The sequence below is a fragment of the Fopius arisanus genome, unplaced genomic scaffold (assembly GCF_000806365.1).
Source record: "Fopius arisanus strain USDA-PBARC FA_bdor unplaced genomic scaffold, ASM80636v1 scaffold00029, whole genome shotgun sequence".
Lineage (NCBI taxonomy): Eukaryota > Metazoa > Arthropoda > Insecta > Hymenoptera > Braconidae > Fopius > Fopius arisanus.
The window spans coordinates 297,324-360,040 of NW_011887768.1; the positions used below are offsets into that span (position 1 = coordinate 297,324).

At 37.1% G+C, this 62,717-nt stretch overlaps 4 protein-coding genes across 5 annotated transcripts; 2 read left to right on the forward strand and 2 right to left on the reverse strand.

Moving 5' to 3' along the window:
• The first annotated feature begins 6,771 nt into the window (after window positions 1–6,771).
• RhoGEF64C (Rho guanine nucleotide exchange factor at 64C) lies at window positions 6,772–29,987 on the forward strand. Its single transcript, XM_011302716.1, has 11 exons — window positions 6,772–7,157; window positions 16,650–16,899; window positions 20,564–22,226; window positions 24,785–26,535; window positions 26,595–26,809; window positions 27,590–28,226; window positions 28,308–28,415; window positions 28,518–28,670; window positions 28,754–28,870; window positions 28,969–29,070; window positions 29,134–29,987. The coding sequence occupies exons 2-11, from the start codon at window positions 16,774–16,776 to the stop codon at window positions 29,260–29,262; spliced, it is 5,001 nt and encodes a 1,666-aa protein (XP_011301018.1). The 5' UTR covers window positions 6,772–7,157; window positions 16,650–16,773; the 3' UTR covers window positions 29,263–29,987.
• Window positions 29,902–31,237, reverse strand: mtTFB1 (mitochondrial transcription factor B1). Its single transcript, XM_011302715.1, has 2 exons — window positions 30,353–31,237; window positions 29,902–30,292 (listed from the first exon to the last, which is right to left on the reverse strand). The coding sequence occupies exons 1-2, from the start codon at window positions 31,138–31,140 to the stop codon at window positions 30,004–30,006; spliced, it is 1,077 nt and encodes a 358-aa protein (XP_011301017.1). The 5' UTR covers window positions 31,141–31,237; the 3' UTR covers window positions 29,902–30,003.
• On the reverse strand, window positions 31,132–32,051 carry Ccdc56 (Coiled-coil domain containing 56). Its single transcript, XM_011302714.1, has 2 exons — window positions 31,957–32,051; window positions 31,132–31,506 (listed from the first exon to the last, which is right to left on the reverse strand). The coding sequence occupies exon 2, from the start codon at window positions 31,493–31,495 to the stop codon at window positions 31,229–31,231; it is 267 nt and encodes an 88-aa protein (XP_011301016.1). The 5' UTR covers window positions 31,496–31,506; window positions 31,957–32,051; the 3' UTR covers window positions 31,132–31,228.
• Window positions 32,052–34,637: 2,586 nt separating this feature from the next.
• Window positions 34,638–60,067, forward strand: Fife (regulating synaptic membrane exocytosis protein fife). Of its 2 annotated transcripts, none has more exons than XM_011302726.1 (23): window positions 34,638–34,955; window positions 39,150–39,640; window positions 40,967–41,072; window positions 43,081–43,159; window positions 43,387–43,546; window positions 43,620–43,874; window positions 44,745–44,889; window positions 45,006–45,296; window positions 45,493–45,688; window positions 46,357–46,517; window positions 47,301–47,372; window positions 48,569–48,693; window positions 49,449–49,561; window positions 49,629–49,717; window positions 49,892–49,950; window positions 54,931–55,100; window positions 55,198–55,413; window positions 55,513–55,856; window positions 56,036–56,215; window positions 59,192–59,318; window positions 59,406–59,485; window positions 59,570–59,677; window positions 59,747–60,067. In XM_011302726.1, exons 2-23 carry the CDS (start codon window positions 39,605–39,607, stop codon window positions 60,046–60,048), a joined length of 3,414 nt encoding a protein of 1,137 aa, XP_011301028.1. In that variant the 5' UTR covers window positions 34,638–34,955; window positions 39,150–39,604; the 3' UTR covers window positions 60,049–60,067. The 2 variants fall into 2 exon arrangements, with proteins under 2 accessions (XP_011301028.1, XP_011301029.1); XM_011302727.1 differs by having other exon boundaries at window positions 44,754–44,889.
• The last annotated feature ends 2,650 nt before the right edge of the window (window positions 60,068–62,717 follow it).

Consider the following 62,717-nt stretch of genomic DNA (forward strand, 5'->3'; position numbering starts at 1 on the left):
TTTCAGTGAATACCTCCTCGATGGTCATGCTCCCCTGATACATTTCGAATATTTTTGAATTTTTCAATTTCAGCGAATACCTCCTCGATGTTCATGCTCCCCTGATACATTTCGAAAATTGTTGAATCTTCTAATTTTAGCGAATACCTCCTCGATTGGCATGCTCCCCTGATACTTTTTTTGAAATTTTCAAATTTTTCAATTCCAGCGAATACCTCCTCGATGGTCATGCTCCCCTGATACATTTCGAATATTTTTGAATTTTCCAATTTCAGCGAATACCTCCCCGATGGTACCTCCTCAATATTCCTGCTCGACAAGCAAGTCTGGTCGGAATCGGTGACAGTTACAATATTTGCTAATAAAAAATTTATGGTCACATAAAAGTGCCGTTTTTCGTTTTATAAATAGCGATAACTGGTGTTTTTTCCAGTGGGTGAGGATAACTCGGTGTCGAAGGCGCCTTCGGAGCCCTTAAATAACACTCAAGCACTCCAACCGAAAGGCGAAGGTTGGCGAGTAGTTACTGGAGTGAATACATAGGGTGTAACCTATTTGCTGGAGTAACGATTGACTGACGATTGCTCCCGGAGGACTGCTTTGAGAATCCAGTGATTCAACCACAAATCTCACCAAGTCCTCAACCATTTCCTCTCTCACTCCCACTGATTTAATTTTCCATTACACGACTTAATTAAATCCCAGAGAAAGTTTGTCTGAGGACAAATTTTCAATCCTAGTCGCGAAATTCTGACTGACAACTTTTAATCACTATTTTTTCTCTCTACTTTTTGTTAATTACCGCTCTCAAAGGTTTCTAGAAAATATTTACATGGGTTCGTCGTACTCGACGCAAACGAGAGAGCTTCTGGTTAAATTAGGACACAACTATTACAACTGAAAATTAAAAAAATATATATTCAGTGGATAAAATTTGCAAACTCTCGTAGTGACACGTCGACAAGTAAAACTACAACTTTTGAAACATTGCTACTTATTCTAATGCCACTCACCGAGTAATCCAACTACCACTGAATCATCAACCAACTGACCTAGAAATTATTCCAAAATCGTCTGAACGGTGGAGTGAGCACAAACAAACAAAAGTATCATCTCCACAGTGGATCTCTAACTTTCATGAAACATGAAAAACATTTTATAAACCACACGAGGAAAAGCCTCAAAACACCATCAAACTGTGAAAGCCGTCTATTTGAAATTAAAAGAGCCAATACGGAAATAGCTCTCGAATGCCAAGGTGTTTTGGCTGCTTGCGTAAGAATCCGTAGTGTCAGAAAAAAATAACACGAAGCCTATTAAAAAAAAACAGGTATTTCAGAGTCGCCTGCGATTACGAGTTGCCTGAAGGCGAGCAAGTCGTAGTCTAGCTCCTCCACTACGATGAGTCCCAAAAATTCCAGGGCCAATCCCGCCACGAAAGGAGTGGCCCAACGGCCCACCACAAGAGACTATGAATTCTCCGCCAAATACGATTAATTACAATCATCAATTGAAATGGTATTAATGATCGACAGTATTTGAAGAGTTTTCTTCGGTTTCCGAATTTTTTCGATTTAATACAACTTCATAAAACGCGAAGAAGTTATGTTTTGAATAAATCCCCTTATGTGTCTGGGTATATATATATATATATTGATGCCCAAGCCTTCATTAAAAAATTGATACATACATTGATACATATTTCGCTCTTCCATTTTTTGAGGAAAATTCACTCCCAATAAAACGCGTAGAAATGAAAATGAACAGAAAAACTTGTGTAGTAGTCATATGTCATGAGTCATATATATATCCTCTGCCGTCTGTTTGCGTTCGATATTGAGTCATGACCTCAGTCATCGAAATTAATACGCCTGTCTTTCGTATGAAATACCACCGAGTGCATGTAATGTATCAATTTTTTTCTCCTCACCCCTCAATAAAATGATGAAATTGAATTTTTCCAGTGCAGTTGTGTCCGGAACTACACGAGATTATTCCGTTATGCCGACGTGGGCATCAGTCCCACGCGGTTTAATTCATTCGTCTAGTTAATGTGCAATGGAGGCATTAAGTTGGTTGACTATTGAACATGTGGGTTGTGTCAAATGTGGCACTCCGATAGATATTATAATTTCTTGTTTAGATGTACATGAGAGCTGAGGGGTCTTTTCAAACGGTGAGTACTTACTCGCATTAACCGTTGACTAGCCTCAGTGAATAACCAGAGAATCGTTCGCTAATTCGATTTCATGCCCATTCTACCATATTCTTCGCATCATTCGGATTTAGCTAACAACCAGGGGAGGGTTGTTCTGTCTGTGCTTTACACTTTCCCCCCATCTACAATTTACAATTATACCATTTTGGAACGGACTTTCTCTCGAGGTGATTGATAATAATAATATTATACACGACGTACTGTTGCATTAATCAAGGGAAAAATACAGAACAATACCGTTTCATATTTATTCACCATTAAGTGAAATTCCGAGTAATAAAAAAAGGAACAACAACAATCCATTCAGTGGATTTTCGCTGTTGTAGTGCCGTATTTGTCGTCTCTTTAAATACTGGCACCGAAACACGGGCGTTTAATCAAATTTCCCGAATATTTTCACGGAAAAAATAAACGGAATATCGAGTGCAAAACTGCCGATGCAAATGGGATTGTCTCTTTGCAATCGTTTACCTCATGTGCATGGAATTTTGTTGCACATGAACTTTAGATCATTTTGTATGAACTTTTTTTCATTTCTACGTGGAATTGTATTACTCCGCCTTTGATGGTGGAAAATGCTTCCAGGAATTCTTCAATTATGGAAAATCTGTGTTCATGGGAGTGGTAAAAAAGATTGCATCAGTTGTGGTTTATGTGAAACACTCCAATTCAAGGGATTGTGTTCGCTAGTTCGGGTGGAAATTGAAAAGAGCCCTCTTGCCTCAATAAATATCCGGATAAATTGTGGAAGAAAAAAATATAGTATTGTGCGGATATTTTGTGAAAAATTCTGCCAACTCAATGCTAATTCGATCATTTGCACAGGAATTGTTATCGATATCTTCCCGTCTTATTTTTTTTTAAGAATTTCTGAGATTGATGGAATGAACATGAAAATTTGTGCGGCATTGAATAATGAAATTTGAAAAATGACAAGATACCAGTAATACCTTCCTGAACCGAATAATCAAATATTCAAAGTAATCATTATTATTATTATTAATAATGTTAATGATAATTATTTTAACAGATAGTTTATCGTTTCTCAGTAAAACAATTTATGTAGTTACCAAAAGAGATGAATTTTCTTGTGCGGTATTATCGGTTGGTAAAGTGTGGAACTGACAGATCTTTCATGATAACATCGGTTGGCTGTCCTCCGGGAAAGTATTTCGAGCTGAATATAAATCCATTTGTAAAAAAATTGTGGGATACGAGTATCGGATGGTAGATGGCAGTATAAAAAATAGCTGACAAAAATATCTGCGTTAATTATATAAAGCATTTGCACAGTATAAAGAAAGACGTTGCCATTGCGCCGAACGAAAATCTCTCCTTCGTTAAAGTAACGAATTATTTTTAAGTCGAAAAAATCGACTCATATCGACTAAATCGATATATTAGCAGTAACAAGTGAAACAGCAATCATTCCCATAAAATATTCGCAAATGCATTTGAAAATGGGGATTTCATTTGTGCAAATATTTAAATCTCGAAGACGAGGCTTGAGTATAATTGTTGATTGATAAGAATGTTGAGAAAATTTAACACTTCATTGAAAATACTTGCGGACACATATCGCTTCACAGCGAATCCGGAAATACTTCCTACTCTCTGGCAATTTTATTTATATTAATTTTATTAAAAATTCGAGGGAAAGGGGAAGTTGATGCATCTCATCACGCCGAGGGGCAGGTTCGCCTTGCACTGGTTAATCGAGTGAAATTGTATCGCTCCAGATAGAAAGTTATCGGTTGAATCGCCATTGAATTTCATTTTATTATATCAACATTTAATCTCTACAGTTGAATCAATCGGAAATTATTCCACTGAATTATGTCATTTTTTCCTCTTATTTTTCCACATATCGAGGAGAATGGTTCAACGACACTTCTACATTTGGCGAGCTGCGTAGGAAACTTTTGCGACACTTGGGTTAAAAAATTATTGAATCCATCGATTTAAACGTGTAGGCTGGCCATGTATACCGCGATAATACCGTTAAACTATTTCACCCACCTTTTTTTTTTATAGCGAATAATGTGGATGAGAATGCCAACGGGAATGAAAAAATATCGAGGCTATATGTGGAAATTTGTTCTGTTATTTTTGTCTAATAATTTTCAACGCAATATTACTCTCGTGTGATATTTAAATTCCAAATGGAATGTATTGCAGGTAAAATTGAAGAATCAAGAACTTTCTTCTCTTCTTCCAAAACATATGCATTGGTACATCAATGTTTGGCCAATACCTGACCAATTGTATATATACCGAACGATTTAATTACGCTCGTAAAGCGATAATGTTCCACTGTACTGCACCGACGTCACATCTATACATAGTTATTTACTCTCAACGGCTCATTTAAACAGTGTGTTAATTATCATGCCAAAGTCCGAGCTTAAGAGTTCATAAATATATTGCTCTATTGCACGGTGAAATTTATCATTTCCTTGGAAAACAATGAATTTTTTTTACAATACGATATGAGATGAGAGGATTAACCTGATGCTGCCAGAGATCTGCTCAACCTACGATTGACTGCTGATTCATAGGATAAACATAGCGGAATTCCCTCCTCTTCCTTGTTCCTTCACCGCCGATATTCACGTGTGACGCCCATGCAATTACTCGGTGCAATTGCATGCAAAATTCCCGTAAATTTTTATTCTCGTAACAATTTTATTTGTACCCCAGCCAACGCACGGTGTGAAGCCCAACGGTACTTTATCTATGTGATTCTCCTTTGTCCTTATGATGTTTCTACAATTCCATGAGGACAGAAGGAAAATCCGTGAACTTGGGTGAGAAAAAAAAATTCAAGTCCAACATTACTGCAAATTGTCATTGCTGGGATAAATAATTAATAACCATTACACCCTCTTCTCTCATCTTTTAAAATTTTCTTACTTTTATTTGGAAAAAAAATGAGTATATCTTTGGCATTCTTCTTAACTATTTTAATGATGGGAATCACTCCCACAGTTGGTGTGCGTGTGCAACGGCCCCTCATGGGATTTTCTTTGCCATTCTAACGTTACCTATCAGACCAGATGCGCTCTTAGTTTCTTCCACGTGCGATATTTATCCACTTCCGGATGGGGATACTAAATTCTCACAATTATAAGAATATTTCCTACTACAGGAAGCCCATCATTGGCCGGTGAAAGACTTGAATGCATCGGTGTGGTGAATTTCAGTGATTATTCAAAAGTCATCAAAAGTTTGAAAATTTAGGTGTAACCAATGAAAAATATTTTTTAATATAAGGAATTTTTCAGGTGGACAATATGTCATGGTGTTTGTTATGAAATTTTATTGTTCTTTTGAAATTGTTGTGAGTCCTCTTGCCAGAAATGAGGCTCAGCATTATTCAGTATTATTCAGGGCACACACTTGACCAGACGATTTGGCCGGCATGTGGATGCCGTACTTGTCCCCAAATGTACAATCCAAGGAGACAACCAACCATTTATTCTCCTTTCTATTCTTCTTCTCCACATTTTTTCTCTTTCTCTCCACAATGACCTTTTTATTCGAAAAATTCTATACAACAGAGAAACAATGATCTCTTGGTTCATGAATAGCGAGAGGTGCAGATGGAATATTTCATTGAGTGCAATAAAATTTTAAGAGACTTTAACGGGTGAAATTTATTGTCAATCTAGTTGCTAAATGTAGCTTTTTAAGTCCTAAATCTCTCATGAGTCGTTCAATTTGCTATTTTTTTTTTAATTGTGTCGGAAAAAGCATTTGCAAGTAGAAGAAAATTTTTGTAGAGAGGAGAAGGAAAGGAGCGAGTGAAGGAGGAGGCGAATAGAAAATATGGCCATGATATTTACTGGTGCGGCCTCCGCGTGAAAGTGTTCTCCTGTGCCTCATATACGACTCGGGATATTGCGCGATGTGAACCAAGACGTGTAATCACCTTCGCGACAGTATACACCGAAATTCACTCAAAACTCATTTTTCGGTAATTATCCTACCTCCAGCGATTTTTAGAAGAAAAAAAAAGGTCAAGTACTTTTTGAGATATTTCAAAAAAATTGGATTTTTAGAAAAATTGGTATATCTCGAAAAATCCTTGTTCGCTCGATCTCAAATTTCACCTACATGTGCTTTCAAACAACACCCACTATTCCCCAAAATTTCAGATTTTTATCTTCAATTCTACTCCTTCTCTGGATTTTTATTGTTTGAAAATCGAAAAATTCGAAATCCGAAAAATCATTTACCTGAAATTTCATTTTTTTCACATTTCATAACATTCCACCCAATTTTCCAAAAATGAGAAATCTAAAAAATGATTGATTACTTTCATTCGGAATAATAAAGGAACATGGATTAATGAGCAAATAATGGATTATGAGTGATAAGTGGAATGAAAAAGAAATTGTTAAGTTAAAAATAAGAAAATGTGGTGGGGAGTAGCGGGGAAAGGGGGAGCTTTCTCGTATTGCTCATTGGAGTGGCGAAGGAGAGGATCTGAGGAGTGACTCGGTGACGTCACTGGTTCACTCACGAGTAGAATAGGCCTCTCACTTGGTCGGTGGCCCTCGACTCGGTCGGTTCACGCTCTTTCCCATACTCAAACATAATTTTATTTAATTAAAAAACGGAAACAAAAAACATTACATTATAACAAAAAGAGAAAGCTTACCTCTCAGCGCTGTGTCTGTCGTCATTTATATAAGTCCTTGATCAGTTATTAGTAAACAAAGAGTTGAGGAGTGTTTTTTCATTATTGTGAAAGGTGAAATGAGGGCTGCAATGCGTGAATATTGTATTACATTGTGTGCACTCGGAATGCAATCGTATGTTTATGGAGTATTTAAAAATTGAATGGAAATTATTTTAACATTTGAGTGATGAAAATTGAATTTTACGTGCTAGTGACATTCTGGATACCATTGATGGATTAGATATTCTTTTAAGGGTAAGTCCCACACACCCGATGGTGATTTAAAAAAATTATTTTGATGAATAAAAATGAATATTAAATGAATATGAATAATTTTGAAAAGAGTGAGAAATAGGAGGAATTCGTTGGAATATCTGGAGGGCTGGGAAGAAGGAAAAATCATTTTGGATTTAGCGTCGGTCCATCGAATTTTCCAATTATTGGTACTCACCTTGCCAATGGTACCGTGGCATTGCTTCATGCATGATCACCTCATCCCACCGGTTCATTCCCGGGAAAATGGTCTATCGTCTCAACTACTCATCTTCCAATCCAAATATCACAATATTCATTCTTACAAACTGTAATTTGCATACACAGGTATCCGTGACCGCGAATTACAAGTGTAGAATAAAGAGAGATGTATGAATACATGCGGATGCTAAGTGAAGTTTGTACTGGAGGCATTGAGGAAGCAGGTGGCCGCCTTTCCTCGGCCACGGAGCATTTATCCCGTGCGTTCCATTAAACATTTCCCCGGCTGCTTCTAACGGTCCACCTAAAATCTCATTTCCGTGGAACACCTGTTTGTCTCTTCTCCTTGTCTCTATGATATCGTTGTTTGTCATTTCTCAATGATTCCAACGATTTTGGCATTTTCATAAATTTTCCTTTCACCCCAGCCAACTGCTTCCCTGAATACAATTATTTATTTCTCCCGAATTTACAACCCACTGCATTTACCTTTTCAATTTTATTATTATAAATATATCCATCATACATTGACCTTTGAATATATTTTCCATCTCACTTGATAGTTTTTCTTAGTCGAGAGAAACTCGAGGCCGAGAATATCTTATCATCTTGAAATTAGAATTCGAGTGCAATCGTATTCTCTCAGCATAAATTATGATTATTCATATTCATATCTATCGATTGCCGAGGGCGTGTCGAATGATTCTGTAGAAGACAAAAATATAGTTATTTATGATTGTATACCTCAGGCTTGTAGAATTATTGGAACGTAACGTCACTGTGAGCATTCGAGCGACAAATGTTTCATCTGAACTCCTCCAAAAGCTCAGTAGGTCCATAAATATCTCCTGATGAACATTTTGCATCATCAGTGATGATCCTTTGAATGCTAATCAACATGAAAAGCCGATAAATCGATCATTGCAGTGATGTCAACGATCAATGCTGCACAGCCAGTTTCATTGCATAAGGATCCGTTCCTTCATTTTTCTTGGTTACAACGAGCCATAAATAAGCCAACAAGTTGATTAATTAATGATCGTGTCTGGCCTCGAGGTCTAAATTGAATACTCATCTGTCTGCATTAGTGTCCAAGGGCAGGAGACAATTATCAACAAATTATATAGATTTTAAACTATCTCTCAAAATTCAGTAGTGAAGTGTTAATAAGGGAGACAAGTTGACTGATCTTTCAATTGAATTAGCAATATTCATTAATCTAAGCCAGATAGCAGAATTTTTATAATAACATTTATTGTAGCACTCAATTTACTCCACAAAAAAGGTTCTAATGAAAATTTTCCAGTACCCTTTAGATCCTGAGATATTCATTGCAAACTTAGTAGCCAAAATTGACTCACCACTTCGCGACTGAATTTATCTCGAATTGCATTCCCATGTCGTTAAATATTTACCTCAAATGAAAGTTAACAAATGATATTATCGTTAATAACCTCGGGTATCTCTCCTCAATCACATGATTATAATAAAATGCATTCAACCAGCGAAATCGAGATAGGGATATCGTTATATTGCGTGCACAAAAGTGGGCGAAAGTGGTTCCACCATGAGTTTGAAAACCCTATAGAAAATTCAAGTGAATATTCAGTGAAAATATTATGACAGTCACGTGGAAAAAGTTCTTTCACAAAGAGCTCACCTTAAATATCAACTGGTGTTCTTACATTTTTTTTTCCTCATATCGCGGTGTGATAGTGGATGAGGAACCGCAGAATTGCCGGTGTAAATACGATAGGGAGAATATTTTTTCACTGCACATAGAAATGAGAAAAAAAAGAGAGGAAAAAAAAATGGTGAAACTCGACTTATCAACCGCAAGTTCCCATAGTCTTCCTGTACTCGTCTTTCCTGTGGGTATTTACACCTAAAAAAATGTATAGCATTCGCGTAAAACTTAGTGTGGAATTTTTTGATTTGTCTTTTTTCCACTTTTGAGATAGATAAAAAAGATTAATTATGAGGATGAACTGTGCGAAGGCCAAGGTGCGCAGGAGTACTAAAACCATTTCCTACAGAACGGAAAAGTCAGGAGCATGAGAAAATTCAGACAATCGTGAAAGCAACGCAAGACTTGAGGAATATCGCGTATTGTCTCGTAGAAAGTAAACATCGGCGCCTTGCATACAACACCCGGAATAAATCTCATTCCCCGGCAATGAAGCGAACAGAGTGAAAGAGCTGAAAAGAAATTGCGACACTAGGGATTCATTTCCCGGTTCTTCATTATTGACATTTTTTATTCATTTACTCAAGACCATCGTCCAGCTGCGATGTGTCAATTAATCATGAGAATTTGGTAATATTTTTGATTTTCATAAAAATTGCATTGCAATGATTTTTATAATATCGACAATCTGTATTAGGATCGATGGCAGTTTATTTCAGACTGTGTTGGACTTTATTTTCTAAATAGGGAATTGGCATACGTGAGGGATGAAACAAAAATTACCAGAAAAAAAGAGGATAATCTCCTTTTTTTTCGTCTGCTGACAGTTGTTGAGTTCCTTTGTATTCCCTTCTTTTCTTTTGCGTGTAACCTCTTTGTGCGTGTCAGGGTTATACCAGAGAACTCAACCATTCTCTTGTCTCGTGTCGCGAAACCAGTTTGTTATTTTTTTTTCAATTCAATTTTATTTTTTTACGAGGTCCCTCGAAATTTTCAAGCACTTCGTGACCCTGTCATTACGATCGAACGAGAATTAATGACAGTGAATGAGCCTCGAGCCTCGGGATAAAAGAAATTTAGCTGTGTTTTACTGTTGCCTCTTTCAACAGACAAACAGAGCAATTTACCAAATGAAATTCACCCATCCCCAAAGGAGATTCTTGAGAATTTTATCGTGAAAAGTATTCTCTTGTCTCCGAAACGATATAATATCAGCAGCATCAGCTAGATTTTTTCCTGGTGTATTTATCCATCTGATGTAATAGTCATTATTAAAGTCATAAAATATTTGATTAAATTCCTCAATCGGTCTTTCTCAATCTCTCAAGTTTCTGTTTATCCATCATTTTTAATGATTCGTAATCCTCTGAATAATTTTAAAACTACGGAACATGAAATGGTTTCATATCTCTCTGTGACACGTCTTGACCATTAAAATCCCTCGGGTCTATACTTTCAGTGTTGATAGTAGTACGTGCACCATTGCATTGGAGGAGAAAGACCGGCTACAGCTCTTGTTGCTTTTGTTGCTTCTGTTGCTTCTGTTGCTTGTGTTGCTGGGGCAGTATGAAGCAGGAAGCCAGGAGTGATTCCACGAAACGAGTAAAATGCTTTGCTTAAGCGTTGAAGATGAAGAAGGAGTTCAGAAGACCCTGACTGTTGAAACCCCCATTGAGATGAGAAAATAGCTATAAAAATTCTCCACAAAATACTGTCGATCATTGCAAAAAAAAAAAACTGGCGAATATTTGTCATTTTAAAGTGCTTCCTTTAACGATCGATGAGAAAGGAAAATTCTTTCCTCAGGTGGTTTCAATTGAATTTTGCGCAAGTGGAAACCCAGTAACCTTTAGTTAGTACCGATGCACCGAGTCTAATGCATTGCATACTTCTGCAGTAATAATAGGTGAACCATCAGGGAGTAGAAGTGACTGGTCTTTGCTCTTTGCTCTCGCTTGTTTATTGAATTTCAACGGAGTTATGGCACAATTCAGAGATAATTTATGAATATCGATCAATTGGGCCAGTTTTTTGAGATCACTGGGCCTTTTGCTCTCCTATTGACACACTTAACGCCATGGCGTAACATTATCAGCGGCTCTCATCCGTACTGACCGCTTTTTCGTACCTCAATCCGGACATTCCAAGTGGTCAAGTCAACTGACCGCCGGTACTTGCCAATTGAGATGCCTCCATCGGCTAACGGTTGCATGTCCCCCTCTTTACACCTTATTAACATTTAACGTATTAAAATTTCAATGAATAACTCAAAATATCTCATGAAAATTTGGTGGATTTCATTTACATGAGCTATGAGCTGTGAGAAAGAAAGAATCGGTCATCCGAGTGTGACCCCATTGGTGTTAATACCACATGCGACCGGTCCCCAAGCAAAAACCTGATGGTAAAAAAATAAATAAAGAGGGGAATTATCGCCAACCAGTTGGAATTCTCGGTGAAGCTACAATATCTTATAAAGCCACCGACCTTAACGCACTCTGTTAAATCGTCTCAACTGTCGTCAGTTATGTTACTGACCGGTGTCCGATCGAGATTGTTGTACGGTATCGACCGATGCCCGTTACTTCCACTCTGACACGTTTTATTTATTATTTTATTTATTCCCAAAAATTCGAGACTCTGAATTTTGCCGAACTAGACTATTTCATCATTTTTTCCCCATCGAATATCGTGCAATATTTTTCTATGTCTTTCTCACATAATAATCTCAACTAAATGTCGATAGTAATTTCATGGTAGGGTAATTCTGATGCGTGCAGTCTTTGGAGAAAAAAATTTTTAAAATAGGTATTTACTAGATTATCGTCTGGTTGGCGCGTGAGCAACGCTTTCCCATGGGCGCACGTCTGAAACGCATTTAATTGCTCTGGCCAACTTTTCATCGGCTGGATATCGCTTCAACTTCAACTACTCTGTGCACATTCACACTGGGGAAGAATTTTTTTTCAAGAAGTGCGTATTTACTCCTATCAATATACCTCAATTAAAAATTCACAAGAAAATCATATCGTACTACGAGAATAAAAACTTTGTTTTACTGAATTATTTTTATTGGTAATCTGAATTAAATACAGTGGATTCAAAATTATGTTTATGTTTTTTAATTAATTAATTTACGAATTAAACTTAATAATTCAACAAATTCCAATGTGAAAACAGGTTTTGAAATTTTTTTTTAGTCAAGTAAAAAGTATTTGACTGCATGCGCTGTGCTCTTTATTTCTGACACTTCCAGTTGAGCTCTCTCTCTCTCGGTGATTCTCATTGCTTTGTCAGAAAGGCTAAATAATAATAATAATTAATCCGATAGAATGGTCCTGCCTTTCTGTGAACGTATCGAGGCATACTAGCCACGACCTGCGCTAAACGGAGCGTGAAACGGTCGCTATACCTCGACCAGTCGGTTTTAAACTATTACTTTGAGGGAGACATTGTTAATAAAAAAATAAGAGGAAAAATCAATAAAGAGGGACCAATTGACAACATGCTCACAGACTTGCTACACGTGTTGCGGTCGGACATTGCGTATTTTTAATTATCGTAACATTTATTGCAAATTGTTCGCACATTTCACTCCTGCTATGAGGATTGGAGAAATTGTATCGACGAGTTGTACACGTGTTTTGATAATAATATAAAGTATGTATCCGAGGGGTGAGTCATTATTTACTATTGCTCGTGGAATTGCTCAGTGTCAAGGCAAGTCCATTGGTCATACAATGACTGCACGACCGAGGGGATAGCCATGAATAATGAGAAAATTATGAGACATGTGATGATAATTTTTCAATCTGATAATTATTCAAAAATAAACCGTTAATGGAGTCGTGATTTGATTTTTTGCAATCATCATTTGTGGTTTTTGTGGTAATGACTTTTTCAATTTTCACTTGAAACGTTGAGAGGCACTCGCGATCAAGTTTTTATTGCTCAATCACAACAGGCTTTGGATTTTTTTCTAGAATTATTTTGTAACAGTTTATTAGATTTTGTTGGTGAATTCATCTGGGAACTTGTAACAATTTCCGTTACGCCAGGTCGCGAGAGACCACTACACGGAGAGTAAAGAAATTCCATCATGGCATGGGAACCAGTCCGATATCCGTTACCCGGCCGGACGGCAAGGGAAAAAAATGTATTTGCAAAAGTGTACCACTTCTCTCCCTCTCCCTTCCGCACTCCAATCGATTCTTCAAAATATCGAGAGGAAACTCGGGAGGAATCCATAATTTCATCATTCATCTTGTCGAGATTCACTTAACACGAAAAACTGAGTGAAAAAACTGTCGCCGTAGTAAAAAAAAATCATAAAATATTGTTAAAAAATACATTTTAAAGAATAGCTTGGAAATTTGGGAAGTAGAAGCGAAAGATATCAATTTAATTAATATATCAAATCCGTGGATCTATCTACATATAAATTTACGCAATAAATCCAGCGTATTGGTTACAACGGGAAATGCATATACATTTCTCGATGGCAGATTCGTCTCGGTACGACGCTTGTGGCTTGTTATGAAATTTTTTCCAACAAGACTGCAGACGTGATCACCACATAAGGTCGTTTGCTCACAATACACTGTCTTCCACCAGTCTCATTACTTTTATTAATTTAAACAGTACATTTTTGTACAACCACGATAATGAAAATCAGAAAAAAAGAAATCGAAATAGACTGAGTACATAACTATATATACACTGCCCACAGGATTACTTTGAATCGTTTTAAAATTATGCGTAGCTGCGTTTCTGCGTCGAAAGCGCCAATTTGCATAGAATTTACATGAAATTTGCCCAACAGCAGCTAGAAACGATCCTTTCAAATTTTTCGGTTCAAGCCACATTTTGCGGATTGAGAAACAATTACGTGACTCGATTATTCACCATTCTCGCCTCAACAATTATTTTCATCGCCTGTAGGCAAATCATCTATCGTTTTAATCGATCGTCTATCAATTTAATCCACTTAATCCTTTTCAGAGTGAAGAAAGGTGTTTTCACTGGAGTCCTGGGGTACACCTAATATTATTCCACTGCCATCACCAAGAAACGAGAACTTTCGCCTCCAACTTTTCGTTTGTATACCGAGTAAAATGCACGAGCGTGTCCGTTTCGGTGGGTTATCGAGTGTCGAATCGACTTCCAATTATACTTACAAACATTCGCCTTCTCACTCCGCATTTTCATCCTAACATTAACAAACTATTGATTGAAAAAATAACGATATCAATATGAAAATGTTGATAGCTCTCTTGAGTCGAGAGTCCACTTTCATGACTCGAAAGCCGTTTGCCTAGATCGTGGGCGGGATGCATCCGATATTCGAGCTCCACCCAGTTTACATTCTCCAATGGCACAACTATAATGTTATGAAAAACCCCATTGAGAAATTCATTATTTATTTCATTCAAAAAAACAATAAATGTCCAGTGTCTCAGAAAAACTTGAGACTTTCTATGAGAATGGAGGTTATCTCCCGTGATTGTTTCAGCATCTTCCATTATCCGTGGGTATTCAACCCAGAAATTTTGCGTAATTTCGGAAATTGATGTAAAAAAATATTAATCCCCATCGCTGCTCTAATTTCAATAAATTCTTCAGAGACAAGGTAAAAGAGAGTTGCTTACGTACACACTGACCTAGGATAGAAAATGAGTGGATCGTCTCGACAGCCAATACTGGGATGAAAGTGATTGGGTATTCGATAGAACCAATAAGTGGGACGACTTTAAAAAAATGTCGGTAAGACTATGTTCTGTCCTGGTAAACGACAATCATTCAATCATCACCATGTACCTAATTATTAGCATTTAACATGACCCGATGGCCGAATGTGTGCAACAGTCATTGAAATGCAGGCCGAGGTGTCTCGGGAAAGAATACGACCGACGTCTCGCCAGTCATCACAATGACGGCTAACTGTAATCAGTGTAGTATTGCGTGACCTCTTAATTCCATAAAATATGGACTTTTAAATTTTCATCTATACGTATTCACCACTTCTCTCGCTGCAATTACATAACATTTGACATTTCAAATGTAACGTTATTTTAATTATATTTATTAGTTAAGGAAGTTGAAAATTATGGTATAGATATGGTAATAACCGCTGCTACGGACGAGATAAAGTATTTAACTCATGACTTAATACGAATAAATAAGTAATAATCGGTAAAAAATAAAAAAACGAAGATATTGAATATATTATTACAGACTTTATTTATCGAATCCGTTTTTGGAATTCCTACTCATGATTATAGTCGGTCAAAATTTTATTTAATTGAAGGAAGAATGAATTAGAAAAATGTCAAGTTGATGAAAATGTTAGTTTGACGTGTATAAATTCACCATAAGCCACACACAGCCATCTGCGCCAAGAAACGGGTTTTACTCGTGGTGTTTCTCAGCAAAAAGCCTAGACTATATAACCTCGGTTACATTCTGCGTGCATCCTTGGTTGCCTTGGTTGCCTCAGAGAAGGTGGATACTGCCTATTTTGAACTAAACCCGAGTTCGTACGTCCGTCTTAACCGAACATTGCTAACCCCATCACAAACGGAAACAAGTTTGCTATGGGTATAACCAGCAAACAGTACACAGCGTATCGTAAGAACCGATCGTGTGACTATCACGGGTCGATGTCCTATCACCTCGAAAATTTTCTTCTTACTCATCATTAATTTATACCCCCCATATTAAAATATTCACCGCCATTTAGAATTCCTCAATGATTATTCTCCAATAATGCAATTTGTTCAATTATACAGTAATTATCGGTGCCAGAGGGAAATGATGGCGGCAAATTATCCAGATGTATCGGAAAAGGTTGAGGTTGCGTTCTTGGGAATGGGTTTGCGGACATCTATCACGAGTATAATGTCACGTCATTTTTTACCCCATCGATTCAACTTGAGAATATCGAAGGAGAATGAACTCCGAGATAAATATCCGTCTCGGGGGATCATAATGGGGAAAAGTGCGAGAGATCAGTCTCATAATCAATGACTTGCACGTGAATGGCTTTGTGATCGTTGACACATCGAGTATCGAGTCGAAAATTATCGATCTTTAAAAAAGCTGGATTATTTGACTCGTGCGTTTCCCTTTCCACTAATATATGATCGATTTTTATTTCTATATATGTCTAGGGGTGAAATCAATTTTATTCCTCTCGGCTTCTTTTTTTCCGTAGCCTAGAGAGAGGCGAAAAAATGATAGAACCAACCATCCAATTCCTGTAATAAAGGCCATTATGCAATGTTTTCGATTGGACTCCTCTTGCTGTACGTCATTTGCGGGATAAAAAATTGCGTCAGGTAAGGGGGCTATTGTGGATAGCTTACGCAATTCGATCGTCTGGGCTTTTACGCAAGCTGAAGCGTCTCGGTCGCTGCCTCAATTTTCATCATTAAAAAAAAAATTATATATATATATAAATTTTGTTCTGCCTTTAAAAGGACAAAAACAAATAATAGAAACCTTGGATTTTTATTCGATTGAATTTCTTGCATCCAATTTAATCCTTATTATTTTTCATTCGTTGATTTTTTTTTTGTGTTGAGTAGAAAGGCTGTGCAAGAATGATTGACCCCGTGCTGCCTTCACACTTGGCGGAGCCAGACAGCAGTAAAAAATTAGGCGTTACAAATGAGCTGGGTATAGATATTTCAGTGATAATTGAAATTGGAAATGACAATGACAAGTGTCGCACTAGGACCGGCTAGCGTTGGTGCGCCTTCTGCGATGCTTACACCAAAAAGATACCACTATCAGCAGGCTATGACACCAAATTCAGCCTCACCCACTCCAGCCAAGGTAAATACACACTGAAATTACATATATACAAAAGTTGTAATAAATCGTATACCTTTGTCTCATTACTTGGGATCACATTATCACAGGGTAAGAGACGAAAAACTGGTTCTCAGTTGTTGAAAAAAATTCAGTCGTCGAGTTTGAAATTCAAGTCTCTCACGAAGGACATACTGTCGCTCCGAGGTCTTTTTCGGTTTACCCTATGTATTCGTACGAGTTACACCGCAATGACTGCAAGTTATCTGATGTAATCAATGGAATCGATCAATTCCATTTCGGTAGCTCATTGATTTTCAGAACTGAGTGATAGCTTCTGATTTATTTGATTCATTCATACAAATTATTGTAATTTGAAAAGTCCCTCAAGTGGTCTATATCCACTTGCATTCCTCAAAATAAGAGAAGAAAGAGGAAAATGATGCTCGACTGGTGCGATTTGGTCGGTGGGCATGCGCAGAGACGATTTTGCCAGAGCGCAGGCGCCCGTGCTATGCGCGCCTATAGTCCGTTGAAACGGACGAATGAAGCCCGAAGAGGAGAATGAAAATGAGAGAAAATAATGAAAAAAAAAGAGTAGAATCGGTGGGATAGGACGGTGTATATTGGCCTATGGTTGAGGCTTATACGTAAGTTGTAACGGGCGTTCTTACCTTGTGTAGTTACGTGGTGGCATGACTTGTTGTGCAACTAGCGTACAGCACTCTAACACGACCAACCACCGTGACCCCTCCCTCCTCACCAAGGATACTTTGAGCACATGCATGATAATGTGACACTTTGTGGCGCAAAATGAGGAAATTCCATTTCCTTCTTCGACAGCACCACGATATTAAAGGTGTCATTAAAAGAACCGGCAAATGTCATCCATAAAAATGGAAAATTATTGAAAAAAGTGTCAGCCTCTCTTGCCTTAACTGAATTTGTCAATTCATCTCTCTAACATTCTAATTTTTTGCACTCTACATATATTATATTAATAATATTATTTGAATTTTTTCGAAAGTTTTAAGCATTTTTGAGAAGTTCAGATAAATGACAATTTTAAATCCGAAAACGATATTTTTTCACGTCAGTCTGATCGGATATTCGTCAGAAAAAAACGGCTAGGACTTTCTTTATTCGTTATTTTTAGTATTTCCAGTTGCATTGTCTTGGTAGGTTTATGGGCTCATTAGTATCCAATATTTATCAACATTCGTTCACTTCCGTAGTGACTGTGTTCATTTGTGCCCAATGTCCTGCGAAATACGACATAACCGGAGACTCCTAGAGGCCAACGTGCCCATAACGATTCCTCGTTATGTTTTAATGCCTTCCACGTAATCAGTACGCTCGCTCTAACAGAAATGAGTTGAAATAATAGAACAAAAAGTTGAAATTGAAATAAAACGAATGTAACAAAGGTATTTCACGGATATTATGGTTGGTCTGCAGATGGTAATGCACATAGTCCATTGGCCGTGAAAAAAAAAACAAATTCAGCCTCAAATAAATTCAACTTTGGCTTTCCAATATTCATAACTTTATAGAAACCTGTCAAATATTCTGTTGAAATAAATTTGAAATAATGTCCATAAATGAGATTAAAAATTTGTAACAATAGAAATAAAAATAAATAAAATACATAATATCGATCCGACTGATTAGTCGACCCGCGAAAATTGATTCGAAAAATCAACTTGGTGCATTTATCTGCAAATTCAACTCACCGTGGAAAAAAAATTCCAACTTATTCATTTCTTACTCTCTTTCATGAAGAATTCAGCTTTCCCCTGAATTTGTTCCTGTTAATCAGAATAATGAATGCTTGAGAATTATGGGTGTATTAATTTTATTCATGGAGAGGAAATTAACCTGGTATCTCACCTACTATGGACTGCTGTGTCTCATTCATGGGACAATGGGCGAACCTTTTTGCTCTTCCGGTTTTCTGTGTTAATGGGGAGAAATATTTTACTTCTTCCCGAACACACTGTTCATGAATAGTATTTTTAAAAAGGTATGATCCGGCGTTGAAATATTTTTTATCATGATGTATAATAATCGGAGTAAAGCCTCTCTAAAAAATCATGATAAAATAAAAATAAAAGCTTGAACGTAGCTGGATGGAGTGGACTTTAACATTCTCGATCTTCCACCTCTACTTCAGTGTGAAAGTAAGCATTGGAGATTGGGTGTACCCGGCAGTATTCACGAGTGTCCCATTTTCCATCTTGTCTCCGAAATGTTTCTTTCCGTGCTATCGTCCCATTCACCGTGACGCCTGTCCTTTTTTCCATCAGGTTTTTTTCCGCTTCTCTCAATTTTTTTATTCTCTTTTCTCTCTTCTTTCTCTTTTCTCTCTTTAACTACCGAAATCCAGGGGTTTTGTAAATGCGTCCTCGCAATGCCCTCGAGCATACTCCCGGCCACGAGAACGTGTCAAACGGCCACGACCTTCTTCAGGGAGTGATATCCCATTTTCTTTCATTGATTTTAATATATTTTTTTTATAGTCTTTTGAATTATGGGTGAATTACACTTGGAGTTTCAAGTTTGCAAAGATGAAAATTTTTGACAACTCTTCATTGATGAATTATTCAATTTGTTGGATGTTCTGGTCATAGACGATGTGTGGAGTTTAACAGCTGCTTGTTGATACAGGTATATGGTAACACCTGATTCATCATCGCCAGGTGTTATCTGTTTTTGTAAACTGTGGAGTTTGAAGTGGAATCAATAGTCCATAGCCACACCTTTTTGACCACTTGAAAAATGAAGTGAAATTGTATGGAATTTGTGGATTACCGCAATCGAAGAAATTAAAATTCTACATTTAATTGTATTCTTAATTAGATAAAATTGTTTTTCCTGTACTTAAAATGAAATAATAATTATTATTTCTTACTCAACATCCGCTATTGCTTATTTCATTTCTACAATAAGGGGTACGAGGATCAACTGTTTGATCATGATAAATTTGATGCACTGAGGAAATCAATTTCTCAAAGCAGAAAGATTATCCTGCAGTGCAACATTTTCAGACAAATTGGCAAATTATTTCGAAACAAATTGACAATTGGAAATAATAATAGCAGTGATTTTTTGTACAATTTTAGTAAATTCTCTTGAATGGGCGTTTTCTCGTCTGTTCCTTTCATTTCTACTGTGGATCCGTAAAAATGAATTTTTATGGGTCAATAGAAAATTCCATTGCACACCACTTTTGGCAAAAATAATACGATTTAGAGAGGCTGTGGAGCACGAGATTATCGTCAGCCATGTGTCTTCGACTAATGGAACTGGCAGGAGTACAACCCGTATAAAGCCTCGAAAGTCATGAGCACAAATATATTTCAAGATTTAACTTAAATGCAGACTCGGTTTTTCCTCGTAATGACGGATTCACATGGGACTTGCGAGGTCTCTCGGGTCGCATGAAAGTATATACCGTATTCATTCGTGAATATAATCAAATAGGGGCCCACGTGAATTATCCAACAGTACGTAATGGATAGTTTCTCGGTAAACGTCTTGTTTATGCTTGCTCATCTTTTTTCATTGAGCCTCTGAGGTTGGTTGTATTTTATTGAGGTAATATTTTGAGTTGTGTTATTTTAATAGGTAATTGAAACAATTAAAAAAAAAATTATTTACCTTCATGACAAATGGTTAAATGTTGCAGAATTACGAGAGCCTGAGTAAAGGAAAAAAATCGTGGAGTGTACGTTTGGGCCTCTCTCGGCAGAGTCAAGCATCGGAGGATTTGAAGAACAAGGGTTGGGGTACAATAAGTGGTGGAACTGGTGGTAGTGCCCTGTCCCGTCAGATGTTGTATGGTGAGCCATGGGTGTACGGTACTGTGCGAGGTGGACGGGGTGGTTTTGGCCCTCCGCCATCATCACCGGGTGCACCAGGTGCACCAGTTCTGGTTGTCTGCTCGTGTCCAGAATTTTTGAGTGGTACAACTCGAAAGATGGGCAATTGTCGAAAATGCGGGGGACACAGACTAGCTGGTATTCCACTAGGTGGAACTTGTCGTATCCCTGGAACTCCAGCCAGAGCGAGACCTAGTCTAGCTGGCATCCTGAGATCATCAGCGGAGGATCCCTACGACCTCATGCGACGTAGTCGTCTGATGGAGCCTCGTCTGAGGGCCCGAAGTATCTCCCCCCATCGTCAATCCAACTGCCGTGACACGCGTTGTCAAAGTGTCATGAGGCCCTCCAAGGAACGAAAAACGAGTGCTGATACTCTCTCACGCTCCGAGTGGTTTGACACGGAGATTATTTACCCGGGTGGCGAGGAGGTCTCGCCAAATATCTGGTTAGATGACAATCACGTAGTCCCTGTGAGCAAACCGAGAAATTGGCAGGAGTCGTCGGGACCAACTCGAACGGACGACCACTGGAAAACGATTGAGCCAACAACCTCGTCCAATTCAATTTTTGACTCCAGGCGGAGTATTCTCGAGTGCAATGTCAATCCCTACCTTTTGGTGAAGAAACAATCGAGGGATGAAGACGATTTGAGTGATGATTTGTCGGACAATGCTCTGGAATTGGAGGAGAAACCATCGTCGAGTCTTTTTGATCCATCCAAAGTGAAGTCAATTGAAAGACTGCCAAACAGAGGAGCAGTGGCTGCCATCGGTGGACAAAGGATCAGAGTCTTCAATGAGCCCCGAGAAATATCCGATGACGATGATATCCCTGTTACCAGAATTCCTATTCCAAAAGTATCACCCAAGCGACCCCCTAGACGACCCAAAGAGACTAAGATTGTTGTTAAAAGTATCTTGAAGAGGGGTAGAAATCCTTGTGACGGAGTTCGTAAGAGTGTTCTTTTCAATGTCAATAACATAATATTTGGACCGGAAAAATCCATCGACATGATCACGACTATCAGAAAAATCAGCAAAGTCCATCCTATTCCCCAAGAGGAGGATATTGTTGAAGTAGAAGAACCTATTGTGCCCCAGGAGGTGATCACAGAGCGTCCAAAATTCATAACAATTCCCAATATTAAAGAACCTAAACGCGTGGAAAAAAAGAGCAATCCAATGATTCACGAGGCTAGGATAATTCCTCAGGTGAAAAATTATCCCAACATTGAGAGATCAGTGAAACGACCGCAAGTACCTGTGAGGAACAAACGAATTAGCACCGAGACCGAGGGAAAATGTGCAAACCATCAACAGGTTGGTGAGAACAGGGCCGAGGAGATACGAGCGAATTGTGATGGACTCGATAGCGATATATCTCACCTGGAGATTGAGATTGAGGAGCTCAAAGATCAAATGCCAGATATCCCCAGCGAAGACAGGCAATTAATTGTCAAGGCCAATGGTGAGTGCATGGAATTTCATTTTTAGAAATTTTATTTTCAATGCTCCATTGAATTTCTTAATTTTTTTAATGACTGAGTGGTACGTATTTATTCAATATCTCAATAACGACTCGTTTTTATAAAAAATCTTTCCGCGAATTCAATCGAAATGAAGAAAAGAGATGGTCGCAGGGGAAAGAAGACAAGAGAAGTTAATGTGGGTGTGGGCACTGGGGAAAGGTTAAATTGTGCAAAGTGGGTAAAAACGGGGATAGAGAACGGAGATATAACGTTGGTGACCCTGAATGGTGTGGCAGCGACTTTATATGTACTTAACAATCTGCCAAAGCGTACGATTGAGTCTCTTAGTAGTTGAGATAAGGTCATGGTCGACTATATGTCTGCATCCAAATGATTATTATTATAGTATCGACACTCGCTGAATTTAACAGTCAATTAAATAAAATAAATTGATTAGATATTGTCGATATTGTGACCTTTCCACGTTCTCTATTTATTCTTCTATTCACATTTATATCAACAAATAGAAAATTTTCATGTTGAAAAGTGTCGTAATGAGTTTCAAATGAAATGGAAAGCAGATGGATATGTGGAGTTGGAAAGGGGTTTTTTTTCTCTCGGTGGGAAAGGCACGAGTCGATCTAAAAACAATAGCAGCATTGGAACCCTTATACGGAACTCACTCGCTGTACATATTTATCGATACATACCACTACTGAATGCCAATCACTATTGGTGCAAGACAAGTCAACCGAGTCAGGAAGAATTAAAGGATTGCGCATGTCTTCTTGTCTCTTTTTTTTTATTTCACTCTCATTTTCAGATATTTATTCTGGGGATGGAGTGCTGCTTCCGTGGGATGGGATCATTCATTGCGAATATCGATGAAAATCAACTGCTTAAAAAAATTGTCATTTTACTTCCGCTTCAATCGTATTCCCTGCTATCGTTAGGAGATTAGATAACATTCGGTGGCATGTGGGTAATTGTGTTGTCCTATTGGGTCAGTGACACTTTAAAAAATAATACATTTACTGATCTTAATATTGACGAATTATTTTTCATGGGCACGAATTATCTTTGTTATTCTAATGAGAGGAAAATTACTTCAAATTTAATTGTAAGGCTGACCTGAATGAATTTGGCGTTAAACTTACTGAGTCCCATGAAACATGTAGTCACACTGTTCCCACAAATTTTACGAACTGTGAATTCAAGACCTCCATAAAACATGAGGTTTTTTCCTTTTATCTCTCCATGCCCCTCAGTTTTACGCACAAATTAATGACTCGGTGCTCGATTTTCTTTCTCAATTACAGTCGTCGTACAAGAACGGGTGATCCAATTGTTCAATTATTAAAAAAAAATCATGCTCCCCACTGAGTGAGTGATTTCCTCTCGGAAAATAATTAGTCGATGCATTCAGAGCATTTTTCACCTCCAAAAATTATATAAGAATGTTTAGTAATAATGGTAAAAACGTGAATCTTATGCAATACACAATTTTTCTCTCGGGAAAATTCCAGCGGAAAGCTTATTTAAGAGTTCCTCTAGACTGCAGGAGAAAAAAAAGAAACCAGTGAATTTTCACATTAAATAAATTGCCTCAGTCTAATACATGCTAGCCGTCGGGGTTTTCGTGCACTTTCACCGGTTTTATCTGTACTCACCAACCTCAACGAAAACACCGAAATACATAGACAAAAAAAAATTGAGTAGAAAAAAAGGTTCTCTGATCTCATCTACGATAATTCAATCTCTCATAATCTTTTCTCATTTCAGTGTTTAGTCAAACTAGTGGTGTACACCATTAGCAAAGTATATATCGAGTCCCGTTGCCCGGAAATCTCATGGGAAATTAATGCTCCGCTGAAGATACGAATAACCAAATGCGTGGGCTCGAACCATTATCCATCCACAAGTATTTTTTAATTATTTGCTTTCCATTTTTTTCAATTGATAATCGAAAACGATCGGAGAACTCTCTCAAGTGAAACTAACTCGGCGATTGAAAATAAAAACCAATCGTCTGCGGGGCGAACGTCTTCCCGATTTTTTATTATTTCATTGCGTAATACAGACACGTTTTCAATTATACACTTGTAGGTTCTTTAATTCTATTTCTAGAAAGATGAAATGAAACGATTGTGGTTAGTGATATAATAGAAATCAGTAATAACTGCACAATGAGGGAAATAAAAAATAACCGCACACTAAAGAATAAGCGACTGGTATAAATAACTAGAAATATAATAGGAACATATATTTCCGAAGCCCCAGTGTTGAAATTCTAGCTGTATTTATTCAGGATAAATTCACTTGGTTTCATCCGTTTCCTATCCGTGGTCACTGTGGTTTCCTCTTCCGTATTTCTACCTGTATTTTCTAAAAAAGAAAATAAACGAAAGAAAAAACAATGGGACACGAGTAGGAAGTCAAAAAAAAAACTCAGAATGTCCGGGTGGCGCCGAAGTAAATGTCAGAAAATGGGCATTTCCTCGTGCAGTGGGATATGCGAATAAAAAAATGAAGAAGACAATTGAAATTTGTATTTCAGACGTAAACCGAAAAGCGGCTCTGATTCGCAGCCAGAGTGACTGCTCAGCAGGTCTAAAACCCGAATTATCGGCGGCCAATGTTCAGTACTTGGACACAATGCGACTGAATCTGCGTCGAGGAAAGAATCATCAAGCATTGGGACAAGATCTGATCTCAGATCCACGAAATTTTCCAATTAAAATTACCGAACTCACCGAGAAGGAAGCAGAACCACCTCCACAAGACTCCCCTTCTGGTATAATCAATGAAAAAGGGTCATCGACCTTTGACGACGAGCATTTCACAAGAATGCGACCGACAAGCTGGTCCCCACCTCCTGGAAAAGCCAAACACTTGGCTCGAGAGCGTATGAGTGATCCTGGTCCATTGAATCACGATTCATCATCATCTGTCCTCTCTTCAGCCCCAAAAATATCCTCAGAACCTAAGTGGAAATCTTCAGTAGATCCAAGTGCTTCCCGAATTGAAATAATCTCACCTTCGACGAGCACGAATATCTGCAAGATTACAGTAAGTCCAAAATCGTCTCCTCTCGTTCACCGGCTCCAGGTTGGCAGTGGTGTAGATCCACCTAGAGGTGCCAAACGCACCTCAATCCTCATAAATGGCGATCAAACGACCGAATGCGAGCCACATCCAAACGACAATAAAGTTACAATTAGTGTAGGTGGAGAAGACAGTATTTGCAATCCTACAGTAATTTCAGTCAATTCCGAGAGCCTTCCTAACATCCAGAATTCCATGGAAAATAGGACCCTCGTGATTCTAGATAACTATAAAGCTAATATTGTATTAGAGTCGAATAAAGAGACAAAATCAAAAGGTGAGGTAGAAGAGGTGATTCAACAAATATCGACGAATAACGAAGGGAGAAGTAAAAAATGCGATGGACTGGATGAGAAGAAGTGCGATGTATCGAATCAAGTATCTCAACTGTCAAAATGCAAGTGGTCCAGTTTATCGAAAGAGTCATTGATATCAAAATTACTAGAGGATTCGCTGCGAAAGGCTCGTGAGAATGGTGAGATTCTGGATGAAAGCAGCGGCGAGGCCATCCTTAGAATTTTAAAACAGAGTTTACTCAAGTCCAAGGACTACGAGAGCTCAGAGTCAACTCTGGAAGCTGATAATCCATATTCAAATTCAAGATCACCAAGTAGAAATTCGGACGTTGATTTTATGTCGTCGAATTTATTTCTTGAAGAAAATCCTTACGAGGTGATTAAAGAACCGATTTATGAGGAGATACCCGACGAGCCCCCACCACTTCCTTTGAGCCCCCCACCTACCGAGGACTACCTCAAGGATCGGCTTTATTTTCCCGATGAGTATAAAGAAGTCTATTACAAAAAGGTAAACGCTGGAAAATATCTCGGTTCATATTTGCCTGATGATCTTTTCAAAAAAAATGGAAACGATGGCGAACCGTACTTATCAAAAAGCACTCAAGAGTTTTTTAAAAAACCAACAAAAGGAGCTGATGGTAATTTATCCAAGAAATTTGAGCTCCTCAATTTTTTGATGGATGCCAAAGAGACACCTGTTCCAGTTGAGGATGACGAGCTTGAGGAGGACGACGAGGAAGATGTTGAGGATACCGAGGACACTGAGGGAGATCTTGAGGCGCTTTATGAGCAAAAAGAGACGAGTATGGGGGACTTGAGCTCGAAAAGCTCGCAAATTTCAAATGTCAGTGATAGCAGCGAGGAGTGCAATATCATTCTTACGAGCTCTCCGGAGTCATCCAAGGTACGCAAAATCAATTACAACCATCAATCATAATCATATTTTGTTATTTTTCTTTTTAGACACGGACAGTGGATATCGAGAGAACAGACAGTGGTGTAGGTTCGGAGAGCAGTCAAGCGAGCAGTGGTCGCGGTATAGGCAGACGTTGGAGAACAGGAAATGCTACCTCTTCAGGACCCTCCAGTGTACTCGGTGGAATACCGCAGGTCATATCTGGTGATGCAAAACTGTGTGATGACTGTGAACAGCATTTAGAGCCGCTAATTACCGACAGGTACAATTATTTATCGATATTTAATTAAGCTCAGCAATTAGTCGTGGTGTATTATAGTGGAATAGTCGTAAAAAGCCCAGCAGATGCAGATTAAATCATTTCAGAACACAAGACAATAGTCTGCAACATCAAACTGCTTCTTAATGGAGCAAATCGCCTTCAGTTTACTTTTCCGGTTTACTTTCATATCGATAGAAAGCCTTAAACCTGATCGGCATGTAGATTCGACTTTGATATGTCGTAAAACATTGGTTTTTTAATTCTTGAAGCTGTTTCCGTGATGTTTTTTGCAAATACACCATTAGCATAATGGAATTCCGTTGAGGAATCCGTCGTATTGAGTTTTGTTGAATTTGATGCTTTGATTGTGCTTTCTTTTTCGTGATTTTTAACGAGGAAAAGTGGGAAAAAGTCGGTACCTAAAATAGAATCTATTGAGTGAGTGAAAGTGTTTACAAAATGAGATGTGAACGTGATACTTTATGCTTGAGCTGTTGCAGTCAGATGCCAAAGTATTTTCAGAAGCATGATCAAGTGATGCTCTTTTTAAATAACACTAATCGCTTTACATACATCAGTCCAGCATTTATTATCAGTTTTAATATATATCGCGGTGATACTTCAACAGGTTTCGAAAGTCTGTCGATTAATTTCTTCTTCTTTTGATTTATTTTCTTTTCGCAAGGAGAATAAAAAAACAATTTGATAGTCGCGTAATTGATAAGAGAAGGGTAATAAAAATGAAATTTTTTAATGAATGTTCGTGTTGTTTGATTGTAGTGGAGTTGTTTACGCCCCATTTGTCTGTCGAAAGTGCTCAAAGAAGCGTGCAGAAAGGAAAGAAATAATAACAGAAATTGTCGAAACTGAACAGAAATATGGGAGGGACTTGAGGATTATCCTTGAAGAATTTCATCGGCCAATGTTACGAGCCGGTCTTTTGACACCCGAACAATTGTCCGCGATATTTCTCAATGTTGAGGAGTTACTTGAGCATAATCTAGTGCTGGCTGAGAAACTGAAGGAAGCTGTGGAAATGAGCCAGATTGCGGGTGATGAGGATCTTATTGGTGTCGATGTGGGAAAATTTTTCCTCGAGTCTGAACGTATGCTGCATGCTTTTGAGAGTTACTGTACGAGACAAGGGGGTGCTAGTCTATTGCTGCAGAATCTAGAGAAGGAGAAGGAATTGCTCAGGATATTTCTCAAAGTATCGCAGATGGAGAATACAGTTCTGCGAAGAATGAATTTAAATTCATTTCTTATGGTACCAGTGCAAAGAGTCACTAAATATCCACTACTTCTCGCTCGTTTACTTAAAGCCACACCCTTGGGTAGGGGCGATGTCCAGGAGTCGAGGAAGAGGCTGCAGCAGGCACAGTCCAATATTGAACTGCACTTGGAGCATATGAATGCCGTAAGTTTTCATGGGCAGTGAAATATTTCCATCTCTTTTGGAATAATCATAATCATAAATATTCTTTTTCATTGGCTTCAGGAAGCCAAAGACGTTACTTCAACAAAACTTTGGCGGAGAATTTCAATAATTCAAAATGGCAGGAGATCCAATGGAGAACAGGACATGGTGAACATAAAATTGAGAAAAGTTAGTTCATTGGAGTTTTCTGAGTTGCCACTTTTATGGGGTTTTTCATTCTGTTTGGCTTGTTTATCTTATCAATTTATTGATAATCATTTTGTGGCTTAGATGGCTGTAGAAGTACTTGAGTGGGCACACGAGGAGGCGAGGTTTGTTCTGGAGGGACGTTTGTTGGTGGCCCAGCCAACAGACAATAATTGGAAGAGGGGAAGAACTGTTAAACTCGCCCCTGTCACTGCTATGCTCGTTACTAATGGCAAAGTACGATTTTTTAACAAGTGTTTATTTCAATCGAGTCCAACCAAGGCTATTTAATTAATCATTTTGGTCTCTCTTGCTTTCAGTCAAATACTGATTTTTTGGCTACCAATGACGATTCTCTGTTCCCAAGGCAAATCGGCATAAAGGAGGCGACATTGCTACTAGTTAAAGAAAAGATCGGACGGTATTCCCTTCTTCGAGTGAGTCATTGTGTAGAATTGAATATCAAAATTTCGATCTGAAAAATATAAGGCCCAATCGAATTTCAATCTAACGTTAACAATTTTTAATATTCCAGGAGCCACTGTACCTTGACAAATGCATTGTCTGTTGTGAAACAGATCTTGAAGACTATTTTGAAATCCAAGAATTGTCTTCGAAGGAGACATTTATTTTTAAAGTGAGTGAGAATTTTTTGAGAATAAAAGTGAAACAGAAATTTATGATTATTAATGGATTTCAGGCAGAAGATGGTGATCGAACAAAAAGATGGTGCAAGACCCTTCAAGCTCACGCGCAGTCTCTTGGGGCCTGGCGGAGACGTCGTGGAGCTCTTCCCAATATAATGATATGTGGTGTCGCGAGAAGTTAAAAAAAAAACCAAATAACTTTTTTTCCAACATCAATCTGGGGAATAAGTTCCATTACAGTGCGTTGCAGAAACTCAAGTTTCCTACGTGACTGTGAAGAAATACCGAATGAAGATGCAATTGTAGAATTCAATAGCTTTTCAATACTTGCCCACTTGCTATTGAACAATTACCAGATGAGTTTCGCAATAAATAGTACGCACTTAATATATTACTCTAGTGCTAGAGATTATTTAAAATTAATTAATCGTATGAGATATTTGAGAATAGTAAAAAAAAATTGTGTAGCTGTGATATCGACCGGTCTTATTGGGTTTTATTTTTAACAATGGGTTCAATCTAATCGAATGCTGGCTTGCTTGAAGTTTAATCTTTATTTTGAGAAGTCGAGAGTGAGAGGCAGGCTCTCTGAAAACTCGGTTGAATGCTTCATTTTACGTCCATCTCTTATCATTCCTATTTCCAATTTTTAATTTAACGATAAAAAAAAATTGTAAACAGTATTGAGTGGCCCAATACATTCGATGAGATCTGATGTTTATCTTGAAAAATTGAAAAAAAAAAACAATTATCCGCTCTTTTGTACGATATAATTTGTTCTAAATGTTAAACCACTGTAAATAATTGACACTTGCACTGAATTATTATAATTATTCCTGGTCGATTTTATTGTGCAGATTTTGTAACTCTGCAGTATATCAATAAAATGAGAAACAAAACATTTAAATTTAACTATTTACAAGCTACTCGAAAGAACTTTCCTGCCGTTGAAACTGTTGATTGACGACGTACTCATCGTCTATTTCCGCAACACTTATTGCCTTTGTGTAACTTTTGGGAAGGACTTTAGCCGAGTCTCGATAGTTGTAGTCTTTAATTTGCGGATGCTTCTCCAGTAAGTATTTGTAGGCTGACGCTAACCTGTGCATATCCTCGATGGTGAGTTCAATGGGCCTTGTAGTTGGATCCAAGTCTGAGAGTTTGAACATCATCAGACCAAGATCGTTTTGATATTCATATGGAAATAATGTTCTGAAAATACACCATGAATATAACAATTGAAAATAACAGAGGGAGAGAATAAAAACTTACTTAACGCAAGCTAACGAGTATTTTTGCCTGAAGGAAAACAAGTGCCTGGTGATTTTCTCAAAGAATTTGAAGTCATGATCAGTTCTTGGGGTTTTTAACGGATCGAATGTTACGACTCCAACATCTACGTCAGGTTCAGGTATAAAGGCCCTCCCAGGAATAATAAATCTGAGTTTCGGTCTAGTCCAGGCTTGTGCCATCACCGATAACCGACATCTCTGGCTTCCATTCGGTTGTGCAACCAATCGTTCTGCCACTTCCTTTTGAAAAGTCAACAGCATTCTTACCCTTCCCAGAGCCCAAGCTCCTCTCTTTTCCGAAATGTCATGCAGCCATCGGATGATAAGTGGAGTTGAAACATTGAACGGTAAATTGCCAATTATGTGAATTTTTGGGCTCTCGTCGTCCCACTCTCGTTTAAGCTCCTCAGAGAAAATTTTGTTGAAATCAAATTGCATTATATCATCGTAAAAAATATCCATTTTACCATTAACTGTAGCAAACGCCTCGTTCAATATTTCCAATGTTGGCTGGAATCTCTTATCTTTTTCAACTAATATAATTTTCTCTGGTCCTTTTCTCATAATTGATCTTGTAATTCCACCAGGGCCAGGACCCACTTCCAACACCTGCAATCCCTTCATATCACCCGCCTGTCGTACTATCTTATTCGTTAGCCTCTCATCCATTAAGAAATTTTGAGCCAATTGTTTTCTTGCTTGAAGTCTGTACAGTTTAATAAGATCGCGTACTGATGGCAGAGGTGGTAATCTTAAATTCGCTGCCATTGTTACTTTATTAAATGTATCAGTACAACGACTTTTGATAGAATTATTTTAACAAATGGAAAAATTAATGGGAATAGGAAAATGATGACTAGTCGTCGTCCGAAACTGTCTCTGGCACTTCGAAATCGTCAAAATAATTCTCCTGTTTCACAGCGTGAATTGTGTAAGCGTAAATTGAAGCAGCTACTGTAGCGAGGACTAGACCAATCACTGTATTTCTTTTTCTCTCTAGTTTAAGTTTTTGAACTCTCTCCAGATTTTGTTTTTCAATAACTTTCATCCAATGTAGATCAGAAATAGACAATTTTGATGATTCTTTCGCTAGGTCAACTTTAGGCATCGTCTCACCTTCCATGACTTGGAGGTCTGCGAAAATATTATTACTCTATTTGAATTTATTATTTTTCATTTTTAAACTAATATTTTCACACGACTGAAACACAAAATTCATGAACACCCTCGTCCCAGACTATCTCGAGATCAATATTACCCCACTATTTCATTACTTCACTGATTATTAACAATAATTTGATTATTTACTCTTCGCACAGCCATTACTGCAATTTTTCAATGCTAATTGCAATTCTCTGACTTTATCACTTAAATATCCGTGAATCATTATTTTTTATTTTTCAATCGCCGACAGTTACAGTATTTATTGCAACTTGTGATGAAAAAATTGGTGGAGAAAATGGAGGTTAGAAATTAGTTGAAGTTTTTCCGGTATGTTTTTATCGATTCAACGAGTGCTCATGGATGACAGAAAAATATATGACGAATTATCGACGTAATTTTGTTTTATTAATTAATTGTTACCTGGAGTGTTCGAATTATGAGTAGCTGCAATCAACAATTACTGTGACGACACGAGAAAATTTTCATCTCTCGTGAGCACTTTTTTTTTTAGTGCGACGCAGCTACTGCGCAATGCGCGCGCAATAGGAATGCCCAGTGCTGTATCGATATTTATTTTTTTTTCTTTTCATATTTTTTATCGATAATTCCGCGAAAACCCATAAAATGCGTTGATTCATTTTCTCTCCACGTTAATTAGCGTGTAATGAGCTTTTTTTTGATGAGGATAAAATATCCACAAAGTCCTATGTAGGAACAATGGATCGGAAAGATGAAGATGATTTAGGCACTCAGTGATGTGTGGATTATAAACAATTGTTTATAATAAGAGTATAATACCGTATAGTCTAGAGTTATTACCAATTATGCGGTATTATAACTCAGAAACTCGGTCTAGGCTCTAGTTCCCTCTCATTAAACTTCACTAGCTTCTCAATCAACCCCAACTGATAACGCAAAATAATTTGCTCGAAGTAATTGAAGATTATTTGCGATAATTAATAACATTGAGCGGATGAAACATTGGTTCACTGCCAAGGGCGGCCCTTACAATTTTGTTTTTATTACTTTAAGCCGCCAGCTGTTAATGGGGTAACTGGATTTTTTTTTATTACACCAGAAACTCGGTTTTACCTAGTTTTATTTTAAGGGGTTCATCCTGCGGGATTTACTGGGGATGTGAGGAATTAATTGGACAAGGTTTCAGGGACTTTTTGTACAGAAGAAAAATTATGTGTGCGATGGCGACGCGCGACACACAGGTATTGGATTTTTTAATTTTAATACTGAAATTGGTTTTTTTTTTTCATTAACATGCTCGCTTGAGTGATGAATATTTGAATATTCATGACTAGTTGGGTGATTAGGAGTGATGTTCATAGTTACATTACAATGTTGGTTGCAGTAAGCCCGAGGGAGAACTAGTAAAATATTTGGAATTCCGTATAATGCACCTGGGTGAGTCTCGTGGGGACTTTACCAACTGAAATGAGCGATTTCAAATCCCCAGGATCTTTCAGATGGTTTCCATCATTAGTACTTGTGGAAGCAGGGATATTAGCCTTGACCCTGGGATGACTATCGATCCATACTGACCCGAATAAGTCATATCGAATGGAGAAAAAAAAAATGTGACTTGAAATCCGAGTAAGACATTTGTCAAAATATCCAATTAGTCCCTACCAAATTTCCTTTCCTTTCTAAATAAATCATAATTACAATCAATAATTTCTGGTATCCCCTGTGTGCCTCCATGATTGTTACCATTTTTTTTTTCTTCCCTAATTTATGGAAAATAGTGAGTCGAGTTCCCTCTCATTCAACTTTAATGAAAACGCTTTTTTATAAGAGAGTCATAAAGAAGAAAATATATTACGTCATCATCCGCTAGAGTGAGATAATTTGTACAAGGACAGAGATGCGAGGAAAAGAGAGGGGAAAACGGTGAAAATGAATGGAAAGGAAAATGTTGAGTATGAGGGCGGAGAGGGAATTATCCTCGGGGCGGTGTGTTAGAGTCGTACATAGAGGTCTCGTCCCTTTGCCTTTCTTGCAACTTTCACACTTGACTCCCGAGAAGAATTCACTTCATCCGACTTGGTATTATTCGTGTTTGTACAACCTGTCAGCAGCACTGGCTGCAGTTCCATAATTTTCCAGAAAAAAATTTACAAGAACTACTACTGAATTACCAATAATTTACCTACTTTAATTACATTTTTCGCGAATCCCTGACTCTATCGATTTATCCATTTAATTACTTCACAATTGATTCATTAAATTTGGCAACGCTCCATGTAACCGGTGGTGAACATAGGTAGAGAGAAATATAAAACCCTGAATGTTCGTCCAGATATTCGGGATAACATGGGGTTATGATTGGTGGAAATCAGCCCCCGCAATAATCGAACCTGCTTGCCAACGGCAACACGTGGTTGGAGATACATCCAACACCAACACCAGTACACCACCCACAAGCCATACCCACAACTGTGTTAAACACCCTTCTTCCCCTCTCCTTCTTCCCCGAAAATTTATTAAACCCATAACTAGCTGCGAATAAAAATAAAGAATTGCACTTGCATTAATTAAAAAAATTACTGGCCAGACGAAGGGAATTCGCGTCGATCAGAATCATCAACCAAATTCTCATCATATGGCATGCATGTTCAAGCAAAAATAAACAATAATAATAATCAAATAAATAATAGTTGCTGCAACGGACGCGCCCTCGACCTCCTGAGGAGATGGCCTCCTGTTGCCTGACAAGGGGGAGATGGTGCCCCTAGTGGAGCTTGCGCCCTGGGATAAGTTCACCGGGCCAGGGAAAATCCAAAAAAAGGTGCAGGGGTAAAGAGAATTGAAGAAACATAATAATGATGATGGTTGATAATGAAAGAGAATGGGGTGGCTTTTTTTTTAAATTTATCCGGTGGAGGCGGGTTTGCTCATAGCCAGCTGCCAGCCACTGTGTGGTATCCACTGGATGTGAGTGATTTTTTATTGTGATATTTTCTTTTTGCAGTGGTGGTGGTGAAAAGGGATGAGGATGAGGCGCCCTCTGGAGTGTGGGGCAATGGGGTTGGGAGGCAGGAGGTGGGAACAGGAGACCCGGGCAGTGCAAGCCGGGCAGCCTGCCCGACCACATCGGTCCTTCATCCCCTTCAACATATTTTTACCCTGAAGCAGTACTCAGTGTACATGCAGAGAGAGACATCAATTACTCAATATTATTAGCTGTTTATTTTTTGTTCTGGTGAATCGTATGATTTGAATAAATCGAGGGTAATTCGAGCAATGAGAAGGGACAAGTGTGTGAGAGTATGAAATTGAATTTTTCTTTTTTATCCTTATCATTGAATGGTTTGTGAGGCACAGCGTTGCTCGAGGAGGCAAAGTAACAGGTTGGTGATTCAGACCGCTATCTCTGGGGGTCTATATCCTCATTCGCAGTTTTTTAGGTTTGTAATCCTTTTTTATAATTGGTTATTTGTTCTATTGTTGTTTGTACTTTTTTGGTGTTGATTGATCATTATTTGTACTATGGATTCAATTAATTGGGGTGATGGGAGTTCGTCGATTAATACTTGAGTTGAGTTGTCGACAAGTGGATTTCATTATATTTGTGTGCATCGTTGATTTAATGCGAACGCTTCGATAATTGGTTCGTCGATGGATGAATGTTCCTTAGTGAGCCGGAGTATCAATGTTGTTTTATTTTTTATAGTACAACCATCTGGTGTACCGGGAGGAGCAAATATTATCTCCCAGAGAGTAAAAACTTTTTTTAATACGTGGGAGGTTTAAAATTGTTTGAAATACAATTTGTCGTTTTTTTTTTAAAGGTATTACATAAAAGAGTCAAGAGAGATATGGAGAGTCACGTAGGATTCTTTGCTTTTTAATTAGCAGTTTTAACCAGGTTAAAACTCTTTCATAAACATTTTTTTAATACTGGGGATATTTTTAAAAATCGTTCGTCTTTCATACTTTTTTTACGGTTTTCAATCTGCTACTGGTAGCATAAAGGCCAGCCTGACCGGGTTTTTTGTGAATCAATGAGAGAGCAAAGGCTGAAAAAAAGAAAATCCGTGAGCCAGTCGTTCCCATCATCTCTAACACAAAAAAAAAGGAGGGATTGAAAAAAAAAAACTACTTGAAGAAAAACTTCAGCGTCGGTTCATCAACTTTTTACAAAATTCCGTGCAAATAAGATTGTTCAATGCCCATGAAAACGAACGATTAAAAGAATAAAATGCATCGAAGAAAATTGATAACGATAATAACAATTATTATTAATATTAATTTTTTTATGAGGTAAATAAAGATAAGGGTGTAAATTTCATGTAAATAGGATGTTGTGAGTGAAATGTTGAATAATTTGTTACGATAAAAATTAAATTTGAATGGGTATGAAAATTAAGGACGAGGGGTTGTAAAAAAAGTAGATAAGGGTGTGAGGGGGCAGATGGGGGGGAAGGTTTTGGAAGGTTAGGTGTGGTGCGCGTGAGTAGGTGACACGTATTAGCGCTCTCTGAGGTTACTGTGACAGGGTCACAGGTTGACCCACTTTTTCCCCAGCTGTCGAAAGATGTATCACCCAATGTATTCTACCCATCCAGACATATCTCTCGAGATTAATTCGCATCGCGTGCTCGAGAAATTCCATCCGCAAACCAAATCTCACTTCCTCGTGATCAATTTAGTGTATTTCGTGTGTAATTATTTCATCTGAACTCACATCGATCGATACTGATTGGCAATTCCAATTGCCTATTTGAGTTCAATAAGTACACTAGCAGAATGAAGATGAAAAATTGATATAATAAACCGAGCAATTGAGTCGAGTATTGAGAGCCAGGTTTATTCAAGTCTTCGATATTTATGTACCATCCACCCACTTCCAAGTTGATGAAGTAAATGGAAATATACGTCTCACTACAGCCCCCGTTTGATTCGTGTTATCCGCTCACCCCACTAATCTGAAATTGGAAATTGGAAAATTTTGTTCCACCGAATGAAATATTCCGGTTTATCTACCCTCTCTGGTATCCCCAGTGTTTTTTCACCCCTCTCAGTCTCGAGACTGATTTTCCTGTTTAAATAGGTCTCGTTGCAGTAGATCAAAGTGTACAGTGGGTACGCATTGATTTTCAAATAACTCAATATAAATTCACCGAGTTATTTAATATTGCATTGTCGGCCCACTCGTACGGAGTTTCAATCTCGTCTGTTGTGAGTATATCGGTACACATCTGGGAAATTGCCCTGCGGCTCTGTCGTGTGGATTTCGCATCGGCAAACTTTGCTAAATATCTCGGGGCTCTCAGCCAAATATACCGTCAATTTCTAATTAAGTTTTAAGCCGGTATTTTTATTTATTTTTTAGTCTCCCGGTGGTAGGTGTACGTGAATGGGATAAGGATCAGAAGGGAAAGAGGAATGCCAACTCTCGGAGGTTTAGCGCCCTACCGATCAATAGCTACAGGTGGAAGCCATTTCCTACTCCAGCAAGACGAGAAACACTTCAATATTAATGTTACAATTTTCGCTCTTTTGTGGTGTTGAATTTTTTGGGTAATCACGGCGTGTAAACATCTCTGAATGTAGACTAGTCTACTGCTCGTGAGAATTTTTATTATTTAAAATAAGACTTATCGATTGGAGGGAGAACTCGAGGGGGTGAAGTAATTTTGCCATCGGGGTAGCTTGGCACATTGAGAAATTGGAATGATGCACGTCGGTCGAGGAGTAGAGGTGATTAATGTTAATTAGTCTGAATTTTATAGAATGTTTGAGATTGTCTATAGGATCGACGTCACCTTCGTTACTGATCCGTCGCTGACCACTCCTGTTTGCGAATAATCAGTGATCCATTAACAGCGACTAATTCTCAAACTCTGTAATCCTCTAATTTAATTGATGAAGCCTAACTTTCAAAGATTTATCATTTTTTGCATTTTTTTCAACTTCTTTCAACTCTTCACTGACTCACTAATTTTCGTAATCGTCAATCATTTTTTTTTTAAATTCGAGTAAAATTTTGTGAATGAAAAAAAAAATGGAAAATTGCAGTGGTGATGAGAAATCACTCACAATTGATTGTATGGAGTGCAAATCAGATCGAGGGATTACTATTTTCGATAAAAAAAAATTGCTCAGTGAAGTAAATGAAGAGTAAATTTTTCCGCATCTAGCTCTGTCATTTCGATTGAGAGGGGACGGAATATTTGCACAGCAAATAACGGAGAAATAAAATACAAAGTGGAGGGAAAATACAGTGGGTGTGAATCGATAGTAATGCCAGTCACTCACACCCTTCTGGGAGGTCTTTCTGCTGGCTAACTTGGAGCCCTGGGAAATTTCCTCTGTGCTTGAACCTCAGCTAAATTTACCGAGTCGTAGTGGTTGGCGCACTCTATCATTTCCACACCCACGTATTATACTTCAGACTTTGTCGCAATGTGCCGAGATGCTCCCGATCTCACTGTCTCCGGTGATGCCGTATATACAACTGTAGCATTGAGAAAGGAGAACACCACCCTATCTGATCAGCCGCAACAAGTAGTAGTACCGGGGCTACCACCAGCCTCAATTCACCCTTAACTCCAATTTTTGAAAAATGCTCGACACCCTCTTCCCCAAATTTCCCCTTTCCTATTTTTTTAATTACTCATCCGTTTCCTTTTCATTTTACTCATTCAGTTATTTTTTATTTTCTTCATTTATTCCATTTGATTTTATTTATCCAACTTGATGGAACATTGATTAATAATAAAATTGAAAATCTATTTCGGCTACAACTCTTCAACAAATTCTTCTCACAACTCAACTTCACTCCATTAGAATTCATCTGCTAATCCCAAGCTCTAACGAAATCTAATTATCCAGCAAATAATTTCCACATTAAATAACAAAATTCATTAACTCCATGAATTGACGTAATTGAAAGAAGTTAAATGTTATTAAACGTCGAAATTCGCGATGTCTCTTCCATGATTACACAAAATTGAGTTTAGTCTTCAGTCCATTGTTTCGCCAATGGTGGAGCAATAAAAAGAGAGAAAATATCACTTTCCACATGACAGAAGCAATATCAGGCCAATGAGATGTATCGAGATCGTATTACAGATAATTTTTTCATCATTGCAATGCACTTTATATAATCACACCATAAATACATGTACGAAATTAGAAATTTGAATAATAATTCTAAAACTTCTGTCCATAATTAATTTAAAGAATGAATAAAAGTGTATTGAGTTATCAATGAAATTAAGAGTTGATTAATTACTATTGTAATACATGTGAGGCGTATAAAAAGTCAGTGTCTTGTCAACGTTGAAATAAGAGTGTGACGAGGTAGATGATATCGATCCCCGCAAATATACAGGGTGTGTCTCCCCACATCCAGGAGCACATACGCACCCCTTTTTTTTATATCTCCCAAAGGATATTCTTGTGGGGGTGGAACATGGTGGCTAGGCAGTGGTTGGTTAATGTACCTATTTCACGCCTTCTGATTGTATATAGTACGTAATGTAAAGTCTTATGAGTGTATTTTTTCGGCCTTTCGATGAACATTTATTCAATTACCCATTTTTTTTTTCAGTAAAAACCCTATATCAATGATGCAAAATGTTTTATGTTAGCAGGAAAAGGATTAATGTGAGGATATTAAGGGATTAACGAATCCACCGGAAGTGGGTGTGCAAGGGGTAGCCGTGGAGGAGTTTAAATTCTCAAGAGAGTGAAACAGAGTGATAGTCGTTGGTGATGTTTGGTAGATGCCGGATACTCGGATTGAATCCGAAATGTGATATACATATACCGCATCGCCGAGGATAAAAAATTGTGAGATTATAAAGAGGAGAATCAGATAAAGACGTGCGGAATAACTCTGGGGCATCAGCGGAGTGTCAAACCGATTTAACTCGAGGCTTCTTCCTTCCATTCATCATTCTGAAGTTTCTCCTTCGTGTTGGCTCCACTTGGTTCATCTTTTTTATGTGACGCAAACGGCTTCATTATCAAGACCAAAGGAATCCCGAGAGGGATTAAAAAAGGAATTTCAAAAGCTTGACAGCCGCTACAAAGTTTGCAATTCAAAATGTTGCCGACAAATGTGATGTCGTTTATGAAGAAGGTCAGTTGAGTTTTCCATATTGTTATTGTATTTATTAATTAAGTTTAAACTCTCACACCTAGATTCCCAGTCTTCAAAATTGCGCAATACTTCTCAAGTATTTTTTCTCAAGCTTTATAAATATTTCATAAATGAAAAAAAAACCGCTGAAATAACTGCACGATTATTATACTTTGGAAGTAATTAAATAATGATAAAATCCGATCAACAATCTGTCAGAAAATTAATAAAAATAGAAAAAGGGTGAATTTTTATTGAACACTCCTAATTTTTTTTTCTCAGTGTAGTGCATTTAGTTCATGTAATGCGAATAAAATAATAAATTCATTACCCAAAGATAAATCGAGAAATGACAACGACAGTCGAGTGACAGTAACGCGGCTTTAAATAAAGTCACACTCGATTGATTTAGTCTTACGAAGCTAGCTGTCTCAGGGGGAAGCACGCGAGGTGATAAATCTTCTTTTTTGTGAGCCCCCCATTTCCCTCCCACCGGTTCAATTGCCGCCGGATCAACCGAAAATACCACGAATATCCACTTCTACGTACTACAATGACCCAAATCGTTCTTTAATCTCTCAAAAGGTATTATTTATTTCTTCCACTGTAGACACCAGTGTTTGTCGTAATTCTTATTATTTTTTCATTACATCCAAGTATGTGGAGTGGTATGGGAAATATTAGTCGATATGAACATGATCGGGTGAGTATTCTCGAGTGTTTCGGGACACTCTAAAATTAGGGGTAAGCATCGATGAGGTTTAACCTCGATGACGTGCACGGAATTTCGTGGAATTTCACGCATCCGCGGTTTACTCAACTTGACGTTGGCGTTTAACCTACCTCATCCCCTTCCCTCTCCTTCCACCCCTTATTGCTAATCATCTAGTGACATTAAGCCTTCTATCAGCACCGTCAATTATTCAACAGTTAATTACACAATTACCTTCCAGTTTCACACTCTTTCATTCACTCAAGGTGATAATTGAGGGAAATAGCGATTACACTGAGAAATAAAAATAGTGTATAAAAACAATTGTTATCAAACTAAACTAACTAACAATTTTACCTTCATCGTGTCAAAAATGTAAGAGCACTTTTTCCCGGAGTGAATCCTCTTTTATGCTCGGAAAAATTGGATTACGAATGGAGAAACTCAATATCTCGGAGGCAAGGAAATTATATTCCATGAAATACTATACTCTATTCATTTGGATAAAATGCAGTCTAAGAGCAGAGAAATACGGTTATGAGAAGTCCCTTCGTAGCGGAATTATTTATTGCGATAAAAATGAACAATTGTATGATTTGTTGTATATACGAAAGATGGTGACGACCCAGCCTGACACAACGAGTGCCGACACAGTAACACCGGAGGACACGGGCACGACATTCAGCAAACTTCGCCAATTAATGACTGTCACTGGAAATGGTAAGTAAAATATATATCTTTCAAACGCTACAACAGGTCGAAGTAAAAAAAAAATCATCAGCTCTCCTTTCACCGGGAAAATCGATACTCCAAAGGTGAAATGCAATGGCTCAATTAGCACTTGAATCGAGACACGATTCCCAATGTAATTGGCTTCTATTCTCGAGATGTATGTGCCAAAGCCCTTGGCTCTCTGGCGGCCCGATAATACATATAATATATATATTCATGTATATATATATGAATGGGGATTTAAATATGTTTATGTATTGGGAGGAGGTGGACTCATCCTCACATGAGGACCTGGGGGAATCGAACCCGGAAGAGTCGCTTGACTTGGCTCTTTCGATTCCGTTTTATTTATTTATTTTTTACAAAAGGGAAAACCTGAGGGAATTTATAAAGATGAAATTATAACATCACCTGGCTCTTTGGGATATTGTGTGTATATTTTATCTGGAGTATGTGGGGTAAATTATGCGACAAATTATCTCGTAAATGTGTCCCTGTGGGATTTAGCCTTGAGGCACGATTTCAGGATGGTTTTGTCACTGACAAACAGAGGGGATAATATCTAAATGGCCAAGTGGTAGTGGCAGTGATGGTGGTGGTGGGTTGGCAGCTAGTAAGGGTAATAACCGTTATTCATTTGAAACATTATACACACGAATTCATCTGACCGAGTGGCAGTTTGTCACCACAAAATCTAATCAATGTTTCCCATTTTTCTTCGCACAGGGAATTAACGAGATTTATTTCAATGGCTAATATAATCACGATAAAACATACCGTTTTGAATTTTATCATTATCCAATGGTTTTTTACAAAAAATTGTGGATTCTTCAAATGTTTAGAGATGTAAACGAAAGATAGTTATCGCATGATCATGATATTTTGGGAGTCATTAGATAATTAAAGCTAAAAAAAAAACTGGAAAAAATGGAAAAATGTATGAAGAAAAAGTGAAATGTAAATGGATGATATATACATAGATAATACAAGGTCATTCAAGTCTTAAGGCATATAACCCGCGGGCCAATTAGCAGTCTGCACCCTCGAGTTACTCTCTCACCGTAGCCTGTGGAGAATATATACCGGTGTTTTGTTCGACTCTGCCCGGGGCGCGTAAAACGTATTCGCAGAGAAGAAAAAAAAGGGGAAAAAAATCTAAAATGGAGAGGGAGGGTGAAGTAGAGTTCAGTCGAAGGCAACCCCCCATCCCCCAATTCCCTGGGGCTCTTTAACCCCTCGAGTGCGATCTAGTATAGTCGTTGTCGTACTGTCGTTCCCCTCCCTTATCTTTACTCCATTCCACCGATATCTACCAAGAGACCTTCAACCCTAAACCTATCGAAATTCCCTACTTTAGTCAGCTGCACAGTCCTCACTTCAAAAACGTTTCAAAAAATGCAGGAAAAGATTGCATGATAATAAGAATTCGTCATAAACCCCGAAAAGCCAGAAGAAAAGCCAAAAAATAATTTTGGCTCGAGCAGAAGAATATTTTTAAACAATTGTTTGTATCAGATTGGGTAATCGCTTTCGATTCAGTCTTTTTTAGTAGGAGAAATAGAGGAATAACTTTCTGACGGGTGGATATCGTGGGGTGAGCGAAGAGAATGGAAAATGGCTCGGAATATATTGCGGTGCAATCGAGGACAACGATGGAATGATAAATATTAGGTCTCATTGGATATCGTCTTGCGTTGAGCATTCCCGCAGGGGCCGCTCTCGCCTTGAAGTATTTCCATGAACGGAACGTGCTGGAAATTTTCAAATATCCTATGAAATATCCCCAACAATGCATCATTGCTGCTTAAAGCTATTTTAAAATTCGGATGAAAAATATCAATAAGTTACTCCCACGGTACAATTGCTGAGATTATATCATTTGGATATGGTTGCAAGCTTAGGCTCGACGCTTATTATTAGAATAATTTTCAATAATTAATCCGGTCAATGCCAATGACTACATTCTAGTCATATAATTTTATTCCATTAATTACAGTTGCAAAACCAACGAAAATTACACCTGTCGAGGATGTGGTGGTGAAAGAAGAAGTAACAGCTGCAGAACCGCCTAAACCGTTAGTAAAAAATTACTCAAATTGAATTGGAAATTGGAATTAAAATTGTTTCCCAACCTTTTAATTTCTCTAGAAAATTTACGATGGGATTGACGCATGAAACTGATCGCACGCCAATCCCATCGATTTTTGGAAAGAAAAATAATTCAAAAAATAATTCAAAAAACGTGAGTTTCAAGAAAAAGCCAATAAATAAAATCATTCATGCAATCATTCATGCAATATAGAAAACCCGAGCCCGGTAGACCACCAAGTAGATCAGGTGCTTGTCGAGTGTGTCTGAAATCCTTCAAACCCGATGATTTCGCTCGCACATGCTGCGAGTGCCAGTTCAAGGTCTGTGAGGATTGTGCTTCATATTCAGAAGCTCAGAACTACGAAGACTCAGTGAGTTCCATTACAACGTGACTTGAATTCAATTCAATTCGATGATTTTTTAATTATTTATTAATATTCATAGTCGACATGGCGCTGTAGCGTTTGTCGACGTAGAATAGCATCTCGTGGTCAGCCAATTGTAACTCAAGAATCAACAGACTCACTGCTGGAAGTACCAGTTCTGGAGGCACTACAAAGGCGACACAGTGATGCAAGACTTAGCTGTCAAGCTGGTCTGCAAACACCTGGCCTGGGCAGTGGTCTTGCACCACCTAGAAGTCCGGAGCTCAGAAGGCACTCAGACGTATCACCAGCTAGTCTGAAAGAACTTGAGAAGGTAAAGACACGTGGATATTCAATTAAATCACTTCCCCACACTTTTCCTCTTTTCTTATCACCTTTCTGCGCAACAATCTGCCTTAAGAATCTCTAGGTATTTAAGAAATCTTTCTCATTTTTCCATTTTTTGGCAAATTTCATAAAAACATATCGTTTTTAAACTTTATTATTATTCAATGCCTCGTGAATTTTCCTCCGAATTTTCCTCCACTCCAGAGATTGAGGAAAATATATGCACGGCTATCAAAATTTATGTGTCACTGAATAACGATAAAACCTGAAACGATATATTTTTTTCATATCCCTTTTCCAAAAAACATGAAAAATGGGAATAATATTCGGCAATAACTCCTTAAAGTGCAACGCTTCTCTCATAGATCGAAAATAATTTCCGCAATCATTGAATCGTGTCCTGAATACCATCCAATAATTACTGTTGCTCTTGCTGTTGTTCCACATTAGAGGACCCACACAGCTCTTGATTATAACTGTATGCCTTGATCGTAATGGAACTTTTCTCCGTGCGCTTCCACTATTGTGCAAATACTCTCAAATATCACTGTGAAGGATTGCAATAAACTATCACCATCTGAAAAAAAAAAACAAATCAACCACACCTCATCGCTGATTGAAGTAGTAGCGAATTGAGTGTCAACACCATGTCATTGACACATCATAGACTGACAAAATACGTAATGACGACGCACGGCTTTGTGGCTTGATCGTAATTATCGGAGACCGATGCAGGATCACCCTGATGTACACTGCACATGATTATTAATGTGCCTATATCTGTACCTGTCTTAATGACCCTTAAATGTGGTGGTGTAGTCTTGTTTGAGCCCTAATGGCGGTCGTAATGTTGTAGTTTCGAAAGGTTGCAGGAGAGCGCCGAGAGGAGCTCAGGTGGGAAAAGGAGCTCGAGAGAAGGAGTAAGTCCCGAGGTGGATCACCAGATCGGCATCAGGGCCGATCAGCGAGTCCACCGAGAGCATCAAAAATATCAGCAACAGGTAATTAAAATAAATAATGAATAATCATTGAGAAATAATCACGAATAGCACGAGCACTCGGTGTCATTCACATCACTTTGTTGTTAATAAAATATTGGGATTCTCTGGTGCTGCAGATCAGGATACAGGTGATATAGGTGATGATGAGGATGAAAGACGAAGACGAGCAGCGAGGAGGACTGGTACAGTCAGGCGAAAATCTCGTGTGACAAAGCAACATTCTTACGACGAAGAGAGCAGCTGTGGTGGTGGAGGTCAATCTGGGCATGCTGATACAGGACTTGGACTACCTGTTCTGCTGCCACGTAGGGCGTCGGCTTACGATGTCTATGCAACACCAGGAAGTGGTGGGTTAAATGCTGTTGCTATCGCCGCGGCCCAACAGAGAGCATCTATATCCAATCAGGGTGAGTGATTATCTCATGGAATATCAGACCTCTCATTCTGGCAAGCCTCAATAATTTAAACAAATAACAATTGGAAAGATTTATACTTTATATTCCAATTGATATTTTATTTTTTTAAACATGAACATTTTATAATCATTTTTTTCCGGTATTTTCGATTATCTATTTATTTTTTCTCGTAAAATGTTGGAAACAGGTTCACGAGATCCGGAGGATAGATCACCAGGTAGAAGACCGTCGTTCAGGGCTGTTAAACCCGTGATGGCGTACGATATGGCTGGCGATGAAGAGAAGATAATCAATCTGGATGCTTCCGCTGGATCGGAAGGAACTGTAGTTCAGAGTGATGAGCCACGTGAGTCAAGACCAAGAACACGACGAGCATCAATGCTGTGAGTTTCACGTGTCCATTTTCTAAAAGAAAAAAAAATCCTTTTCTCTCTTTCTCTCTCCCTCTCGGGTGACCGTACAAATACTCGTTCACCTAGATTTTTATAACCGATAGCTCTGGCACTATATGTGCTTCTGCAGTTGCACGGGAGTTGCTGTTATTGATTGAACGACAACAAAAATTCAAAATCCAATAGATATGAGGTATAATTCGATTGAATACTGATATTCGATGTCCTCAAAATATCTGCGGCCTCTCGGTTGGAATGAAAACGACAGATGTTCCAAGTTTGCCGGCATTGGCGGTCCGATAATGAAAATCAGTCAGTTCACAACAAGTTCACTTGAGATTTCCCATTGAATTTCAAATGTGCAATTAAACGATCCTCGGAAAGATCCAAGAGCGCTTGATGCTTTTCTCGTATCAAGCTTTTTCATTAAAGACGATGTATCCGTTGAAATTATTTATAGATGCGATAGAAAAACAATTTTTATAATAACCGGAAAAGAGGAAGGAACTTTGGAGATGGAAAAATGAAATAATCGATATTGGATAAAAAATTTCAGAGTGAAGTATTTCAGAGTGAAATATTCTGGGATTAAGTGGAAGGGATAAGATGTAACGTAATTATTAATTAATGCATAAATTCCATCTGAGTGTTTTTTCCAGACCAGATATTAATTTGGTGAGAAGTCTTCCATCAGTGCCAAAAGCAACTCCACCAGTCGTTGCTCGTGTTGCTGCGGAAGATCGCGAATTGCCACGACAGGGAAGCTTAGCAGATGGCGAGGGGATTAAGATTGTTATACATGATGTGGATAGTGACTTAGGTATGTACTATAATATCTCAGATACAATCCCAGCTTTCACTTCGGAATTTCTCCAACCAGACATTTCGCGTGCGCCCACAAAAAATAAAGAAAAATCAACAGCAATGAATGATTGAAATTTATTACAAACGCCATATTATAAAAAAAAATGGATTTCACAGTGAACTCAGAGATATAGCGATATTCCATTTGTATTTGCGGTATTGTTTTCAAACACTGAACGGTACCGTCATTAAATATGATTTATAGTTACCAAAGGAATACGAGTTTAGTATTAATAATACCTATTAATTAAACCAAACATGACAAAGAGGTGATCAATGAGAAAGAGAGGGATGAGGGGTTGGGTAATGGAATCGGTTTAGATAGGGCCAATGAGATGGCTGCGTTGTGCAACACTTGATTAGTCAAGTTAAAGTAGCCAGTTGAAGTGAGAACTAATTAAAGCCAGAGTCGGATTAAAGTCGGAATTAATTGGAATTAAAATTAAAATTAGTCAGTCAAAAGCAATGGACGTAGGAAGAGATGAGGGTATTTAAGTAATCCTGGATAGATCAGGCAGTAACAAATAATTAGATAGTGTTCAGGATTATTTTCCTGAAATCGCTGGATCGAATACTGCTGTGGGCCAATCGTAAACACGATCCATGTCATCCCTCTCGTAAATGCACTGTACACCGTCGTAAACACAGAGACTATTTAGTTTCATTATCTCTGTGGAGGATTGATTACAGAGGTGTATATATATAAGGTGATCTACTAGTCGTGGATTTTTTTTTTCAGCTCCGAGAGTAAATGCGAAGAGAAGGGTTGTACTCAGGAAGGATCCAATGCTGATCGAAAAAGGGCACAGAAGTGAGTATATGCTATCTGTTTTAACTATTAATGAACAATAACTTTATTATTGTTTATTATTGTCTCGATGAATGAGATTGAGTGCATAATTTTGATGAAAAGTAAAGTGCATCGGTATTGGAGATTTGAAACAATGGTGACGGTGGAAAGTAGCCGTGAATTGAACAAAGAGTTAGTTGAGGCCATTGATATTTGAGGCAACAAAAGAAGTACCAAATCACCGGAACTACTGTACGTCGGTGGTTTGCCTGCAACAGGTACCATTGTCTGGGGCCCGGCGGGTCATGAAAGATTTCATGCAAGACAAATCATTTCAATCTACCGGTTTTTACGTGTATAATAAATCACAAAGTGCAACATGCAGACTATGAAAAGTTGACAGAGTATTAGTGATAAATTTCAACGGTAATCAACAATCTCAGACACTTTATCAGCCGATGCATCAATAAAGCCGAGCACTTGAGCATCGAGCACCAGATAATGCGATGGTGTTGTGAGAGAGGTTTGTACAAGGTGACATTAATGGTCTTGTATCGATTCGGTGTGTGTATGAGAATCGAGGCGATAGCTCGAAGGGCCAACGAGCAGAACCTATCAAACACTGGATGAACTACGCGAGTTTATTACAATCAATTCCGGTTTTATTGAAAAATAAATTAAATGACACAGAGGCGCGATATATTGATTATATGTCCAACCAATAATTATGGTAGGCAGCTGTATTTGTGGCCGTGTTAATTTACTGAGTAGAGTACTTAGATTTCTCGATAAATGAAGCAAACTGTGACGATTTTGAAGCGCGAGTTCTCTCTGGTGAATCGGGGGAGGAGTAGATAGAGGATGAGGTATATACAGAGAAACATGGCCAGAAGGGAGGATCCATCGGGTTTGAAATATAGAGCATACCCAGGTAGTGGCAATCGTGGAAGCGTAATGCCAGCTAAATGTTAGCGACAGCTCTGCGGTGTACCTCACGATCGTTGTTTCGTCGTTATCTCGAGGATTCATTGTGCATTCTACCATTTATCACTGTGTCCATGTAATTAGCAACTTATGTAATGTATTGCTCAGTGTGTCAGTGAAGGAATATATTTCACTCCCAATATCTTTACACAGGATTACAATTTACGTAATGGATGGATTTTTAAAAATAAAATATTTACCAGATAATTGACAAGTGATAATTTGTATTGCAGCACGTGGTTTTGGGATGCGCGTATTGGGTGGTAAATCTGGTACTGATGGACGTCTTTATGCTTCAATTGTATGGACAGTGCCGGGAGGACCGGCGGACAAAGCTGGATTACTTAAGGGCGATAAGGTAAAGTCAATAAATAATTTATGTGAACATTATATTTAGTAATTGCTGGTATAACCATGCGTGCTATTACTCTAATGGACTGCGTCACGATCAACGTGATGCCCACCTACTTCTAGTAATTAATTACACGATAACATACTCCCTCTCTCATTCATCTGAATACTTACCGCCCTCGTCTTCATTTTTATGTGTATTATTTTCAAAGCAACTGAACTGAGTGCCGAGAATGAAAAAAAAAATGAGGAAAAAGCGAAAATGAAAGAAAGGGCGCAAAATACGGAGGCACTTTATGGCGTACTCATTTTTCGTTCAAGTAGGCTTACAGCCTTTATGCCACGCGAACAATTCTCATCTCTGTTTTGTCTGCATCTCTCGTGACGCTTTTACGTTTTCAGTTGAATAGCGGATTGAATAAGAGATACCGAGTGTCGGAGACATGATTCTGAGTGATGCATTCGTTGGGCAATGGTACAGATTCTTGGAGAAACTTATCACTCAAGAATTCAAGATAATTCCAGAACAGATTTTTGGGGCAATCAATTATATAGGTTTTTATGTCAGCAGAATAAAACAGAAAAGGGAATGAAAACCTTTATAATAATATTTAATGATCTGGCGCTTTGATTCGGCGTAAAAGGATTAAAAGGCACCGGTTTTTTAAATTTCGTTATCCCAATGGGATCGGATCGATTATTTCGACTTTGCTGAGTATGAAAAGACCTCTCAATCTTTCGTGTCTACTCCAAATGTTGTAGGTTTTAGAGTGGTCAGGTGTATCCCTCATTGATCGTACCTTCGAAGATGTCGCACAGATTGTCGAACACACTGGCGATGTTGCCGAAATGGTAGTCGAATCCGTTGCTGACATGTAAGTCCCATCAATCAAGTCAAGTGGTCATTTATGATTTTATCTTATGCATGCATATTCCATGTAGGGACAACATTTGTAGTGGGGATTTACTGGATGATGCTATAATACCCCCGACTGGTGGAAAAACATCGGGAAATCTAGGTCTACAGTTAGGTGAGTATCGCACTCGTCCTGGATGTTAAAATCGGCAATGTAGCATTCATTTGGGGGAAATAAAGTATTTCAAGATGTGATGAACGTGTGATGTGAATTGCGTAAAATCGATTGATTGGAAATTATTGAATTATTATCGATCGATGTTTCATCAATATTTGGTTCACTTTGCAGACACGGAAACGGATAAAACACCATCGTCGCCGACCCGCAGGAAACTGCCAAAGACGCCGGTATAACGAGTTAATAAATTGAGCCTACACATGTGACACCTCTTTGTCTTTCCTTTCCATTTTCTTCTTTTCTCTTTTATCCCCATCAAAAGACTCACCTTTCATATTTATTATTTAATTTATGTTGATTTTCAACGCTCGCTGTCGCTGGTACATGTATATTTTACGATTAAATTCAGGGGATGAGATAAACACACCAGTCAAATTCAAAGTAATTTTAAAGTTTAAAAAAATATATAGCAGGCAAATGATGTTTTGAATATTTCTGAGAAGAATGAATAGAATATAATAAATGTATAAGTTTTGTACATGTTCAATGTGAATGTCATTCATTATATGTATAAATAAATATGGCAGGGATTTATTGGAGCAAAAGAAGAAAGTGATAAATCGATGAGCGAATATTTTTTATTATTTTTTAACAAGTGTATGTGATCAATGATTTGTTAATTACTCAAGACATCCGTCGTTTAGAGATTTGTGGAAAAATATTCTGTCGACAGTTTCGTTTTATTAACTGTTCAACAATTGTCACGACGTTTACATCAATAATTTTATGTACGTTTTTATTTATTTTTATTGTAATGATAACCATTACATTGATCGAGACTGTTGAAAAAATAATAATGATCCGAATGGCTATGTAAATATGCAGGGTGCGCCTACCATATATTTAAATGCTATTAAATACAAAGACAGGATTAGTATAAAATTCCAACGGGCCATGACTATTTGCATTCTCCTCGGGGGCATAGTTGGCGTCCACTTTATGTATGTGATATGATAACAATCAATTCCTCAAATTATTAATCATCTTAGGTAATAGGTGATCATGCGTCAAACTGTCCGACACGATAACTTTTTACCGTTAACGGCACTGATTAGTTTTTCACGCACTGAAATACATTTTTATTCTTTTCTTCCAGAGTCATTTCCATTAATTTCGATTATATATTTTTTTAATATAAATATTTATCTCCATTTTACTGTGATACCAGGAAAATTCGTACCGAAATCTAAAATTTATTCAATAGTCACAAATGGCGAATGGTATCTAATTTGTTCGTTACTCCAGTGGATCATGACAGCTTAAGGTAAATTTCAATTTAAAAAAAAAATGGGGAACATACGTAAAAAAACATAAAATGCTTACGTACAATCAACAGTAGTTTTTGCACGAGCGTGTAAACGCGTAATATCATGTGCAATTATTTTCCCTCGTTTAAAAAAAACATAGATGAATAGATGAATTTAAGTTAATAAAAAAACTAAGAAAAATCCAGGTGAGGGGCGGGAGAGGGGGTTGGTAGGGGGACATAATTGAAGCTGAGTAAATAAATTTACGGGAAAAGAAGCGATCCGGTATTGAACGGTAATATACCGCTTCGAATCTGATTAAATAATAAATAAAACGAATATTTAATATCTTTTACTCGGTGTCAACTAAAAATCAATGTTTTTTATATAGATAAGTGTAGCTTATACGAGAGATGGGAGAAAAAGTGGCTGAGGGAGCATTGAATGTTGAAGATTGGATTGGCATTTAATAAATAGATGTCCAGAGCTTTCTCAACGGATTTATTTTTTTTTTGCAAATGAATGACATGAAAAAGCACCTGATGAGAATAAAAGTTGCAAGTGATTAAGATTCGACATTTGGTCGACACGTGGAAAATGGTTGTCCGTATCGTTTTTATTCTGATTATCGTGGCAATCCTTACCCTTAGGAGATTTTAGAAATTTATTTACAATCAGATTAGCGTGTATTTGGCGGAAATGGGGTATTATTCTTCTATTTAAAATCACGTATGCTTCATTGTCATTGATTTTCATAATATTATTGAGAAGCAAGTGAAGTGCATATTTATATACTCAATTCTCTTTCGAGGGAGCGGTACATGTAGTGCATTAATGCAACTAATTGTTAAAGTGTTAAACAAGAGTTTACGTGTGTTTAAATATCGTGTAGGATAAGTGATAATGTAAGACACAGTCCTGGCGTAACATCTGCAGATTTCATCAGCATTATTTCAATTTTATTATTACAATATTTGGGGTATTTCATAATTTATTACGATCTATATTTCATTTCGTCGTCTCCAGATGTTCACATTATTGTATATATGAAACGCATCTGATATCAGTATGTGAGACGAATATATTTCCGCTGGTGGAATGAAATTTTCAGTATTCATGTGCTGTATTACAAATTCAGACTTGCAATCATAGATAATGGCCTTTTTATTTGTCTCTGAGAAATAAAAGAAAAAAAATTGAAAAAAAAATGCATCTCGAGAAAACGGTAGAAGTGTCAGTTGGGACGAGTTGCGTTTCTCAAATAAATAAATAATGAAAATTTCCATGCACATAGGTTACAGATAAAAGAAAATGGTGGCTCCTGCTTTGTGGCATGGCCTAATGATTTCAATCAGTATCAACAAAACAATAAAATAAATGTTTTCATGTATGTGTACAAGTAGCATATATTTTTTAATGAATTTAAAAGTAACAATCATTGAAACTGAAATAATCTCGAAATTCTGAGACTGTCAGGAACAAGCGATGACGGCGTTTCATTGACCAATGTTAATATCAGCCATTTTCTATTCCGAGCAATGGAAACCCGTCCAATTCTCGCAGAAAAAAAAAAAAAAAACCAAATGTGGTTAGTGGCAAAACATTTACACAAGCATTCCTTATGGTAACTAACAGGAGGCAAACATTTAAAAAATTATGGAAAATGTTTCTAATCAATTTCTCGATAATCAATGAATCTTGTCTAAGCTTGCGCCCATTTTACTTCAAATAATGACGCAAATGAAGAAAAATGCAATAATGAAAGAACACACGATAAAAATTCTAAAATTTCCTGTGTACAACTAAATGTAAGTTGCGAATAAAGATAAAAAATTATTTGGAAAACAAAGAAAATAAAAGGAGGATCATAATTTTTATAAAGGTAAAACAGTAAAAAAAACATTCTGATAAATATCAAATCTGAAGAAGCACAAAGAGATTAATTTTGTATATTTAGTATATCATTATAATATTTAGAATATTCTGAAATTCAAACTTTCTTCTTTCTCTATTCTGTTTCTCTCTCTCTCTTTCTCTCTCTCTGTATCTCTTTATGTCCTGGTTTTCCTTATGTTTCTGGTTTGTTAGACTAATTAATGATACCCATTAAATCTCAACTCCCGTCTACTTATCTCCACCAATATCTCTCATTACTCTCATTCTTTGTCATCCACCGGCGTTATTCGTCTCTGTGTTATACTTCCCTGCCTCCATTTCATTATTTTATCTCTGTGTTTCAATGTAAGAAAAGACAATAAATGTACCAAAGACAAACGAAAAGTATAATTATCGCTGACGAAAATGACGAAAGTGCAAAATGTAAGTTATGGCTATATGATAACCAACAAGTTTAGCATAAAACATGGCCCTCACGCTACTCTCTCCCAACTGGCACGACTATAGTATTTTTATTAGTATTTTTTACGCAATAATTTCAATACATAATTTTTTAAATTTTCTCTTATTATTTCAGTAGTGATATAGTAGAGTGTAATAAATCAATTTTTGTTATTTTTGTTTATACGGGAAAGGGAAATGAGAGAAAAAATAATTGTACTTGCACGGTCGAATAGTTTTATTCCCGCAACCTATGCATCTATTTTTATTTCATTCTTTACTATTTCGCCAATTAACTATATTGAATATTATTAATTTTATTGGCAATCAGTTGATTATCTGTATAAATTCTTGTCAAATATTTGAGTTATACCTGGAGCATTAGATTGTGTGTGCGTGTGGATGAGCAAGAAGTAGAGTGTGCAAATAAAAGAATGTTTAATAATAATATTAATATAATAATAACAATAATAATAATCATAATAATATTAATAACCAAATTAAAAGGTACACTGTGCTTCGAGCCCAGGCGACTTTTTTTTAATTACTCGTTAATTACTCGTGTCGATACGTTTCATGTCGCTACTCATCCATCAGGATCGTGCCGCTTTGTATTTTCTATCTCTGACGAATTAAAATTCTATAATATATCCAATATATTGAATTTTGCTCAGTGCTATATGTGACAAAAAAGAAGAAATATCGAGCATTTATATTACGAAGAGAATGTTTGAAGCTCGTTAAGGGAAGATTCACTGGGCCTTTTTTTTTATTTCCATTTGTTCATGATAAATATTTATAATCAAGACATGGCATTCTTGAAATAATCAATACGCTCATTTCTTCTTTTGCTCTCATTATCATTCGTATATTCTTTCTCAACTCGTCATTTTGTGATCTGAATGAAAAATATTTAAACAAATCAGCTCAACCGACGACACAGTCTTTGAATAATTTTAAAATAAAGAATGAATTAATTGTATTACATACACGCTTAGCATGTTGAGTGCATCCTAGACTCCTCTTATGACTCCTCTTTCTTTAATTTTGTTCTCAATTAAAATTTTATTTACCTTCCATTGATTAAACTTTATTTTTTTCCCTTCCTATTTTACAACTTCTTCTATTTCTTTCAAGAAGAAGAAGATTAAGCCCCACAGCAGGTGCATGGGTAAAGCATTTTCTTCTTAGTATTCTATGGTAATTTTCATGAATGCATTCATGTCAACTTTTGAGAGTCTAAGGGTAACCATCACGGAGAGCTCAAGTTTTAGTGCTGAAATGCAAGGAGAAAGAAATATTTTACCCTCGCGTACGTGGCTAGGATTCTCGTAGACTGTTAGAGAAGATGAATAAAATCGTATTTGAATTACCAATTGAAATATTAATAACTAACTTCCTTCAGGACAGTTTCAAACGCGAGAATAACAAAATAGCGAATTCAGATAATACACTCGAAATAGTCGAGATGAAATAATATTTCAATTCGTTGTTCAATGATTTTGGGATTACAAGTATTTTTTTATTATATTATATTGTATAACGGAAAGGCACGTAATTTTTTAGGAGCAAATAGCTAAAGAACGACAAGTAACTGGGAGGATACAGATACAAGTTTGGTATGAGGTAGACACCAAGGAATTAGTTGTATCAGTACTTGGTGGTGACGAGCTTTGCCTTCGTGATGACACATCACCACCTGAAGCATTTGCTAAGCTCGTACTTCTGCCACCTTGGTAAATACCAGTACCATTACAATACCAATTAATAAACCATTTTTATCATCAACGCAATTATTTATTATCTCCATTACTCTGTTTGTTTTGTTACAAGTGGCGAAAAAAACGGTCTGAAGACAGATATTGCTGAGCCAGCTCAGAATCCAATATGGAATGCCAATTTAACCTTTCCAGGTATTCCTGGTGAAAAGCTCATTGAGAGAACTATTGAGGTGACACTCTGGGATTCACAGCCGGATTGTGAAAATATTTTTCTCGGTGAATGCGTTGTTAATCTTGAAAATGCTATCGAGGCTGACCGAGCCATTTGGTGAGACTGTTCTCCCTGTTTTTATAAAACCAAAATTCCACTAAACTGCAAACGTTGAATTTTATTTCAATTGACATGATTTGTTTTTATGATTAATAGGTACAGATTAGAAGATCCAAGGGGATGGCGATCTGGAAAATCACCCTATGCTTCCCCTCGTGGATCAGTGTCGGCTGAGGTATCGATGATAGCTCAGAGATTACTCAGACGTGATATTCGAGAAAGAAGCTACAGCGATGACACCCAGACTCACAGCGAGAGCGGCAGTCCAGAACCATATTTTCTTCATCCTGATCATGCCTGGCAGGCAAACTCAAGACGTGGCTCATCACAATCTGAACAGCTGGAAATTGAGCCTTACGAGCTCAGCAAAGACTACAGCCGATCATTACCCGGTAGTCGTAGGAGTAGTTTTCAGAGCCAAGGGGGAACTGATAGCAAACGTAATTATTCTTTATTACAAATAAATACGGGTTGTTCCATTAAAAAAAATCCACCCAAATATTAATAACATTAATAAAAATTTGATATTTGGATGAATTTTTTCAAATGGAATACCCTGTATATTAATTTTTATCTTTATTATTTTAATAATGATTTGTCAAATCATCTGAATTAATAGGCGGTAGTATTGGTGACAGTGAAACACCACCTGTTTACTACAGCCGCGATAGACGCCGTAGTTCAGTGGCAAGAACAGCAAGAAATCACGAGGAAGTATTAAAATCACTTCAAAAAATAGCAGCAAGGGGAGAATTGGGCAGAACAATGAGTTTATCCAGCGAAAAAAGACGCGGAAGTCGTGAGTAATTTTATTGTCATATTATGTCATGAATCAAGCCTAACAGATAAAATGAATATCATCATATCAGTTGTGTGTTTTCATTGAGCTCTCAATTTATGTCGAACATTTATCTCATTATTCTGTAGATTTTGCATTTATTCCAATCTTTTTCAGTCTCTCTTCACAATTGTGTGTTCCATTCGCTGTCACCTTAGCATTAATTGCCTGTGCACATTAAATATGCACAGTCAATGAATCGAAATTTGTGTTGCACTGTCCATATTCATTTGAAAAGACATTGCCGAATACGTTGACGCTCTTGTAACCAATATCATTAAGACTTCCAATTTCCTTCTTCTATTCCACTCGGAGTTGTACTCAACCCTTCGTCAGTGTATATTACGAAAGGTGAGGAAAATTTGGTTTTCCATTTTATCATTTCATGACTCACCATGACGCAATGATTTTTGGAGTCATGAGATAATGATGAAATACGAAAACGGTAGATTTTTCGTTATTGTCATTCCTGTAATCCTTATACGCCTTTCAATTCTCTGGTCATTTACTCTTTAAAACATTTCACGCGCTGTTGTCTACCTCTCCTTTTTTTTCTCGTTTTAATCGGGCAAACAGATGGTTTTGTTTTTGGATCCTGAATTAATACTTTTCATGCAGCATGCGTTGTACACTAGAATCTCTATTCATGTCATTCACTCCCATTCAAAGACTTTGAGTCAATGATTGATTCGTCGGAATTCAAGACGGAATAGTTCGTGCTCGAAATTTAATGTGTGAGCATTATCTGTAAATCGGTGCACATTCCTTCAATGTCAGCCAAAATTTCAATTAGAGACAATTCACTAAAATCCACACGCTTTCATCATGTCAATGTTTGAATTACATTATAATCAAACTAAAATTTTTTTTATCCTGATATTTATTTGTTTCGGCTGCCCTGTGAATGATGTTGTCAATTATGAAAAATTTTTTGACAAAAGTTTACTGAGAACATGGAAAAACTCGATGATGAGACTTTTAATGTCTCATACATTAAATAATAATAATAAAAATTGGACAACATTAGATTCATTCACGTCAATTTTATCAGCCGTTTCTCAGAAATCTGTAAACATTAAAAAAAAATGAAAATGGATGAGATATCGGTGGTACCTTTTAATACAATCACCCAATTTGAGGAATCAATTGACATAATCACCACAAATCACCAAAAAATAAATAAATAAAATAATAAATTGTAAAACATGATCACGACAACCAACCACATCACCAACCTCTGTTCAAATATCGACCAACCCGTGAATAACCGGGCCCAATCAACCAGAGTGCATAGTCCCAACAGTTACTGTGTGGCAGTGCGACCCTGTGCCTCCGAGGACCGGTAATTCGGTCTCCCTATCACTACCGCACTCCACACCACCCCGATAATAAACGCAAGGCAATGTCGTCCAACGATTGAGGGCACTGGTAAGACCACTCTCTGTCTCACTTCTCTAAACATCTGTCTCTTTTACGTAAATATATGGAGTAGATTCACACGGTTTCTCCACTCCCAACTCGTTGGAATTTTCACAACCCCGAATGCTCGTCCATTTTATTTGAATTTTCTCCTGCGTTATTTCACCCGGTGAAATTGTCGATTCCATCGACAGCACATGTTGGTACAGTTAAAGACATCAAAAACACGAAGAGATGAATTATTAATAAAGTTCTGCACGGATTCCTCATGATCAGCAATCCCTTCAACTCAGAAATTGTCAAGACTAATCGTTCACTCGATTGTCATTGTTATTTCTCATTTTAATCGATCTTTATCTCGAGTTGTTGTGATCCTTCCAGCCAGAAATCGGGAAAAATCGATCGTGTGAATCTATTATATATTTACCTGCTTTTTTTCACTCTCTCTCTCTCTTTCTCTCTGGATGAGAGAAGCCTTCCAAAAATAAGTATCTAGAAATAAATGGGAGGAGCCACCCCTCTGCGATACTAGATCGGCTTCAATATCTACTCAATGAATTCGCATTATTTTCGACTGTGATGAAAGTGCTATGAAATAATAATTTCTAAAGGCTTGCATATGGCGATGAAAATAGTAGAAACTTGCACGAAAAGTAGTGGTTGAAATTGTATTCTTGCTCCTTACGACATATTATTCATATATTTTCATTTACTAAGTGAATGTAATGAAAATATAAGGTCCGCATGATATGTAGATTTTATATAAAAAATTCACCGAAAAATATCAATGTCATTTACTTCATTGGATTTCAAATGATTTATTGCTATGTATTTTGTTTTGCAATAATATCGGTTGAAAACAATGATTGAAAATTTTTTGAGGGGTGAGAGCACGGTGATATCGGCTTTCCCCTATCATTTACACAATTAGGTAAGATAGAACAAAATTATAAGGTAGTTGGTAAAAATTTTGGATTAATGAATGAATGAGAAGGAAAAAGAAGTTACGAAATCAGAGGTCATAAACGTTTAGTAGAACAAGAAGGGTGGGTGTCTCTTTTTTTTTGCTCAAACTTTCGTAATTCTTTGTTTTTTTTTATGGTTAATTTAATGAGAAGTAAAAGTAATAATAAATATGTAGACGAATCTAAGAGTATAAAGAGAGGAGAACTTGGGAGTTTCAGATTTGAATGATGTTGGAAAAAAATTAAAGAAACATTAGAGATGATCTGCACCCTTTCCCAAGTTCAGGTTTTTCCATTTTTCTGGGAAACTCAAGATTGGATTGGCATAAAAAAAAATATAGCGTTCCGTGGGTTTTTTTTAAATCGCCAAACTGTAAAAAAAGTCGTGAGCCGTTAAATAATGGCACAACGTAAAAACGTTGCATTTTTTTGCGGCAATTCCATCGATAATTTCCTAGGAAAATAGAGAAAAATGTGAACTTTAGCTGAAAGGGTGTCAAACATCGTTAAGCGAGAGATTTATCGGTTTAATCTTGTGAATGAAATGTCACAGGGCGGGATGAGAGAAGAGACAGCATCAATCGGGGAGAAAGGAAAGACAGTGTGGGACAAACGATGATGGGATTTCCTGAACGATTTTACGATAGAAATAGTGAATCTGATGAGGATGACAAATGGAGGTAATTATCGGAAATTTTGGATAGGCCAGTACGTGAATTTTTTAAAATAAAATCAAACCTCTGAGGATACGTTATTAAATTTTTCAGTGAGTCAAAAAAAGAAAATGGTGTCGATATAAAATTGGGCCCTGGACAAGTAGCACCGAAAGGATTTAAACACACGGGGGGTAAGAGAAGAATAAACATTCTAATTAATTATTTCGTACATGATATTACAGGAATTATGAAAAGAGATTAAAATGGTTTTACAGCAATGGGAAATGGTGAGGTACAACTAGCTTTATTTCTCAGCAAGGGAACACTTGAAGTTGAGGTGATAGCCGCACGCGATGTTTGTCCAGGTGAACGGGAGGAACCAGGTGAATGAGAGATGAGAAATTGACCGGATTTTTGAAATTGTGACTTCATATCGTTTCATGTATTTTCAGATACTTACGTTAAAACATATTTGAGAGACGGCGAACGTTGGTTGCACAAAAGGAAAACCCGAGTGGTGCGTCATTCACGTAATCCTCAATACAGGCAGACCCTCAAATACGGGAGTTGCGATGCACTTGGTAGGAATATATTAGTTATGCTTTGGGAGAAGAAGCAGGGCTTTGAGAGTAATCAGGGGCTTGGTGGTGCTGAAGTTAATCTTGAACAATTGTCACTGACTAAATTGTCAGTTGGGTGGTATCCATTATTTCCAATACATACTTTAGGTAATCATAATGCTGATTCTCCCTGATGGTTAAGGGAAAAATGGGCCCTGGAAGCTGGTGAACTTGATCTCAGACTGAGTTTACTCCTTAAGGATGAAACTGAGTCTGTTGTCAAGATAATATCTTGATTGCAATAACAATAACATTTGTGGCTCTGTTACGGTAGGTATTCATTTTATTCTCTGTTAAGTTTACTTTTTCCCTCGTATACTCTTGCGGGTCTTTACGATTTGTTCCCTTTCCACCCAATCCCCGGTACCGCAATTGTCGAAGGGAGGAAAAAACCTCATTTGAGAAAAAAAAACCTGCCCTGGGACAGTCGTCCTTTTAACAGGTCTCTATTAAATTACTTTTAAGCATTTTTTTAAACCATTCATTTCTATAAATAAATGCAGAATGTGAAAAGAACATTTTCAAGAATCACGACAACGAGTGACTGAAGTTTATTTAGGGATATTTTTTTATTTCTTATTCTCGATTTTTATGGAGCCGCTGCATTGAAAGAAAACAGTTAAAGGGTTCATTTTTCCTTGGATAAAAAATGATTTTATAGGGAGAGTATATAGAAATGTAAAAAATGTATGAGAGCCGCTGAAAAATAGAATAATGATTCAGGAATGGATGCAATTGAAGGGAGAAGGAGAGTCGATCGATATCTAATTATAAAAAGTCATCTGGTCGAACCAGATAGGGATTCGATCGAGTTTCTGATGAATTAATCACTTTAGTCACGAGGTATTATTCACATTTTTAATGATCTCGTCACAATATCCTCAAACAACGATGAATTTTGTGAATCGTCTCGATTCCATCTTCATAGATTTATTCTAATGACAGAAATTTCGACTATTTTTGTGAGCATGGAGGAAATATCCATTTTATTCAATGATAAAATATTCAAATTTAAAGCTACATTTTGAAATCATGGAAAATATAGAAAAATATAGAAAAACTCACAAAATAAAATAAAACAAAACGAATCATTTGATTCAAATTTACGGCCTAAATATTCTTGAGTACGATAAAAATAATGTCGTATTCTTACCGTAAATATCTAACTATATGTGTCCTCGGATAACTCGCTGGTCGAGTCCCTGAAAAAAAAATGAAACTTTGACTTTCTCGGAAAACAATTGTCTTTCTCATGGACAATTAAAGGATAATTGAGAAATTTCTACGATGAAGGATAATCAATCAGTGTTATTACTCTATAGACATAAACCGTAACTAGAAAGAAAAAAATAGAAATGAAAATATAATATTGATAAACCTTATTTACTGAAATAGTTGTAAGAGAATAAATTAAACTATTTTTGCTGGTGAATAGAGAATATGAAATTTCATATTCCCAAAAATGTATTCATGTTTTCTTTAAAACAGAGACATATATTCACAGTTTCATTAGAAAAAATTAACAGTTGAATGTTCAGAGATTTTAACGAAAATATATTGAAATAAAAAATAAGAAATTTTATAAATTTTTGCCGCCATCTCACCTGATAAGACGACATGAGATAACACTGAAATTTCATATTCAACGGATGTTACGATTAATGATGAAAATAATTGCAGATCAAAACTAAATTGAAACAACGGCCTAGAGAAGGAATTACGTGTGAGAAGGCGATAAAACTCTTTCCTTCACTGACAATCTTTATAAAATGCGTGCAATCACTAAAACGATCTTTCAATTCAAGTGATTCTTTTAGTCATAAATTTTTATACCTAACACTTACATTCAATTATTGAATATCTGGAGTCCTGAGAATCCAAAAAATATAAACATACGTATTACATGTGATGAAAAAAAAAGAAATGATGGAAAAAAAAGCACTTCAACTCGAAATTCTATATAACTAATGAATTAAGAAATAAATTCGTTGTATTCAAGTGATATTCTCAATCGTATTAACTTTCGAAGTTTTTATCACAAAAATATATTTACAATTCAGCAATGGAGGAACCTGAATAAACGTAAAATGACTAATGAAAAAATTGCTTATATGCAGTAGTACTAACAATCTCACAACAACTAAACGCTTATCTAGATAAATGTTTTCTACGAGAATACTCTATAAATATATGAAAAATGGCCTAGTTCATTGCATCAAGCTTGATGTAATCAAGTAAATATATAATCAACATCTTTTTTCAATCTGTATGAAATATACTGAATCTATCATCTATCGTTGACAATCGGAATCTATTACTCCAAATCTTGCATTACTAAATATAATTGATCAGTGTGAATGTATTATACAACAGTATGGACGTATAGTGTACTGATACTCATTTCGTAGAGATATATATGTAGATCTATGTATATAATAGATGCAGTAATGTATGATCCTTCAGACCGAAGTAGTTTTAAAATGATATCTGCTGAAAAAATGGATTGACATTGAAATAAAAATGAACTGATATTTCTGGGAAGAGGTAGAAAATAAATAATAATTAATATTAGTTCCTGGTTATGGGAGATCGATTCTGTAATCGTTTCAAGTGAATTTCGAGTTAAATACATATCGGTTTCACCATTGTTCATTCATTAGTCTGAAGCGGAATCGAATTAGCGTATGATGGAAACATCGACGCTCTCATTTCTAACATATCTATGTCGTGATCGTTCTAGGTGTTTGACAATCTTTATGAAATAAACATTTGGAAAAAGGTAAAAAATTGTATTCATTGTGTG

Excerpts from the sequence above, each read along its gene's own strand:
- RhoGEF64C (XM_011302716.1), top strand. The coding sequence starts at position 16,774 with ATGACAATGACAAGTGTCGCACTAGGACCGGCTAGCGTTGGTGCGCCT. Across the intron at positions 22,227-24,784 it reads ATTAATTGTCAAGGCCAATG|ACGTAAACCGAAAAGCGGCT; the intron begins GTGAGTGCATGG and ends TTTGTATTTCAG. Across the intron at positions 28,227-28,307 it reads ACTTGGAGCATATGAATGCC|GAAGCCAAAGACGTTACTTC; the intron begins GTAAGTTTTCAT and ends CATTGGCTTCAG.
- mtTFB1 (XM_011302715.1), bottom strand. The coding sequence starts at position 31,140 with ATGGCAGCGAATTTAAGATTACCACCTCTGCCATCAGTACGCGATCTT. Across the intron at positions 30,293-30,352 it reads TACTCGTTAGCTTGCGTTAA|AACATTATTTCCATATGAAT; the intron begins GTAAGTTTTTAT and ends GTGTATTTTCAG.
- Ccdc56 (XM_011302714.1), bottom strand. The coding sequence starts at position 31,495 with ATGGAAGGTGAGACGATGCCTAAAGTTGACCTAGCGAAAGAATCATCA.
- Fife (XM_011302726.1), top strand. The coding sequence starts at position 39,605 with ATGTTGCCGACAAATGTGATGTCGTTTATGAAGAAG. Across the intron at positions 43,160-43,386 it reads GCTGCAGAACCGCCTAAACC|AAAACCCGAGCCCGGTAGAC; the intron begins GTTAGTAAAAAA and ends CATGCAATATAG. Across the intron at positions 49,562-49,628 it reads GTCGAATCCGTTGCTGACAT|GGACAACATTTGTAGTGGGG; the intron begins GTAAGTCCCATC and ends TATTCCATGTAG.